Source organism: Vulpes vulpes, chromosome 6 (genome assembly GCF_048418805.1).
Source record: "Vulpes vulpes isolate BD-2025 chromosome 6, VulVul3, whole genome shotgun sequence".
Taxonomy (NCBI): domain Eukaryota; kingdom Metazoa; phylum Chordata; class Mammalia; order Carnivora; family Canidae; genus Vulpes; species Vulpes vulpes.
The window spans coordinates 123,958,991-124,031,079 of NC_132785.1; positions in this window are offsets into that span (position 1 = coordinate 123,958,991).

Sequence of the window (72,089 nt, forward strand, 5' to 3'; positions counted from 1 at the left end):
TCAGTGGGGCTATGACCTGTGCCTGCGAGCAACCGAGAAAAGGCATCCAGTTCAAGATTTTTAAAAATACCATGATCAGGGGTTGGAGGGGTTGGAATGGCCTAGGCTGAGCTTTCATTTCATGTGATCCCCTTGAGTTGTATGGATTTTGATTAAAAAAAAAGAAAAGAAAAAGAAATCAAATTTCAGAACATTTTTATAGCTTTTGCAAGTATTGTTGATGAGGTTGCTTACTATCGTGCCCAAATAGGCCTCATGTGAAGAGCTGAGTTATGTGTGCCCCAGATGCTTTCAAGATAACACTTGTTCTTCTGGATTAATTTGGGGGCTTCTTGGAGGGGCAATGGAATTGGTGACACAGTGGGTTTCCTTTATCGCCTTGGCCGGTGGGAAGCTCAGAAATACATGCTGTCACCAAAGAAGGGAGCTTCCTGGCACATTATTTTTTCCTAAAAGCAGAACCTTTATACTCTCTTTTAATTTGTTTTGTTCCACTCCATGTATATATTTTTATTACAAACAGCTTCAAATCCTTTTGGAAGTGAAATACGTCTTTTTGTATTTATATATGTATAAATGTTAGCTATATATAGTACATGGTTATGCGTGTTTTTATGCATATGTATTATATACACATGCATACATGAATATATGCACACACATAGATGCCCACACATATATATCATCCCCACATCCACTCAACAGTATTTACTGGGCATCTGCTGGTTGCCAGGCAATGCCTGATGCTCAGAGGAACCCAGCCACACACCTTTACATGGCTCACCTGAAGGAGCCAGACCATAGTGATAATGACATAATATACTGATACGCTTTGCAACAGAGGGGAGGGAAGGAATCTTGACATTTCTGCTTCTTGAACTCTACCCTTTCTCTCAGCTTCACCTTCTAATCTGCCCTCCACTGCCGTCCTGGTTCCACCCTTTCCTCTTGGTCATGGCCACCCTTGTAAGTCACATCTCCGCCTTGACAGCTTCCAGTCTGGTGGCTCTTTATCGATTCTTATTTATGTTTGCCTGGTTATTTTTCCTTAAACACAGTTTTTCTCCCTTAGACTTCCTACCATGGACCCCTACACTGGTGGTCATGGGAATTGTTGGTCATAGGTGGTGCTTACTCTGAGCTTCTGGCTTTGTGTGTATTATCTTTTAACCCTACAACATCTAGGGGGTAACCACAATGAAAATTGCCATGTGACAGGGAGGGAACCGATGCCCAGGGGCTGAGACCACTTGCCAAGCTCCTGAGGTTGCCTCAGGTCACTTGGACTCCAGGCTCATGGCCTCAGATCTCCCGCTGCTGATGGTTCAGCTTTGTGGCTTTCTGGTATCTGATGCTCGGCCCTGGCTCTGAGCATAGCTCTGGCTCTGAGCATACTCTTGTGCCTCTCCTGTATTTTCCTCAAAGGAAAGGGTCTCACCTGTCTGCTCCATTCAGTGAATCCTTCCAGTGTTCTGGGCAGGTCTTCTTGGCATGGGTGAATAATGGTGCATGCAGCTGCCAGCAGGGCTGCATTAATGAGGTACCTCTTCCAGACCCAGAGTGGTGATGGTCAGACTCTACTTGCAATTCTGCATTTCCATTCTGGGCACCAGACTTCTCAAGGGTCAGAGCTGTCCTGGAGCAGGTTCAGAGGAGTAGGTCATGTGAGCTGATTGAATACTGGGTGATGAAGTAGAGGTGGGGGTCAGGTCATTCAATGAGAGGCTGGTGGTTTCCCAGGCTGCTTCATGACCTGCGAATGCACGGTTCCTCCACGAAGACTTGGCTCCAACCCACACTCATGGTCACCCTCTCCCCAAATTCCCACAATACCCCTTAAGAACCAGCAATGATAGTAGGGACTTAGATGCCTTTTGGTTGCAAGCAACAGAAACCAGCTCAAGCTGGTCTAAGCATCTCCTAGCCTCCTTTGCATCCCAGATACTTGCCTTCACTCAATTGGCTTGTCATTTCCTGTGCTGTCTCCTTCCTACCATAGTGAGTATTACACTGAGCCCAGAAAAGATGCTCAGTAAATTTTTTGGCACCTTTCTAGGCACTTGGGATCCACCAGTGAGTAAAACAAGTCCTGCCTTCCTAGGACTTACATTCTTCAGAGGAAGAGACAATAAACGACACGCTTGATCAATCTGATTGTATAGTGTGTTAGGAAAAGAAAAGTCAGAATGGGGTAAGGAGGGGAGAATGCTGGTGGAGGGAAGGGTCTGGGGAGGGGCAGATTGCAGTATCAAAGAGTAGAGTAAGGCCAGGCCTCATAGAGAAGTAAATGGAGACATAAGGGGCTGCGCGTGGGAGCCACATGGTAATCTGGGGGAAGAACATTCTAGAAGGAACAGCCCAGGCACAGGCCATGAGTCCAGAATGTGCAGGGAGTGTCTGAGGACCAGCAGAGGAGGCTGGTGTGGCTGGGGCCCGACATTTAATTTTTCCTTGAGCATGGAAGGAAAATTCCTTTTTGGGTGTGCACTTCTGCTCAACGTTGGCTTGTCTCGCACTTTTGAGAGGTCAGCCCGGGAGTGAATGCTTCATCTTTAACTTGAACTGTTCTGTCTTTCGAAGAGGGATGCCCATCAGGGTTCTGGCCATGTGTGTTCCGAGGAACGCTTTTTTTTTTTTTCTGAAAAAGCCCAGCTCGGGAGCTGCTTCTGTTTGTAGATAAATTTCAAAAACATCGTCTTCCAGATGCTGTGTCTCCACAGCACATTTTGGATGCCTGACATTTAAAATCCTGGAAACTAAGCCTCCAGTGTCTCATATCTCTTTGGGAATGATGAATTTCAAATGAACGCAAGTTAATGTAGTGCTTGTGAAGGGCGCCAGACAAACCGTGTTCAAAACTGTAGACTCTCGACAAAACGGGTCCAGCAGGGCCGCTCTCGGCAGATGGCTCTGCCCTCCCAGCCTTGCACACGCCCAGACGTCGCCTCTCAGTGTGAGAAGGTAAATTCTGTTTACTTCCCCTTCACTATCTCTCTTGTGGGTGACCACGCTATTTCCAGAAAATTGTCTAACCTCACGCAAGTTAGTAATTGGATAAGTAATCGAGTTTTTATTTTAATTGGACCTTTTGGTGTCAGGCAGATGCAGTCAGGGCCTACTGTCTCTCTGCAGTGATACTGATCAATAGTGATCTCAACCCTTGGCATTTGAGGATGGATAGTTCTCTGCTTGGAGGGCTGTCTTGCCAGTTGTAGGACGTTAAGCCACATCCCTGGCTTTTACCCACTAGATGCCAGTAGCACCTCTTCCAGTTGTGACAACCAAAATGTCTCCAGGCATTGCCAGATGTCCTCTGAGTGACAGCATCTCTGTTGACCATCAGATTCCAATATCTGGGTGACTGTTATCAGCCCCTGTATTTTAAAAAATGGTCTCACAAACGTAATGCTGTGGGTACGACGACCCATGAGTGGGACGGAGATTACACCTCACAACAGTGAAGGTAGGAAAATCCATTTTTCTTTTCTTATTATAGAGGTAATAGGTGTTCATTGTAAAGCTTGGGAGCAAAGCACGCTACACGATCAAACTAAAATTCATCTGGGTTCTCACCGGCCATCAACAAACTGCTGTGTAATATATCTAGTCTTTTTTATGCGTACATCCACGTGAGTTTCAATGGACATACTTTTGTTACAAAAATAAGATCATGTTTTTATACTGGGTCTCAATCTATTCCCTTCTGCATGTGCATCATAAAACGTGTTTCGTGCTATTGAATATACTTACCTGTGATTCTAATTGCTGCGTGGTGTTGCATCATGGAGATGGGCTGTCATTTACTCACCAGGCCCCTATTATTGGCAATTAGGTTGTTTCCAGCTCTTTTTTTTTCTGTAAACATTAGCTTTGGTTATTCCCTTTTCACGTTTAGAAACACTGAGACAGACTGGGAAACTGAATATCGGACTCTGGTTGAGAGGGAGCAGTTGAGTGAGAGGGATGGGTTGAGAATGACATCAGGTCTTCAAGCTTTGGCCACCTGGGAGGGTGAAGGTGGCTCCATTGACTGAGGTGGGATGGAGGAAAGATGATGAGTTTTGTGGCAAGTCTGTTCACTCTGAGCTGGTTAGACAGTTGAGATGCCTGATGGCCAAGTGGAAAAAAGCATCTGGGCTTGAGATAGCCATCAGGAGTGATCTTCTGGGAGGTGGGATTGGATTGAAGCCTCTAGCGCAGTGCTGTTCAACAGAAGTCTAATGCAAACCACAAGTGTAATCTTTACATTTCTTGTGGCCGTAGTAAAAACTTAAGTTAAAAGAAACAGGTGAAATTATTTTAATCATGTATTTTATTTAACCCAATATATCCAGACTATGATTTCACTGTGTGACACTAGCTACATTTCAAGTGCTCGATAGCCTTATGTGGTGAGTGACTGCCATAGTGGACAGGGCAGCTTTGGGGCATCGTATCATAGCAGCATTCCCTTTGCCACCCAGGGGATGTTTGATCATACCTGGAGACATTTTGGTTGTTAGCACTGGAGGAGGTGCTATGGGCCTCCAGTGAGTAAAGGCCAGGGATGTAGCAAAGAAGCTCACATTTGCATAGGAAAATCCTTCAAGCAAAGAATCATCTGGCCCAGATTGTCTTTGGTGCTAAGGTTGAGAAACAGTGGTGTACCACTAATGCTTGTTCGAGGGGCCATGGTGTTCACTATGCGCTGGGCATGTATGAGGAGCTCTACGAGGACTATTTCCTGGCATCCTCATGGCAACCCTATGAAATAGGCATTATTAGCATCCCCATATTACTGATGAATTAACAGAAGGCTCGGGAGGTTAGGTGCATTTGTCCAAGGTCCTGGAGCTTCAAACTCAGGCTGTCAAGAATAGAGAGTCAAGGATAGAGAGAGAATGGCTACATGGAAGTAAGCATTGGCATTATTACCTAGAGCCCAATATCTCATCCGCAGTTGCTGGTGAGTACGCATCGCCCCGCGGCCTTCCTCTTTTTATCTTTGAATGTTTTCTTAAGTCTGTTAACTTCATCACATCGCTGTGGTCAAGTGGAAGACCGTCTAGTCTCACGTGGCTACAGATGGGCTCTGTATGTCTCGGGCAGTTCAGTTAAATAACCACCCTGAATCCTAGGCATTTTCATCTGTAAAATGGGCACACCCAACATGTCACAGGATTAGCATGGAGGCCGAAGGCATTAATGTGTTTGGAAGCCTTTAACACCTATCCACCGGGTGCTTGATGAATCTGAGGCAGGATTGTATCACCACATCCTTGGTCAAAACAATCTGCCCCCGACTAAGGGAAAGGGTCCGATGCCTGATTTTTGAAGAGCCAGAAGGACGTGCACACCTCATCCTCCTGAAGCTTACAATCACGCGAACGAGGCGCTGGTCACCAGAATTATGTTCCTTGAGCATTTCAAAGAACAGGAGTTGCCAGGGCCCTTCTGTGTGCCTGGTGCCTTGAAACATTTTCGGAGCCGTATGATTTCTGAGGCAGAATAAAGCTGAAGAGAGGTGGCATCCAAAATAGCACATTAAAAAAAAAAAAAAAGTCTGAGCAAGGGCATTTGCAGTATGGAAGCAGAATGTTAATTGAAATCTGACTTTGCCAACAGGAGCTTTGGAAAGAGCCCAATCAGGATTAGACTAATTAAGACATCTTTAAAATTGAACAGGTTGGACTGTCTTAAAGCAGAATTGAACCAAATGAAAACTATATGCTAAGGAATGTGACTCTAGAGGCTTGAAAAAGGAAAACAAACAAACCTGAAAATACTTATGGTAAAGTCAAAGGAAGGAAGAAGAGATGCTGGCTCTGTGGACGTAAGCGAGTCAAACATGCCGAGCTGGAAACTGAATTTCCTAACGTGTCTCTGACGTTAGGCCGATCCGCCGTCCAAACCACCTTCCAGAGAAGCTGATTTCCTTCTATCGGCTCTCGTGGATGTTTTTTAGGGAACACTTCCCTCATACTTGCACCGCTACGCAAAAACCCCAAATAGCGAAACAGAACTCATTTCTACTGCGCAGCATTGTGTAATTTTTAAGATGTTTTCACGCGGCTTATCTCTCGGCTTCACCTCCTTTGTTTCCTACCGAGCCAATCAAGAAGTCTTTATTTTAATGCCTTGCTAAATAAAGTAGTAGTTCTACAAAAAGCACAGATAAGACGCCTAATTTTTAAGGTTGTGCTAAGTACTGAGCTAGCCTGACAGCCTATATTTAGGATAATGATTTATTTGCTCTTCGGGAAAGCTAACAATTTACTGTAAAATTTTGGATACAAAAGGTGAGGTTATAGCAGCTACACAATATAATCAATAGTGTTACTCGGTACATCGGAAGATTCCAGTCCTACCGAAAAATATTTTGACAAGACTTCAAACAGTTAAAACTTCATCGGATTTGCTCATTATTGGAAACAGTAGTGTGTGTGCCGACTGCATCACAATAAATATTTCTGTGATCAGGAAACTTGTTATAGTCCAACAGCAAGTTTGCTCAAGCCTTAAATTATTTTTCATAATCTGTAAATAATGTTGACATTACTTTGGCATTATAATAAATATTAAGGCTATTTGGAAGTGAATATGCTGGTTTAGATGCCTGCCTAACAAAACAAACTTATTTATATTATTGGCACATAGAATAAGAAACATCGCAGGCTTCTGCATTTGGCAAACCAGGCTGACATATTTCGTATTATCATTACATTTGTTTGGGGGTTCAGAAGTCATATAATTAATGCATTAATAAACTATTTTGTAGAGCTGTTCTTCAGAAGCACATTACCAAATGCTTTTTAAATAACATAATAACTGAAGTCTTGTTCACAATAAATAGCAATTGATAATAAAACAGTTAACTGAATGGTTTAACCATTTTTATTAAGCACAAGTAATGCGACTTTAGAACATGGGGAGGAATAAACAAGGGAGAAAATTGAAGTTTTCAGAGTAATTTTTGCAGGCAAATGGATTGTGATTTGTGGGAAAGATACGGAAAATGAAATCTAGATGCTGGTGGCTACAGACAGGGATTTTTAGACGAGCTGCAGTGCTGTCTTCCTCTACGAAGTCAGGAGACGAAGGAAAGAGGTCCTGGCGGAAGGAATAAAAAGGTTCCCATAGAAATGTGGTTTTTAATGTTGGAAGAGCCGTCCTTGTTCCCATTGCACCACTTTTCCTTAAGCTGATCACGTTATCTGTCCTTCTTTGGGCAAAAGCACTGGGTTGGGGGCAGTCACATGCCCTGCGTGTTGGGGTTGGAGGGTGGGCTCGGGCTGGGCCACCCGCGTGGCCCGGAGCTCTGGGCTTCCGTGGCTTCTCTGTAAAATGCGGTCAGGCTTTCTAGGCTCTGCAGCTGTCAACTGGGTATTAATTGTCCCACATTTTTCCCCTGTAAAAAAAAAAATGAGCGTAGGCCTATGTGCATACTTGAAGTCAAATCAAATTAGAACAATTAGGGGTGCCTGGGTGGCTCAGTGGTTGAGTGCCTGCCTTCAGCCCAGGGTGTGATCCCGGGGTCCTGGGATCAAGTCCGGCACCGGGCTCCCTACAGGGGAGAGCAAGTCCCTGTAGGAACCCTGCTTCTCCCTCTGCCTGTGTCTCTGCCTCTCTCTCTGTGTCTCTCATGAATAAATAAATAAAATATTTTTTTAAAAAAATTATAAGAATTAGCAGTATGGGGATTTTTTTTTTTTTTTTGAATGGTAGAAGAAAACTGGAGGGCCGAGGACTTATTTTTTGTGTTAAGCTGTCTTGAAGGTTGAGAGCCCCACCGGAGAGCTGCCACCTGCTAGAAGCCCCTGGGAGAACCTTCTGATGGCAGGGGTAGGGGGCATCCCTAAGGCTGCTGTGGAAAAGGAATGGTGGGGGAGGGGTAAGCGTCTGGAAAACTGTGGGTGGAATAGTCATGATCGTCACTGTCATTGTCACTGTTGTGGCTCAGCCACAGGGGTCGGCCTCATGGGTCGGCCACCTGGGGACTTGGGGAGCACTGCTGGTTATTCAGTGAAACTCTACTGAACATTCACAACCTCCAAGGCCCTTGGCTTGGTGCTGCCTCATACTTCACGGTTTTTAAGTTGCTTTCTCATTCCTGGTCGGATTGTGTCCACACCAAATACCTTGATTCCTCTCTTTCTCTTATATACTTGGTCCAATTCATCAGGACATCTTGCCTGTCTAACCTTCAACTGTCTGTGCTTCCCACTTCCCTGAGGTCTTAGCATCTCCCTCCCAGAAAGGTCTTCCCTGATGCCTGCGAGGGGGTGCCCACCCACCCTGGTCTCTCCATCTCTCCCCTGCTTTGCTTTACTTCCTGACACCTGGCACCTCCTGAGGTCGCAGACCGCGCCCACGTGTTTCTGTATTTGTCATCAGTCTCCTCCTGCTACAGTGTCAGCTCCGTGGGGCAGGGACCTCATCTCTTCTATTTACTGCTGTATGCCTTGCACCTGGTACACAGCAGGTCCTCAATAAATGTTGCCTGTGTACACCATAGGGCAGCCTGGAGAGACACGATTCCATTCCTGTGTTAAGTATGAAGAAACTGAAGTTTAGAGAAACCTGTGGTCAGGGTGTCACAGGGAAGCAATGACGGGCAGAGCCTGTCCTCTGTCCCCAGCTCCGGCCTCCAGCTCCGGCACCAGGGGCACTTGGGGTGCACCCATCAGCTCACCTCCGTGCAGCAAACACCCAGAGTCCCCCTCTCCTCTCTGTGGTTATCATTTACAGATGCAGATGTTTGTGACCTGGGTCAGTCTGAAGTCCTGTGGCCCATGAGGTCATTTTTAATTTCTTCGTCTTCACAGTTGTAAGTCATCTTGCAGGGCTACCTGGGTGGCTCATTCGGCTAAGCATCTGACTCTTGGTTTTGGCTCAGATTGTGATCTCAGGGTCTTGGAATTTTGCCCCCTGTTGGGCTCCATGCTCAGCGCAGAGTCTGCTTGAGAATCTCTCCCTTTCCCTCTGCCCACCCTCCTCTTTCAAATACATAAATAAATCTTAAAAAAAAAAAAAGTAAGTGACCTTAGTCATTAGACCTAATAATATGGATGTTGTCTGTGGTTGGTTAATATGTTTGAATCATTAATACCTGGCAGAGGGATGCTCCTCCACCAGGCTCTTTCGGCAGCAGGCTTTGCAGAGCACTGGACTCTGGGTTCTCCAGCAGGCTGGGATTAGCAACAAGGAATGAAGGGGAAAGGAAAAGACTGAAATCCAGGGAAATAGTGCTTGGAGGGGAGACAGGATTGGGTGGAAGAAGATGGAACTGAAGGGGACCTGCATCCAATGGGCACCGGATGGGAAGAGTCCATGGACCCTTGTGATTCTAGAAAAAGAATGGATACTGGGGAAGTTTCGAGAGTCTGGCTCAGCTCTCTCCTTTTGACTACAAGACGAAGCTTTAATGCTTTTATTTCTAAACAATATTTAGTTTTGTTATTGGAAACTAGAAAACGTTTATTGCAGAATAAAAAAAAATACAGGAAAGTCTAAGAAAAAAAAAAAAAAAGAAAGAAAATGATCTGTAAACTCAGCACCCGGAGAAAATTATTAACATTCTGATGAGTTCCTTCTAAGTCGTCTTCTTTCTGTGTTCATATATAATTTTTTACAAATCTATGTTTGTTTTTGTGCATTTAATATTAAGTCATGAGCATTTCCACCTCTCAGTCGATATTCATTAAAATATAATTTTAATGACAGTTTGAGGTCCCTGGGTTAGGCATGTCATAATTTAATAAACCATCTCTCAATATTTAGATGGCTTCCCATTTTTCATGATTATAAAAATGCTGAGAGAAACGTTCTTGTTTGGTACGTGAATGGGACACCACATTTGTGACTGTCTTATGGGTGTAGATTCCCAGGAGGGGAGCTCCGGCATCGAAAGGCATTAGTTTAAAACTCTTGGTACTGCTGTCAAAGGCTTGTGAGCCTCAGTTTCCCTCCTGCCTTCCCGACAAGGCCGTCTTGAGAAAGGAATGCATTGCTAACCCTGTGAATTGCTCTCAGGGGGCTGTGATAGTTTTATCATTCTCCTCCTGCACCTCACATCAGGCCCTCTAGCTCCTGAAAATCTGGACAAGTTTTCTCCCCCTTTCTTAAGAACACCTATGCCACACTGGAAACCGTGGCACAAGATACAACTTAAAAGGGATTTTCATCTGCTTTGGGAAATTAAATCTAAACACGTATTTCAGAAACTGCTGTAAATTTCGCTAAGCTACAATGTTTTCCTTCGAAGTCTAGGACATATGGTTAGTCTTCCAGTGTTACTAGTAACAAAGTCCTGAAAATATTAACTATTTCATTCTTCCGAGGATAGTGTAAAATTATCCTTTATTTTCTTTTTTGCCTCCCACACTTTGGTTTTAACAAAAAACGAGACATTCCTATTATAAGTAATTACAGCCCTTCTGTTACAGTCTTTCAGAGCCATAAAATTAGCTATTGTACTAAATAATTAGCACATGCCATTCAGAATATCCTAAAAATTATACGCAACATCAAGCAGGAACTATACACTGACACTTGGCCACGTTCTCTAGAAAACTGCTCAGTGGAAATTAAGTATTGGCAACAGGTGCTTTGAAAACAATTTATTAATCGTCAAAAAAAAAATGAAGCATTTGAATGACGGCATGTGAAAACGTTTTCAAGTTTGGGATTGTCTGAACTCTGACTTCTTAAACACAGTCTTGCTGGCTCACACGGTAATTGTATCCTTGAGGATAATTCCATCAGTGACGTGCCCAGCAGCTGATTTCGAGTTTACTCACAGCCAGCCGCGTCTCCTCCAGGCCTGAGGAGGTGGTCTGGGGAGGACGGGACCCCTGAAAGGTTGCTCAGCCTGATGCATGGGGGCTGCCACCAAAAGGCAGTCAATCCTCTGCTTTGCTCCATCAATCACTGAGGATCGTATTTACATTCATTTTGTTTAATACTTACCAAAATGTGGCTGTCTTAACGGGCTTAGTGGCTTTGCAGTTGGATAAGGACAAGTTGGAGATGGACAAACTTCTATTATTTTATACAGTCACGATCATTTCCAGGTCCTCTACCTGGGAGCACCTGGCTCAGTGAGTCCATGTGTTTTGGAAGTCTCCTACTCAGTATCACATCATAATTTTGACTATTTGGAATAATTTAGCTCAAATTAGGGAAGAGTCTGACTTCTAGAATGCTCGGGCTTTTTTAAAAAGACTTTATTTATTTATTTATTTATTTATTTATTTATTTATTTATTGACAAAGCAGGAGTGGAGGGAGTGGCAAAGGGAGAGTGAGAATCTCAAGCAGACTCTGTGCTGAGTGTGGAGCTGGACATGGGGCTCTATCTCAGGACCCTGAGACCATGACCTGAGCCAACATCAGGAGTGACGCTTATCCTACTGAGTCACCCAGGTGCCCTACAAAGTTTTTTAAAATGCAAATTTGTTTTATTGTAGTGTACAGATAGAAATGGGTACTGAACTGACCTTCAGGCTTGGTACAGTTTCATAAAGGTGAGAGAGTTATATGCTTAAAATAAAGGCGAGGGATATTAAAAATAAAACATTAATATTATTGCCCCAAATGAGATGACACACTATATTAATGTTTGACAAAATAGATCTACTGGGGTTAAGGTAGCCATTCCTGCAAAGAAAAGCTTCAAGAATGATATAGTTGTTTTAGATGTGATATTTTTAGATATAAAATATAACGTGTATCGGGGATCCTTGGGTGGCTCAGCAGTTTAGCGCCTGCCTTTGGCCCAGGACGGGATCCTGGAATCCCTGGATCGAGTCCCATGTCGGGCTCCCTGCATGGAGCCTGCTTCTCCCTCCTCCTGTGTCTCTGCCTCTCTCTCTCTCTCTCTCTCTCTCTGTCTATCATAAATAAATAAATAAACAAACAAATCAATAAATCTTTTAAAAAAATATAACGGTGTATCTAAGATTTAAAATTTAAAGAAAAAACTTTTACTACAATTTCTTCTCATCCACAGGATCCTCCTGCCTTCCTCCCTCTTAATTATTGACCGGGGAAGAAAATCGAAGATGTGAATAATTGACAAGCTGGATCTAACGGACACATTTAGAGCTGGGTACCAATGTCTACCCCAATGAAAGTGTATACATTGTTTAAAAGTTTCAAAATTTGCTACCTGATTCTCAGTGATTCTCAAAACAGGCTGCATGTTGGAATCACCTGGGGGTTTTGAAAGCAAGTGATGTCAGGCTCTCTGTTGTAACTGGAGAGGAGTATGTCCTGGGCGCCAGGACTCTGCAGACCCACCAAGGTGGTTCCAATGTGTGGTCCAGGTTGAGAACCACTGTTCTTACCGAGGGCAGCATTGGCTGATTTCAGAGGACTGTACCCGACGGGCCACCGCCTCTGACCAGATTGTAATCACTGGAGGAATCAATAACAAAAATATAACCAGAAAAAGTCATATATTTAGAATTTTAAAATGAAACTTCCAAAGGAATTTATGGGAAAAAAAATACTTAGAACTGTTGGTCAGTGAATGTACGCATCTTGTGGTGTATGAATGAAGCTGAAGCAGTAAAAAGAGGGAAAACTACTTAAATTAGGGAAGAGAAAGACTGGAAATTAATGAGAAATTCATTTAATAACAGAGAGAAAGAACAGCTGATTAAACCCAAAGAAGCTATCAGGAAGAAAACAAGTAAAAGTAGAAATTAATGGAACAGAAAATAAACATACAATAGGAGAAGACAAACAGAGCCAATAGTTGATTCTCTGCGATGATTAATAAAATAGACAAAACTCTTTCAAAGTTAATTAAGAAAAAGAGAAGAAGGCACAAATAAATTATCTTAGGAATAAAAAAAGATGATGCAGAGATTAAACTGATGAGGGTATTATGAATAAAACATGTATGCCAATAAATTTGAAGTCCTCAATTAAATGAATGAAATACTAGGAAAAAATATAACTTATCATAACTGATTCGAGAGGAAATAGTTTTGTAACCATTAAGGAAATTGAATCAGTGGTTAAGAATCTTTTCACAAAGAAAACAGTGGGACCAGATGATTGGAAAGGGGAGTTCTATGAAAAATTCAAGGAACGAATAGTTTCGTCTTCTACAAACTCTTACAGAGAATGAAAAGGAAGGCACAACTCATTTTATGAAATTGTTTTCACCATGATGTCAAAACCAGATTAGGAATGGCAACAAGGAAAGAAGTACAGCTCAGTCTCACTTGTGAGGATAGATGCAAAGATGCTGAACAAAATTTCTTAGCAAAATAAGCTCAACACCATATAAAACATACTATACAGCTCAAAGAAGTTGGGTTTGCTCTAGGAACACCAGGTTGGTCTTTTGATGGAGAAATCAACCAATGGAATTCTCCACATTAACCAAATAAAAGAGAAAACCCCTATGGCCATCCTAGTACCTGCAGATAACATGGTGAATAAAATTCTACGTCTCTTTATAAACAACAACAACAAAAACAAACAAACAAAAAAAAAAACCTAACCAAATTTGGAATACAGAGAGAACTTTGTTAATCTGATAAAGGATACCTGAAAACTCCTACAGCAAATACTATATTGAATGCTTTTTTTCTTAAAGATTTTATTTATTTATTCATGAGAGACAGAGAGAGAGAGGGGCAGAGGAAGAAGCAGGCAGAGGGAGAAGCAGGCTCATCTCAGGGAGCCCGATGCGGAACTCGATCCCGGGACTCCAGGATCACACTCTAGTCGAAGGCAGGCACTAAACCGCTGAGCCACCCAGGGATCCCCGAATGCTTTTTTTAAAAAAAAAACATTGATTCAGTGGTTCATCACTTATATACAACACCAATGCTCATCACAACCATGTTACAATTGAATGTGGATAGCATTTCTTTATACTGGAACAAGGCGGTAAGGAGGGCACCTGCCATCACCAAAGCAATCAACCCAGTCCTAAGGTCTTATCAGACAGGAGGAAAAGAAACGAAGTATAAACATCAGAAATGAAGAAATAAAATCATTGGTATTTGAAGGCAGCATGATGGTCTACATAAACCCCTTCTTCCCCAGATCCACAAATAAATGGTGAGAATCAATTAAAAGTTCACAAGATCAAAAGAATCAAACCCAGTGTATGAAATTCAGTTGCATTTCCTTAAGTCAACAAAAGCTCTTAGCAAATGTAGGCCAAAATTTATTTATAGCAAAACATTTATAACATTTCAAGGAATCAATTTGATAAAATATCGATAAGCCCTTTACAGAGGGAATTATGAAACTCTACTGAAAGAAATGGAAACCACTCAAATAAAGATATATTCTTAGAGAGGAAAAGTCAATATAGGAAAGATGCTATTCTCCATAGATTCTATTCTTTATAGACTCAGTGAATTTCCCTCTAAATGCCAAGGGGAGTTTTTTTTTAAGACAACAACTTGATTCTGAAATGTATATGCGAGAGGAAAGAGCCAAGAAGAGGCAGCACATTTGAAATATGCACCAAAATGATAAATCCATAGAGAGATCCTCATGACCTGGGGGCGGGCGGGTGGTTCTTAAATAAGATACAACACACAAGGCAAAAAATAAAAATAAGACGGAAACTTGGAAACATGTTATTGAGATCGTAAATACCTATGAAGAAGCAACAGGTACTTTAGCCCAGTTGGTGGGAGTGTGAAGAGGTGTGAGCAGCCTGGTATTCCTAGTGAGGCTGGATGTTCTCTGACCTCATGGTCTGGCACTTCCATCCTACTTAAAAACTCGAGACTCGTGCTGTCGCATGGGACTTTCTGTGATGGAAATGCTATCCGCCTCTCCCATGTGGTGGCCACTAGCCTCAAGTGGCTACCGAGCACTTAAAACATGGTGCGTGTAAACAAGAAAGGGAATTTTAAATTTTATTCCATTTTAATTAATTTATTTAAACTTAAATAACCACCCCAGTGGATGGCGTAGCCATAAAGTGGTGCTTCTTGAGATCCTTAATGTCATTTCACTCTAGAAAATGGTAACATTTGGGAAGAGACTCTCTTTCAAAAGTGTGCTGGGAGATAGGAATGGGATAGGTAAGCAATCATGGGATATCCAGAGGACACAATACTACAAGGCCATTTGGAGGAATGAACCCCAGCCCATCACCAACATGAACACAATTAAGGATTGTGAGAAACACAATTAAAACGAACAAAGGAGGAGCGCCTGGATGGCTCAGTTGGTTGAGTGTCCACCTCTTGATCTCAGCTCAGGTCTTGATCTCGGGGTTGTGAGTTCAAGCCTTGCATTGGGCTCCACGCCCAGCTTGGAGCCTACTAAACAACAGCAGCAAGAAACAAACAAACAAAAACAAACAAAAATAAATAAATAAAAAAAAGAAACAAACAAATGAAAAAAAAAAAAAAAAAAGAGAGAGAGAGAGAGAAACCAACCAAAAGCCAGACTCTTAACTATTGAGAAATAACTTATTATGGCTGGAGGGGATTTGGGTGGGGGAATGGGTGAGATAGGTGATGGGGATCAAGTGTACACTTACCATGATGAACACTGAAGAGCCAAATTACTGTATTGTGTGCCTGAAACTAATATAACACCGTGCATTAACCACACTGGAATTACAATAAAAAAAGAGGAACCGGTTCCATTTATATAAAGATTTTTTAAAGCAAAATAAACAGTCTGTTGTTTGGGGTCACAAATCCACCTGGCAAAGCCATAAAGAAAAACACATATATGATTAAACACAGAATTTAGGCTGGCGGGTATCTCTCTGGGGACAAAGGAGGTTGAAGCTGGTGGGTGTGGGGTACCGAGGGAGCCTGTTATATTTTTATTTTGGGAGGTGGCACGTAGCTATTTTATTAGTAGTGGCATTTAATTAAACTGTGCGTACATGTTAGACATTCTTTAATATGTAGACTGTTTAAAAATATTTTATTTATGTATTTGAGAGAGAGGGACAGAGAGAGAGAGAGAAAGAGAGCATGAGCGGGGAGAGGCAGAGGGAGAGGCAGAAGCAGACTCTGCTGAGCAGGGATCCCAATGCAGGACTCGATCCCGGGACCCTGGGACCATGACCTGAGCCAAAGGCAGATGCTTAAGCACTGAGCCACCCAGGTGCCCCTAATATGTAGATTTCTTACTAAAATAGAATAGATAGGAAGAATCATAGTTCAGATGTGTTCATGAAAGTGGGAAGGTACCTCAAATAGCTTCTTACATTTCTTAGGCACCTTCTGCTCCTATTTAGTATGTAAATTAAATAATTATGCTAATATGACCTAAAGGTAAGTATCAGCCCAGCTGAAATCATTCACTCATGAGCTAACCCCGTAGATATGCACTGAGCACCTACTATGGGCAGTGCCCTTCCGAAGGTCGGGATATGCCGTGAGTAAAGCCCCTGCTGTCCAGCGCCAAGGACATGTCATAGAGGACCGCGCGGACTGTTAGTTGTGAGCGCTGTGCGAATGACAGAGAGCGAGCAGGGAGGGAGCAGCAAGTGACAGTTTTAGGTCAGGCTCGCCAGGGGTGGTTCTCTGCAAGGCTGGGAGTTGAGGAATGCCCCAAGTGCCACAAGAAAGGGAGATCACGTGAATACCTGGACGCCCCGTGTTGCTGGCAGAGGGCGCCTCCCACGCCAGGACCCCAGGGAGGCGCGTGCCTGGGATGCTGCAGGACCGACAAGGACCAGTGTCACCAGAGGAGAGGCAAGGGACCTGCAGGCTGGCTGAGGTTTTGACTGCTTTCCCATCATGTGTGCAGCTGCCGGGTGGGGAGAGGGCACCAGAGGTGAGGCGGCCGCCCGGAGGGGTGCTGGGGTGCGGGCAGGGGTGCATGGCAAGGTCCCCAGTGGAAATAAGCACCACGGCGCAGGTGTGGCTGCACTGTGCCACGCTGGGGCCTGCTTACCATTAGAGCCCGGGCCAGGGAGACAGGAGACAGCCCCTACCCTGCCACTCCTCCAGATGCCCCACAGCACCAGAGGCGTCTGCTCCCCAGGAGCAGGCCTGAGCCAGGCCCCCCGTCACTACTGACTCCCAGGGACCCCCCCCCCAAGGATGCCTGCAGATCCGTGAGGCCCAGGACGACCGCGCCCTTCTGTGCCCCCAGCGCCCTTCCTTGCAGGGCCCGCGGGGCCCCCTCACATCTGCACACACTGCAGTCTTAGCCTTCACCCCGCACGGACCCCCAGCACCTTCTCTGCTCCACGATGGGAAAGTCCAACACTGGCTAATTACAGAACTAAACCTGGAGAGTTAGGGGGGGTCACCGACTAACAGCTCAATAACATTTTTGTTCTGATTAGAAGAGGTTTTGCACTTGGTTCACAAGCCCACCGACCAGCTCCCAGTCCAATCCTTGTGCGTTTTCTAATTGGGTCCCTCCAGTGATGGGAGACTCACTCCCTGTCTTCTGAGGTAGACCATTCCTTTGGGAGAAGGAGCTTCCTGATGTTGAACCCAAATGTGCCCCTTCGTAGGCTGAGCCTGTTGCTCCCGGCTGGGATCCTGGGACTCTGCACCGCCCGCCCCTGCTAGAGGAGTCAAATTTGGTTGTTGTTTGTTTGTTTGTTTTTAAAGATTTTATTTATTCATGAAGAGATCCAGAGAGAGAGAGGCAGAGACACAGGCAGAAGGAGAAGCAGGCTCCATGCAGGGAAGCCCGATGTGGGACTTGATCCCAGGACCCCGGGATCACGACTTGAGCCGAAGGCAGATGCTCAACCACTGAGCCACCCAGATGTCCCATAGAGGAGTCAAATTTGAGTTCAGTTTGGAACCACAAACTCGGCTTGGCTTCCCAATTAAGACCGAGCAGATGAGGTTTTAAGGGTTGAATTCTCTGATATTTCTGTCCTGCAGAGACCTCAGAGCCAGGAACCAGCGGGCCCTGTTTGGATGAGGCGTGCCTCCTCCGGGGACAGTTTTCATCCTACTTATATACACTTTCCTCTACGATAATCATTACCTCCCGGCCCTGGGAAGCACTTGAGTTGAGACCCCTTAATCCATGCTTACGACAGATCTTTACTCATTGAAAGGATGTTGTTATACACCCCAACGCTTCTCTTTCCCGGTGTAGACACCGTCGTCTCCTCATCCTCTGCTCTTTCCTCCTTGACTCAGTGGCAACAATCCCACAGACCCCTTTGCTTCCCATGGGCTTTGTAGCTCATCATCCCGAGAAGGTAGCAGTAGGGCAAATACTAACTCAGGGGCACATAGCAGAGCCTGTGGTGCAGACTTCGAGTTCCAGGGTTTGCTCTTCAGATGCAGAAATCCCCTGTGACTACAGGAAGGTCGCTTGGAGTTCAGGGGTGAAAGCCCCTTCTGCCCCTGACCCTGAGCAGGGCGGCTCCGTGTGGCAATGCTGGCACGTGGGCCGCAATCCTCGGGGCTGCAATCTCGTGCCAGAGGGGAGCTGCAGAGAAATCCCTACGAGTCAGAGATGCTGCCTGGAGAGAGAAGGGGCGGCTCGGTGCGCCATCCGTTTCTGTTCATTTACAGACTTTTGTCTCCATCGGGAAGTGTGTTCATTCGTTCACCAGAGCCTGAGAGTCTGGATCTGACAGGTGGCCTGGTCCTGGCGACAGAGTTCCCGCCCGCGGGGCCCTAAGGAGGCAGATCTGGATGGTTCCAGCAGAGCCACCACCCGGGGTGGATGATGGTTCACCTCCCTCTGGGATTCTGGGCAGGGTCCCGGGCAGGAGGCCTGCTGCAATCACCCCAAAGTTTGGCTAGCTCCCCCCACCCCATGCAAGCAGAAGAATTTCCAAAGGGATGCTTTGCGCTGATTGAGGGCGTCTAGCTAGAGCGTGGGGGCGCCAGGGGGGACGCATGCAGCTGTCAAGGGCATTGCTTGACCTTGGAATTATGCACGTTTCCTTAAGATCAGGGAATTCTGAGCAAACTTTGCAGGTTCCATCTGAATATCACAGGCGTGCAGCCTTTGGCTCTGGAGGGAGTGGGTGTCCATGGAGCTCGTGTCATTCCTGACTCTGCTGTGAACCCTTCTAGCCCAGAAAATGCTTGAGGTGGTTCCGGTGGACCTAAGAGGACACACGAGAAGCCACGGTTTCCTTGCATCACCTTTCCAGGAGTTTTCGGGAGCAGAAATCCAAATGATGGTGAGAAGTTCAGATTTAGGGATTAATTTTTTTTTTCTTTCTGATCCTTGCTAAAGACTGAGCACCCGTGTAACTTGGTCGCATCCTCTAGTTGTGATGCTAGACCCCGGGGGGCTTCGGAGGGCTCTCTCGATACTCTCAGAAGTTCTTGACATGAGACACGGAGCTGCCAGGGTCTGTTTTCCTGTCACATTCCGTCGTCAGAGGCTGTGTGAGTAAGAGCCTGATTCGGCTGATGGAGCCTTATTCAGCTCGACAGGCGACCTGGCCCCGATGGGAAGTTCTGGGGAGCAGGGCCCGCAAAGCCGCTTTGCACACCTTCCGGAATTTCAGAAATAAATGGGTTCAAGGCGGCTCCTCCCGGGGTCACGCAGTAACAGCTGCGGACCGAGCTGCATGACGTTCGGAACATAGGAGTTGTCAGAAGTAAAACACATCTTCCAGTTCCACTGAAGTTAATAAGTCAAGTTAAATCATCCACATATGTGGAAACAGAAGATTTTCAAAGCAGCGCCTTCATTATAAAAAATGTGTTAAAATTAGTAACTATTTTATATCTTGCCTATTTTCCCCATCCAACCTAGTTTTTTTTTTTTTAAACATCCAAATATAGTTTTGCAGTATTAAGGTAGAGATAGAGATGCACAGAGTCACAAAACTGAGAGATGAAACCGGGTTTGTGTTCCTCCCCTTTGGGTAGCGAGTGCCCTGGGTAGCTTCCGAACAGCCGTGCTGTAGGGAGCGGGGCCCCCCCTCGGACTCCTCTCTCCGCTGTCCCGGTCTCAGAAACGGGTTTCTTCCTTGTTTCTCGTCCTGGGGGACTCTCCTAATTTTCATTACGTCCACGTAGAGTCTTCGGGGAACGTGTTTCCGGCACCTTCTCTGGACTCGGGCTGGTTTCTGTGCACGGAGAGCAAATTGTCTGCACACATTTGTAGAAGGAATTCATGAATACAGCTCTTCACTGCGCGGTGGGGTGCGCGCCCCAGTGTCATTTCACGGGTACAGACAGCCTTGGAGACACGGGCTCAAAAGCCGCACTTGGAACCTGCACCACCAAGGCGGTTTGGAGACATGCGGTGGCAGGTCTGTCTCTTGGGAGCAACACTCCTATTCCCTTCTGGAGAAGTGGCCCCCATCCATCGTAGGTGATCTTGTTGGGCTGTCACTCACCACCCCCATGTGCAAAGATGTGACCCAAGGGGGCCAGATGCTCTCTTTCTCTCTCTCTTCTCTTTAAGATTTTATTTATTTATTCATGAGAGACAGAGAAAGAGAGAGAGGCAGAGACACAGGCAGAGAGAGAAGCAGGCTCCATGCAGGGAGCCCGATGGACTCGATCCCAGGATCCCAGGATCACAACCTGAGCCAAAGGCCGATGCTCAACCACTGAGCCACCCAGGTGCCCCAGTTATCAGTATATTTTATTACTTATTTATTTATTTAAAGATTTTATGCATTTGTTCATGAGAGACACACAGAGGTGGAGACACAGGCAGAGGGAGAAGCAGGCTCCCTGTGAGAACCCTGATGTAGGACTCCAACCCAGGACCCCGGGGTCACAACCCGAGTCAAAGGCAGATGCTCAACCGCTGAGCCACCCAGGCGCCCCCCTCCTTCTCTTTCTCAATCATGATCTCGGGGAGCCCGGACAGGAACAAAAGTGGCTGGAGTGGATTCACCCAAATTACAACGTGGTGGTGTAGCTCCTGCTGCCTGGGTGCTCAGACTCACTCCGGCTCCTTTCTTCTCTGAGCCTGTCCCTTCCTCTGCGACCGCCACACCAGGTCCCTACACTTTGCTCTGGCGGGGAACAGAGCCAGCGTCCCTTCTGTGGCTGCAGCCAAGGAATCCGAGATGATCCGTTCAGAGAGTTGACACGATTCGGTTTGCTACGGGCCACATTAGGGGCGTATCGCTGTGCTGAACTTTCTGTGTGGACCCCGCCCCGTCCCTCCCCTGAAAACTGGAACCCGGCGTAGGGGGGATGTGCATGCCTACCCTGAGTGCAAGACCAAGGGCACGGCTCATGGGGACAGAGCTCTGGGCGGGAGAGGATGGGACTGCAGGAGGCAGTGTGGTCCCAGCTCTGCCCTCTGCTCAGAGTCACAGGTGACAGAGTCCCCGACTGGCCTCTCCCACCCACAGGCGAGACCCAGGGAAGGGTAGCAGTTTCCTTAAAGTGCTCCATCCCTTCATCCAGTACGTAGATTAAACACTGTCGATTAGAGGGAAAGCCAGGACATTCTTGTGCAATTTCTCACAGTTTCTATTCCTCTTATAATTTATTAGTTTGCTTTTAACAGCATCCAAATCCCATCAGCTGTGGTTGAAACATTTCATTTTCTTGGACGGTGTGCAGGCAAGAGGGTGGACAGCTGGTCCCCTCGCCCTGTGGACCCTCTCCTGATGGAAGGCTAGTCACATCTCTCTCCTTCCTTTTTGCCTGAAGAGCTTCCCTGATCCCCGTAGCTCTAATCCGTGTTCTCGCACCCACTGGCCTGGCCTTAGGCTCAGCACCAACACCTGGGCCCCCAGCGTGTCTCCCCTGCCCTCGCTGCTGCTGCTGCTCTGCCCTCACTCATGCTGTGCGTTCTCTTGGGAACCCTCCACCTGCTTCTCTACCTGGCGTCATCAATGCTCCCGACCTGGAAACGTGCAGCCTGTGGTCATGATTCCAACATTGCTTTCCCTATTCTTTTTCTGACTTTTCATGGCAATGGATCTTAATCTACATTTAGTCATGTGCAGGGAGAGTGCTAAACTGATAATCTAAACTGATAATCCGGAGGGCAGCAGGAACATCTATGGAGACTTTATTATGCAAATTAGGAAAAGGTGCTCCTTCAAGCAGATTTGGCCACGGGCTGGGGTGGATTTTCTACAAACCCGCACCTACTAGGTTCCAGCCCCAGTGGCTGTCTTTTTTTTTTTTTTCCTTTTGCAGTGCACCACCTGACCAACTGTCTGTGGTAACCCTGAGTAAAATAAGTAGTTTAAAATCTAAAAGGGTACAGGTCCCATACTTCATTTTTTTTTTTTCTGTATAAACACTGGTTTTTATCTTTGTAGGATTTTATCATGTATCAAGCACTTTTAAATCAATCATTGCTGGGGCACCTGGGTGGCTCCAGTGGTTGAGCGTCTGCCTTTGACTCAGGTCGTGATCCCAGGATCCTGGGATTGGAGTCCCACATCGGGCTTCCTGCATGGAGGCTGCTTCTTCCTCTGCCTGTGTCTCTGCTTCTCTCGGTGTCTCTCATGAATAAATAAATCGCATCTTTAAAAAATAATCAATAATTGCTTTTCATTATAAAAGTAGTAGATACTCTTTATGGTAAGTTTGTTAAACACAGGAAACAATAAAAAAAAGAAAGGAATGATGATCCCTTACCCTTTCTCTAAGGCTAACCTCCTGTTTATTTTCATAGATTATTACCCTTTTCTCATGTTTATGATCTATATTAATAGCTACTATTTCATTTGATTATCACAAAAAAAGCCTGTCCTGTAATGTAATCAGGAATGAGTATGCTCCTTTCGGAGAGGGTTAAATAAGAACCCCGGGAAGTAGAAGGTTGAGTGGGGGAGCAGTGGCAAGGTGCTGGCATCAGAGAAATGGTGCCAGAGGACAGAGTTCCTGTAAAGAGGCTGCACCCTTCCCAGGTCCCAGGTTCTAGCCGGAATGTTTTAGGGTGAAATGACCGTGTGACAGAGCCTCTGCCCTCCTCCCTGGGACCCGGTGGCCCCGAAGCTGGAAGAGGAGCTTCCAGCACTCTGCACGCACCCTCTGCATGGAAGAAGGGAGAGAAGGTCTGAAAGGACAGACCCTAGAGCCGGGGGCAGAGGAGATCCTGAGATCATGACTGGAGGGAGAAATCAAGACTTGGATACTTAACTGACTGAGCCACCCAGGCACCCTTTACCTTTTTAAATGAAGCATTATTTCCCATATATATACCTTTTTAAACGAAGCATTATTTCCCATATATTTCCCATATTTAATAGTGGGGAATATATATATTTCCCATTATTTCCCTTTACTCGACCTCAAATACTTAATCAGTTGTTGAAACCTCCTCTCAAACTCTCCATTCATGTTCTTGAAGGCTCTCCCGGGTTCCTCCGAGCTGTTCCCCACGGGATGGGCCTCCGTGCCTGCAGCCCTGTGCTCACCTCTCCCCTCTTGCTTTGTTGGACTGGTTTCCTCTATCCCATGTGTTTCCCTTCATTGACTTTTATCCCTCCTCTTGTTGGGACAGATCTTCCAATAGTTTTCTGGAAAAGGGTACATGGGAAATAAAGTTACTGAGATTTCAAGAAAAACAAAAAACAAAAAACAAAAAACAAAAAACAACAACAGGACACACGGGAGCTGGTGCTTGCTTCCTAGTTACTCCGTCCCGGGCACCGGCAGGCTGCTTGGAATTCATTCTCTCAGTTGGTCTTCAAGGCCTCCCAGCGAGGGGACAACGTCACTCTCTGTCCCTGTTCTGCAGATGGACGTGAAGGCTACAGGGTAGGATGGAGCCGGAGGAGGCAGCCCGAGGACAAAGGCCAGCCTAGGATCCTGGTCTCCCGACCCTGCTCCTTCTGCTGCTACTGTTGCTTTCAGGTCAGGGTCTAACACGCCATGGAGAGCCTTGGGTCCTTCTGGAGCTTTTGGCAGCAGAGAGCAGTGGGCATGGCAAAGTGTCCTGCTGTCCATTTCCCCGAGGTCTGCGCGGTGGCTCTAACGGGCCCCTCTGGCTCTAGGTTATCCTGGGGTAGCCCAAGGACTCTGCAGCTTGGTGTTGCAGGCTCATTATGCCCAGCTCTATTGCCAGGACATGATGTCAATGAAAAAAAAAAGTTCTGTTTATTTTTTTATTTTTTTTAAATATTTTATTTATTTATTCACGAGACACAGAGAGAGGCAGAGACACAGGCAGAGGGAGAAGCAGGCTCCATGCAGGGACTCGATCCTAGGCCTCCAGGATCCCCCTGGGCTGAATGTAGATGCTCAACCACTGAGCCACCCAGACATCCAAAAATTCTGTTTATAATGAAAACGAGCCTGCCATTTGCTCTTTCCATTTCAGCCTAAATAGATTTAATGAAGGTTTTTTTGTTTTTTTGTTTTTTAAACCTACACGATATGTCATATGTTCCTAAGAACTGCTATTGAAAGAACTACAAGGAAGTCATTTGCAGGTTAAGTGTGGTCAGACCCAACATAGTTCTAAATTTCTTTTTTTTTTTTTTTTAATTTTTATTTATTTATGATAGAGAGAGAGAGGCAGAGACAGAGACATAGGCAGAGGGAGAAGCAGGCTCCATGCACCGGGAGCCCGATGTGGGATTCGATCCCGGGTCTCCAGGATCGCGCCCTGGGCCAAAGGCAGGCGCTAAACCACTGCGCCACCCAGGGATCCCTAGTTCTAAATTTCTAATGAGCATTTTTTATATACGAGCCCCACAGGACCGGAGAAGGCCCAAACAAGAAAGCACGGAACAGGAGATAATCCACGGCCCCCTGTGACCCGAGGTTGCCCTGGGAAAAAGAGCACGTGGGGAGCGGTGCCCAGTAGCTGGGCACCCATCACTGAGCTGCGGGAGCCTGTCCTCAAGCCGGTGGCCCCGGCCAGCTTTCCTCCCTAAACGTGAACCACAAAATCACTCTGACTCCACGTCCCCTTCGAGACCATCTCCCCCAGGCGCTCAGAGCCGCCACGCGTTGTGGTCCCTGGTGCCCTCCTGGCACCGACCGCCCCGGGAGGGGAAGATGCAGCCAGCCTCCTAGGGAGATGGAAGCAGACGAGTGAGGCTGCAGCTGCGGGGACCCCAGGGGGGGTGGCTGCCACTTGGGCTGGTTTTCTCCGGGCTCCAGCTTTCTTCAAAAGGGAATAACAGGGACGCTTCAGTGGCTCAATGGTTGAGTGTCTGCCTTCAGCCCAGGGTGTGATCCTGGAGACCCGGGATCTAGTCCCACATCGGCCTCCCTGCATGGAGCCTGCTTCTCCCTCTGCCTGTGTCTCTGCCTCTCTCTCTCTCATGAATAAATAAATAAAATCTTTTTAAAAAGGGGGGTGGGTGGATAACAACACTTGCTTTATCACACATGAGTATGGGGACCTGGCACGCAGTTGATGCTCAAGAAGTAGTTCACTGTTTTTATCAGCACGATGCACCCGAGAACAGCCCAGCAGCGGTCACTAAGCAGCTGGTAAACAGAGGTCCGCGCAGACCTGGTCTCTATCTCATTCCCTTCTGCTCACGGCGCTTGGTAGACCGAGGGGGCCCTGCCACCCTGACCTGCTGCAGTCTGGTGCATAGAGCATGCGCTTGCACAGCCGGATGCCAACTTCTTATCTTTCAGTTATGCTTCTAATTATCCAGTGAAATGTATTTGTGCGTTTGCTATGCAAGGTGCCCCGTCTTTGCCAGACACCAAATTACTGGCTACGGGGGGGGGGCGGATAGAGTTGGCCGGGAAACTCAACACCTCCTGCGCTCTTAGGGGGCACTCACTTCCAGGTGCTCACCTCCACTCAGAAATCCAAATGAGACAGCAGACGGGAGCTTCCAGAGGGCAGTCTCCGCTCCCTGTCGGTTGAGCCCCAAAGGTTCAATGGCCCCTTTCCCACTCTTTCTGCCTCGGAAATGTCAGGAGTCACAACGCTAAGGTTCTCTCTCAGGCAGTTCCTTCAAGATAACTTTACATTTAATCTGTTCCACACAATTTATCAGGTGTTGGTACATGTGCGCGTTATAGGCCAAACTGAAATTTGTATCTATCATTTCTTTCCTTTTTTTTAAAGATTTTATTTATTTATTCATGAGAAACACAGAGAGAGAGAGAGAGGCAGAGACACAGGCAGAGGGAGAAGCAGGCTCTCCAAGAGGAGCCTGATGTAAGACTCTGTCCCAAGACCCCCAGGATCATAACCTGAGCCAAAGGCAGACGCTCAACCACTAAGCCACCCAGGGGCCCCTGTATTTATCATTTCTTTGCTCAGTAGAAAAAGTGAAGGCTCCATGCTCAGCCTACTACCTTCCGGAACTTGCCCAAAGCCACTGAGCAGCCTGGTTATCTAATGTAGGTACCAAGCCAATCGTTCCCTCTGGCCCATCAGTCTGCAATTTGGGCAGAGCTTCCAGGAAGGGGGAGGAGATGCCTCTGCGCTCACAAGGTTGGGGCCTTAGCTGGGAAGAGTCCAACAGCCAGGAGGCAGGATCATCTGGAGGATTTTAACTTCCATGTCTGGTTCCTGGGCTGGGATCCTTCAGCCGAGCAACCTATGCCTGGCCTCTTGGTCTAGCTTGGGCTCCTCACAGGACGGTGGTCTCAAAACGACTTCTTACAGAAGCAGGGAAGACCAGGGTGGAAACGGGAGTATTCCAGTGACCGGAATGGCCTTACTATGACCCATCTCTGCAAGCACTTGGCGTGACTTCCACTGCTCCTCTGTTGGGTGAAGCGGCTGCCAGCCCCCCGGGTCTCCAGGGTGCACACGCGGACCTCACTACCAAGGGGAGCAGCGTCAGGGAATCTGTAACAGGTTCTAGAATGACGACGCCGAGCATCAGGATAAGACCTGGTCTACTGAGTCGTCCTAATCCAGAGGCTCTATCCTTAGGTTACCAGGGGCTATGGGGGGAATGCTAGGGGTAGAACTGGTTTCCAGGGCAGCCCGGGTGGCTCAGCTGTTTAGCGCCAACTTCGGCCCAGGATGTGATCCTGGAGACCCAGGATCCAGTCCCACGTCGGGCTCCCTGCATGGAACCTGCTTCTCCCTCTGCCTGTGTCTCTGCCTCTCTCTCTCTCTGTGTGTCTCTCATGAATAAATAAATAAAATCTTAAAAAAAAAAAAGAACTAGTTTCCAACTCAGGATCTTTTACTTAGTCCATGTCTGGTATTAGACAAACTGTTTTACTTCTTTGAGTCTGAGTTTCATCATCTTTAAAACAAAGAAACAACAGTTCGACCCTTGTGGTGGTGATGAAGTGAAATGGGGCTTGCAGAAGCCTAACAGCGTTTGGCACACAGTAGGTGCTCAAGAGATAGGATGTGTTAACTGTTCCTGTCATCACCGAGGCTTCTGGACAACGGTAGGCTGTTCACAGTTAAGTGTTTGGGGGAAGTCAAAAGTTACACGGGGAGTTCTAACTGTCTGTGCTGCTCAAGGGTCAACTGTATTATTATTATTATTTTTAAAGATTTTATTTATTTATTCATGAGAGACACAGAAAGAGAGAGAGAGAGAGGCAGAGACACAGGCAGAGGGAGAAGCAGGTTCCATGCAGGGAGCCTGATGTGGGACTGGATCCCGGGACTCCAGGATCATGCCCTGAGCTGAAGGCAGATGCTCAACCACTGAGCCACCCAGTTGCCCCAGGTCAACTGTATTAATAAAATTAAAAATACCCATTCAATAATAACGAGCAGGGCTAATTTTGCCATTATCATTGGTATCTTTACGACTCACCCAATACATGGTAAACCTAAGAAGCCTGCACTCTGTCCTTTCTTCCTCCATGGCTCTGGCGCCGTCCCTGTGGTCCTGGGGCGTTGAGGACACTCGGCTCCCTCGTTTGCTCACCTCTGGTTGCTTCGTCCCCTCTGCTTACTTCCTTGGTTTCTTCTATCATCTGTAAAAGCAGTTCACTCAGTGCCTTCCTCTGCTTGGACTCCCTGGAATGGCACCTGTTTCCGAGGGGCTCCTGACTAAGACAAGCATATGGAGGACAAGGGAGCTCACACAGCCAGGATGAAGAGGGCTGGGACAGCGGGCGCGATCATGGTGTTTCCCTCCCTTTCTTCTTTGGCTCCCACCTTCTTTTCCTATCGTTCCTGTTTTCTCTTTGACGAAGATGGAACCATCTCATAGGCGATCCTCTGCGACTGGCTGTTTCCATAATAAGGTTCCAGGTCAGGACACATAACTCTAATTGACACAGTTCTCCTTCATTTTAAAAATAGCTGTGTAACAGCCCACACCGTGGCGTGCCCTAGGACATCTATCCGTTTGTCTGCCGATGGATATTCTATAGTGTACAGAGTTTTTGGGGTTTGGCGCAACTGCCGGTTCTGCATTAACCATACATTCCTGCACACGTATCCAAGCAGATTCCTTCTTTCATTGCTGCGGAATGTAAATCCAGAGGTGGCACTTCTGGATCAAAGAGTACGTGTATTTCAAAAATTTCATAAATAGCACCAGATGAGCTTCTCCGAAAGCTATAGCAGTCACCCTCTCTTTAACAATGTATTTCTACTAATTATTCATCACCCCAAGACCTCTTGGCTTATATTTGGATAAATGCTCCCAGATTTGGCACTTGAAATAGCTATTTGGTGAAGCAAAGATTTGGAGATTGAAGAAAAAGATATTAAAAGTGATACTTTGCTGCACCTGGGGCGGCTCAGTCAGTTGAGGGGCCGACTCTTGGTTTCAGCTCAGGTCGTGATCTAAGGGTGGTGAGATCGAGTCCCACATTGGGCTCTGTGCTCAGTGGGGGAATCTGCTTGAGATTTTCCTTCTCCTTCTCCCTCTGGCACTCCCCTGACTCTCAAATAAGTAAATAAGTAATTTTTTTTTAAAGTGATGCCCAAATTTGCTGATTGAAATGGGTCTTATTATTTATGGGCTTGTTCTTTTTGATCCCCTGTATTCTATAAAAAATCAAAAACCTAAAAAGAAAGGGCCCTCTCTCTGCAGAAATTCCATCCTTTAATCTGTGAGTCCATGTGGGTGTCCTTGATATAGTTTATAATAAGGTACTTGAGAGGCTAATTGCATTGTATTTACAGCCTATAGAGGTGGCTTCCACTTTAGATGAGGAGTTTCCTTGGTAATGTACTAATAACCACAGGTTCCAAGAGGCTCACCTGAGACTAATGCAGAAAAATTCAAAGCTAGGCTTGCAGGGGACCCCATAAAGGCACGGAACGGAACAGTCAGGCCACCGGGGAGATGAGAGAGGCCCATGGCGAGGACGCCTGTTTCATCTGATTATCGTGCCTTCTGGTTTTCTGCAAATCTTGGCTTTCAAATGTGCACTGAAGCTAAGCTTTGTGTTGACCACCCTGAACTCCTGCTGCTCAAATATCCAAGTGCTCCTTGAGGGTCTGACAGCCTGCCCCTGGTTTCTGGTCCACTGACATCCAATGCCCCACGTCAGAGCCCTGCTCACTTCCAACCACGGCGGTTCCCTGAGGATTTCACCTCTCCTTTTGGACAAATGAAGTAGCTGCCCTACCTCTCTTTACTTTCTTTCTCTTTCTCTTCATATCGCCATTAAGTTTTCTGGTCAACACCAGCCAGTCACTGTGAGTCACTCTGGATATGTGTCATCTCAGCACTTACGTGGTTGGTTTGAAACAATAACATGAGCAAATACTAATAGAAAACATTTTGGATGTCAATGTTCTAAGCACCGAGCTAGACATGCACATACAATAAATCCGTAAGTAGAAATAATACTCCATCTGATGACCTCAGAGAGAGTTAGTGACGTGCCCCAAACACACAGGTGATAAGTGGCACAGGTGGGCTTTAAATGCAACTTTCTTGGGCTCTGACACCTACACTGCTCATCGGATGGCCTCACCTCGTACCACATGGCATCCATTTATCTTCCATTGCAAAGTCACATATCATCTCTGCCTTCACTTAGCTCTTCTTCATTCTTTTTAAAAATATATTTAAATTTATTTATTCATGAAAGACACACAGAGAGAGGCAGAGACACAGGCAGAGGGAGAAGCAGGCTCCCTGAGGGGAGCCCAATGCTGGACAGGATCCCAGGACCCCAGGATCACACCCTGAGCCAAAGGCAGATGCTCAACCACTGAGCCACCCAGGCATCCTAGCTCTCCTTCATCCACTATGGTGGACACCTCCTGTGTGCCGGGCACTGCGCCAGGTACCTTAACAGACCTGGTTGCCAACCACGTTGTGTAGTTCCTGGAAGACAAGGACCCCATCCGTGCACTTGGGTTCCTCACCCAGTGCTGAGGATGTGGTGCAAACTCACCTCTGTTATTTCTTTCTTTCACCATAAGCACTTTGAGGACATGGGACTGTTCATTGCTTTATCTTCTTTATATTGCTTAAATTGTTTTCTTTATATTTTCATATATTTCCCTTCCACCTGTATCTAAGACAGAGCTATGCCTCTATCATTAGTTGATTCAGGACCTATTAACACTTAACCATGTCATGTGGTGTGTTCACACACACTCAACCCTCTTCTGCAGTGTCATCCCCATTTCAAAGACAAGGACCCTGAGGCTTTGAGTGACCTGTCACTGCACGAAGGTCATACCTGTAGAAAGGGGGCCCCAGCCAGGGGTGTGCTCCCCCTTAGGGACATCTGGCAGCATCTGGTTGCATTTGGTTGCCACTATTGGGAAACTGCTATTGCCATGCAGTGGGTAGAGACAAGGGTGCTCCTGGACACCCAACAATGCGCAGGACACCCCACAACAAAGGATTCTTAGGACAGTGCTGAGGTTGAGGAACTCTGCCACAGATGAAAGAAAGGAGACATTTTGTGTGATCTTATTTTCTACTTTGGATACCTTAGAAGATACAGTTTTTTATTAATATATCTAATACTCACAGATACATTGAATGTTATCTTTTCCTCCTTAGATTTAAACCCAGAAAACTATAAAATAATTATTAATTATGGATGATGTGCAAGGGACAACACATGCTATCATTCTTAAAGTGAAAGAAGTAAGCCTTAATTTTCACATGAATTTTTGGATAAATGAATTTTTAGGCATATCTTTTTTAAAATAACATATAGTCGGAGACATAGTTCCCATTTGGAAAGACCAAAGGCAACATTTGGTTTTCTAGGACAGCATTACTGAGACATGGGTCTTGTGGCTCAAATTAAGCATGAAAGTTTATTTCAAATCATGATTCCATACTTTTATCTGGGCAAAGGTTGGATCTGCATAGGTTTCTATTAAGAGCTCCTGGTCTTATATGTCTAATCAAATAAAAAGCCTAAATGAATAACTTAAGTGCTACCCGTCAAGGTGGTGTTCCACTGATGGCAAAATTATGTGATGTCTGGGGCTTATTTTAAAGTACTCCATCAAACATAAAACAGGAGGCGAGACCTAAAACCAGACCAGCAGAATGCCATAAATGCTCAAGCTAGATGCTGATAATACAGAGATATATTTTACTTTGCTTTCTACTTGCATATAAGTTTGAAAACTTTGGGCAGCCTGGGTGGCTCAGCAGTTTAGCACCACCTTCGGCCCAGGGCATGATCCTGGAGACCTGGGATCGAGCCCCATGTTAGGCTCCCTGCATAGAGCCTGCTTCTCCCTCTGGCAGTGTCTACCTCTCTCTCTCTCCGTTTCTCATGAATAAATAAAGAAAAACTCTTAAAAAAATAAAAAGTTTGAAAACTTTGAGAAAAAGCATCTAAATGACGTGTACTGTGACCATCTGCAGAGTTACAAGCCATGTATTTGAAAGTTTGTTAGACATACCCTGTTTCTCACTCCACCTCTGTGGATTCACAAGCAATTTCTTGAGCAAAATTCTACACATGTTTCTAGATGATTGTTGAACCCATCTGACTGTTTGTCAGCTCAAGATATTCAGGGAACTTGGAAAAATTAAAAGTGACCACAATATGGGTGAAGTATTTGAACAGACACTTTACAAAGGTATATGAATGGACAATAAGAACACAGAAAAATGCTGAACATCATTAGTTGACAGGTAAATGAGATTAAAACTATAATGAGATGCCCTGCATGTTGATTAGAATCTTCAAGAAAAAGACTGAAAATGACCAAGTATTAGCCAGGATGAGGACCAATTAAGATCTCTTATGTTTTTGGTGGGAGTGTAAAATGGCATCATCATTTCTTGGGGAAAAGTCTAGTTGTTTCTTAAGTTAGAAACTCATCATCTTTGACTCAACCATTCTATGCTTAGATATTTACTCAGAAAGACTTGGAAAGTTAACTCTACAGAAAGATCTATACAAGAAAACTCACTCATCATGCTAGCTTTATTCATAATCACTCCCAAATGGAAGCATCCCACGTGTCCACCAACAGGAAAATGGATAAATAAGTGGTGATAGAGTCATACAATCATAAAACAGAATAAAGGAAGAAGGAGCTCCTGAAACAAAAACATGGCTAAATCTCAGAAAGAGTAGATTGCATGGATTAAGTGAGAGAACATACTGTCTAGGTCACTTATGTGAAGTTCTAGAATAGGCAAAACTACTTTGTAATGAGAAAATTCAGATGGTGACTTTCCTAGGGGATAGAGGATGTGTTCTACCAGGAAGGGCATTGGGGAACTTTTGAGGGAGGTGTGGTCATTAGTGGTCTATAGCTTGATAGGAGCTTGATTTTTCACAGGTGAAGACATTTGTGAAAATTTTTACAAATGGTACACTTAAGATTGGTATGTTCTAAATATTCACTTCCAGCCAGGACAGAATGACAAGGACCAGATTTTCCCTCCCACTTGAAACAAGCAATACATGGACGAAATATGTAAAAACAAGAGGTTGCCAGACAGTGAACATCAGGCAACGAAGGATAGGGAAAGATGGAAGACAAGGAAGGGATCCTGGTTTGCAGCCTTGTGAGTTTCCTGGCTCCACAGCAGCGAGGGAGATCCATGCCATGCTTGCACATCCCTGGGGGCAAGAAGATAGCTGAAGGGGCTAGGAGACCCAGGTGGCCAGAATTTTCAGAACTCAGTATTGGAGAGGACAAAGAGAGACACAGAAGGAAAACTGTAAGATAGTGCAAGCACGTATGTAAATGACCAGCACACATGCTCAACGAATTTGCTGGAATCAGAACAACCACTTGACTGGACGAGAAGTAATCGTATTTGGTCTTCATAGAGGGCTGGGCATAGCACCTGCTTCCATGAGCCACACTGAGAAACCTCATAATTTATAGGGCCCTAGGTCGAGTACCTAGAAGGGTCCTGCCTCGGCAGTGAGCTCTGCTCTGATTCCACATTATGAATCTGAAAAACAGCATCCTAAAAGATCAGACTCTGCTGAAGTAACTGCATCCCAGGAAAGAGCTCAAGAACATTTTCAGGAATACAGAAATATTCAGTGTCAAAAAAAAGGTAAAATTCATAATGCCTGGCATCTGATCAAAGATTACCAGGCATGCAAAGAAGCAGGGAAATACCACCTGTTAGGAGGAGAAAAGTCAAAATGGAAACTGATGTAATTGACACAAATACTAGAACTAGCAGAAAGGGTATTAAAAGAACGGTTATAACCACACTCCATATGTCCACAGAGTTCAGTAGAGACATGGGAGATATAAAAAGACCCAAACTGACCTTCTAGAGATGAAAGATAAAATTACAATATGTGAAATAAAAAAAAAATACTGGATGGGATTAATGGATGGGATTCAAGGGTCTACACTGAAGAAAAAATTAGTAAATGTGAAAACACAGCAACAGAAACTATTCAAAATGAGACAGAGTGAAGAAGAAATTGAAATGTATGTTATCAGACTGTTGGTGAGCTGTGAGAGAACTTCACACAGCCTGTTGTAGGGGTGACTAGGGTCTCCAAAGGAGGGTAGACCTGGGTGGGAGAAGAAACATGTCTGAAAAAATAATCACACATTTTCCAAACTTGTTGAAAACTATAAACCTAACTATAAAATGTAGTCAGTGAACTCCAAGCATGAGAAACATGAAGACAAACATGCCAAGGCACATTATAATCACATGGGTCAAAACCAGTGATTCAGAGAAAATATTAAAAGCATCCAGAGAAGCACATTGCAAACCAAGGAACAATAATAAAGACAGTAGTAAATTTCTCAGAAATAATTCTAGTGAGAAAAATGAGGAACAATATCTTTAAAAGTACCAAATGGAAAAAAAAATCAATCTAGAATTCTGTACCCAGTGAAGACTTCTTTCAGAAACAAAGGGGAAATAAAGACTTCTTAAGTCTTACAAAAGCAGAAAGGAGTGATCATCAATAGATCTGCAGTACAAAAAATGTTAAGGAAAATCCTGTAGGCAGAAGAGAATGATTCCTGGTGAGGATCCGGAACCCCAAGGTCAGAAATGGTGGGTGTTTATATATTTACACAAGTGATTTTGTAGGTTTTTATTTAAACATCTCTTAAAAATTGAATGATTAAAAATATTAACAGTGTAGTATAGCATTTATAACATCTATAAAATAAAATATATGACAGTACACATATTTATGACATATACCAATGCATGTCTATTATACCTGAAATGTAACATAAAACACTGTGTGTCATGTATGTACACAAACTGTGTGTTGTGTACGTACACAATGCATGACATGGAAATACTCTTGCAAGGTTCCTACGCTATGTGGTATAATATTGCTTGAATGTAGACCATGATGGATGAACCTTAACACAATCATTAAAATAAAAAATCAAAGAGGTGTAGCTAATAGACCAATAAGCAGACTAAATGGAATTATTAAAACATTTAATGATATTCAAAAGAAGGAAAAAAAAGAAGAAAAAGAGAACACAGAAGGGTAAATGGAAAATAACTGGCAATCTTACCAACTGAAACCTACCTAAACCATATCAGTGGTTACATTGTTGGTCTAAACATAAATGGTCTAAACACCCGTTGGAAGACTTGTTATTCTTATGATTCACTCATTGTCAAACTGATCTATAGATTCAACAAGACCAAAATCCTAGCAAGGCCTACTTGTAGAAATTGATAAGCTGATTAAAAAATTCACATGGATATGGAAATGACCTAGAATAGCTAAAGGAACTTAGAAGAAAAAGAAGAAAGTTGGCTGGCTACCAGTACCTCCCTTCAAGACTTACTCTAAAGTGACAGGAATGAAAATAAGGCAGCGGGTCAATGGCACAGAATCCAGAATCCAGACAGTTTGGTCTTTCCCACAGATGGTGTTGGAACAACTAAATGGCCATACACACACACACACACACACACACACACACGAACTCACCATGGACTATGTATTATAACATTACATTTAGTTAAAACTGAAACTTTATAAAACTTCTAGAAGAAAAAAAAATGTAACCTTAGATTAAAGCAAAGATTTCTTAGAAACAATAACAAAACCATGATTCTTTGTAGGACAAACCGGTGAAGTAATCCAGATCCAAGCCTTCTCCTTAAAAAAAAAAAAAAAAAAAAATGAGGAAAAAGAAAAGACACCCACTATTCAGGAGAAACTTTTTTCAAATCATCTGAAGGATGATCTAAAGGATTTGTACTCAGAATATATAAAGAACGCTCAACATTCAACAATAAGACAGCAGACAACCCAGTTAAAACAAAGAAACCAAGCCAATCAATAAATGTGATTAGATACTTTACCAAAGGAGATACAGTTAGGAAATAAACACATAAAAAGAATGTGGATGTTAGTCAATTAAAAGCACAATGAGATAGTACAACACACCCATTAGAATCACTGAACTGATAAGAACTAACTGCTATCAAGGATATGGAGCAACCAGCACCCCCAGATTTTCCCGGTTGGTACAACCACTCAGAAAAATAGTTTGGTAATTTCTTAAAATATTAATCATGAGCAAAAAAAAAAAATAATCATGTGATCCAAACACTGCACTCCTAGACATTCACCCAAGAGGAAGGGGAACACATGAACGTCTAAAAAAACTTGTAAAGAATGTCACTGGAGCCTTATTTGCCATTACCCCAACCTGGAAATAACCCCAATGTCCATCAACAGGTGAAATACTGTGCTATATTTATGCAATGGAATCCAGCAATAAAAATGAGTAAAGTATTTGGATGAATTTCAAAATCATTATGCTGAGTAAAAAAAAACAAAAACAAAAACAAAAACAAAAAACCCAAAACGCCAAGCAAAACAAGAGTACATACCATATGATTCCATTTATATAAAATTCTAGAAAACCAGAGGCAAAAAGCGGATCTGTGATGGTTGGGGTGGGCAGAGAGGAAGAGCTTGTAAAGGAGCACAAGGAACCTTTTTGAGGTAATGGATGCATTTATTGTCTTGATTGTGGAAGAGAGTCTCCTGAGTGTGTATAGACATCAAGCCTTACCAACAAATATATTTAAATATGTTTGGTTTATTGTATGTCGGTAAAACTTCCATAACACTATTTTTTTTTGAAGGTTTGTTTATCTCATTGCATGAAAAAACAAAGACTGGTCTTTAGTTAACAACTAAAGCTGCAGTGTTTTGGGGGTGAAGTGTACTGAAGTCTGCAACTGACGTTGGAAAGCAGCCATAAAGAGAAAATGGACTGATGGGTGGCTAGAGGGATGGCTCCATGGGTAGATGTCTGATAGCACCAGCACTTTTTTTTTATCTTTCCCTGATACAGGTCGTCATAGCGATTTATTTCTGCAACAAGTGTACCACAGAGACTGCTGTCAGATGCTGCCCCGATGCTCCAGCCTCGTGAACCCGTATATAAAACTCGCAGGTGAGGTTGTCCACCTTGACCTCCGATTTTCCCTCAAGGTTTGGAACCACCCCCGTCCTCCCTTGTGGTCTCTTTTCATCAGTATTGGATCTCCAACAATGCTAGAGAGGTTTCCCTCTCATTCATTGGCAAGGAAACATTTATACCTGCTTCACTGGTCACTGAAGGAATCCCTTGGAAAGCCACCACTTCATTGGGCTGCGGGTGGAAACGTGCTCATCGCTGCTGTTCATCTTCCACCAGCATCTCACGCACATGGCGTTGTCTGGATGCTGTGTTCCTTTGCTGGGGTCGTCATAACAAAGTACCAGAGACTGGGGGAGCTTAAAAACAGAAGCGTGTTTCCTCCCAGTTCCTGGAGGCTGGAAGTCCAAGATCAGGTGTCTGCAGGGCTGGTTTCTCCCGAGGCCTCTCTCCTTGGCTTCCAGATGGTTCCTCTCTCTTGCCTTCTCACACGATTCTCCCTCTGTCTGCGACAGCCCCTGGTGTCTCTCTCTTTGGGTCCTAGTCTTCTACAATGACACCAGTCAGATTGAGTTAGCACTCACCTAATGGCCTCGATTCAACTTAATGTCCCTTTTAAAGGACTCACGTCCAAAGGTGGTCACATTCTGGGGTGCTCGGGGAGAGGGCTTCAGTGTATCAATTTTGGGGGCACACAATTCAGTGCATAACAGATGATGAAGACGGGGGGTTGCATACCATACCGGCATTGGCTCTGTGACCCTATGGCCTCGTAAGCAGCAGATCTGACACCTGTGTGATCTTTTTCCAGAGGAGCGGATTCTTCCCAACTCACCCATCTCTCTGCAGCTCTAGGCTGCCATCATGTGTCAATTGGAATGTCCCAGTGGCCTTCATCTCAACACCTTGAACCCTCTGATTTGTCCTCCATACAACAGGTAGAGCCAGCTTTAAAACCTGTGGGTGCGGTCATATCCACAATGGACACCGCCCACTCTATGGCAGCCAGGATCAAGTCCAACCTCCAATTCGACTTTACAATGTCCCTGCTCATGCTTCCAGCCTCATCCTGTAGCACAGCCCCCTTGCTCTCTGGGCTCCAGCCACACCGGATGCCTGTCTGTCTGTCCCAGGCTGTCCCAACCCCATCATCCTGTAGGACTTTTATGTACATGTGTCTCTTGACTGGCCCCCTCTACTCCTATCCTCTACTGTTCCAGCCAGCATGAGGCTCACTTTCCATGAGGTGATATTCCCCAACCACCTCCATCCCACAGCAGACCAGGTGAGGACCTCCAGGTATATCCTTTCATTATATATCGTGCTTTCTCTTACGTTGCTTTTCGAGGCTGCTCTTCCTTCTGTAGCTATGTGTTCAGAGCCCACCCCCTCTCCTGTACTACACATGTGCCATAAAAAGCAGGGGAAATGTTCAGCGTGTTTATTGTCACAGCCCCAACGCCAGCCAATGCCTCACACCTACTAGGTCCTCAATAAATGTTTGTTGAATGAATGAATGAAGGCACAGCAGCCTTTAAATCAACTGACCCTTAGCTGCTTGCCAGTTTACAGATTAGTCATTCTGCTCACCCTTTGATCATTTTATTCCCGACTGGAAGTTTCATCAGTCGGATGACAGGAGATGAGGATAGAGACCAATGAGTCATTTTCTGAGCAGCTGGAGTTAAGGTCGCGAAGGAGGGCGCGGGAGGGAGGGAGTGGGCAGAGAACAAGGTTAACCATTGAGCCGCTGTGCATTGATTACTTTTGATGGATATTCCTCATAGCGGCACTGCCCCATTCATTAGCATGGGTAGGTGAAGGTTGGATGTAATTTTAAACAACACTTTGAGGCATTTCTATTCTGGTCCTGAAACAGCTTAAATATTTTATGAGTTTTTAAGATTGGGAGAAATTAAAGCAAGTATGTAATCTTGCTCTGTGTGTGTATAAATATATACACATATGAAATTTAAATATACTCACACAAAATCTTATTGTAGAGAATCTCATAAATCTAAAAAAGATAGGGAGTCTAAAAAAAACCTACCCATATGTAAACATAATATGAAAATATATTCAGTGTTAATTTCAGAATTTATTGCAATCTGCAGTACATCGTTAACAATTGCACATACACTCTCCCAAGAGCGAGAGTGAATTTTTTAAAAATGAAATATTTTGCATAAAATATTTTGATATTTAAAAAAACCAATATAACTTTTAAAAACCATAAAAGAAATGTCTAGCAGGAGTTGTAAGGGAACAGTTTTTGGGGAAAAAAGTCATTTTGCTATAGGTTTTATCTTCTGAAAGTGGGACCAATGTACTAGATAATTATGTACTTTGGGATCATTAAGGGGCTTTTAGCAAATAATTTATCTAGTGTTCAAATGGGAATGTAAATAAATGAGTAATTTTTCCTTGTTAATTATAATTCTTGTGAATTACAATGTCTAGGCACCTCTCCAGGACCACAAATCCACCCATGAGTCAGAAAATGCCACCAACAATGTTGATTTTGCATTTGATAAAAGTTTTTTTTTTCCTATGAGTAATCATTATCTTCAGTTTTAGACTATTTCAGAAATAAAAACTGACAATAAAGGTAACTTCTGTTTAATTCCATTTCTGGTATGCATTTTATGGGTTATAATACGTTCCTATATCTCGATGAAGCAATTTATAGCAGAGGTGTTACTTTTATTAAGTATGTATTATGCATATTTTATTACAACTTGCCACAATCGAACATCTTTTAAAAGATTAACTCACAAGTCCCTATTTCTGCCAAAGTGAAAAACAAAGAGAATACGTTTCAATGTGATTTAGGCGAAGAAATTCTATAAACTATAAATTTTAGAACAATTGTGATTTAGATCTTACTTAAAATTTCAAAGTGTTTTGCCACTGATTTGGTTTGATTACCATATTATCCGGTTATGTGCATTAGCAAATGTCTCTGTGATGTGGCTTCTGTAAATGATCCTGTGACTTATGCACCCCTCTTCTTTTAAAAACCAAATGCAATTCACAAAAGAGGCTTATGGATTTGCAATTAAAATAGGAGTGTTGCCTGAAACTAGAGAGGGTGAGGTGGGGTTTGACCTTCCATTTGTATATAGTAGCAGGTTCTAATAGTGTATGTTAACGTGTGCATTTTGTTTCAAATTCAAAGGAAAACAATTTGCAAGTGCAAACAGGGTAAGTGGTAAGCCTTAGGTTTTTGAGGATCTGAGGGGTTTGTAAATGTTAATTTTGAAAAAGGTACTCAGAGAATTCTTAGCGCGGAGGAGGAAGGCAGCTGAGACGTCTCTTTCAACCCCCTTAATGACTGTTGAGATGTCACAAACTCCAAGGAGTGACATTGTAGGTTCAGCTCCTGCTTTTGAAGTGCCTACTGTGTGCTCAGCTCCTAATCTCTATCATCTCACTCGATCCCCAGCAAGAGCTCGGCAAGATGGGTGACCTCTCCATTTTAACCAAAGGCAAGGGTGGCTCACTCAAGGTCACATGGCCAGTAAGTGGAGGAGTGGAGGTACAGATGGATCTAGGCCGCGTGAATCCCAGGGGGATCACTTCCTCATCCCTGTGTCTACACCAGCAGGTCGCTGGTGGAATTAAAGAAGTCTCCAGCCGGTACTGTTCCCAGCGCACCCTGGTGAATGACAGGAGATGCTCTCCTGACTGCATAAATCTATGCATTAACTGCAGCTTCTCCATCCTCACATAAACGCCCCGGTGGCTGCGCAGGGTCTGCTGAGTACCCCTGGCTGGACTGCTCTTTGCTGCACCTGCCCTCAGGTATCCTTCTCAGTCACCTGCTGGCCTGCCAAGTGTCACTTGGTTTATTCCCAGGCCTCTCTGTCTCACACATTCCTGTTATTATAATGAGTTCATTTAATAAAATCCTGCATATTTCATGTAAGCCTATGAAATAGTGTGAAAACAGTTGTTTCTATGAACCTTATGATAAAAGCTTTCAAAGGATGCTCTAAAGGGAAGTCCCTACAGAAACTGCTGTTGAATTAGGTGTGGATCAGATAACTAGGCTAAAGCCTTGGCAGGGAAATGACAAGCATTCAGAAGGATTCCGCCGGCTGGTTACTTACCTAAACTGGAAATCAGAGACCTAAGCACTGTGGATGTGGTTTATGGAAACTAGACCCTGGGGGCACTCCATACTCAAAGAGAAGGCATAAGTTCTGAAGTGAAAATTTGGTTAATTAAAGTATATTACATGTTTTAAATTAAAATGAATATTTTTTTAAGACTTATTTTTTGGGGGGTGGGGAGAGAACAGAGGGAAAGGGAAAATCTTAAGCAGACTCCACACTGAACGTGGAGCCTGATGCAGGGCTCAATCCCATGATCCTGAGATCATGACCTGAGCTGAAATCAAGAGTTGGATGCTTAACCAACTGAGCCACCCAGGTGCCCTTAAAATGAAGATATGAAAGTATATATGATTTTCTTCTTTAATTGACTTTTCTAATTAACTAACTAGCTAATGGTCCCAACATAATCTGGTCATAGAGCTTTATTCAAATGATGTTTCTCCTGAGGACTTCCCCTTGCAGAGCACCATGCAGGTGGGAGTCCAGGCTGACAAAGGGTGATACTAATGTAAGTAACACTCATTGACCAGTTACTTTTGTCCCCATTGCTCAGATTGCCTCAATTTTACAGATGGATCAGCCACGACATAAACAGGGTCCTCCAGGAATGAAGGTTCGTCCTGATGACTACGCTGGAGAAGTATGGGAGACATTCGGAGTCAGAAGACATGGGTTCTCACTCCACTTCCAACACTGATATGCCTCAAAGAAGTCAGCGTGGCTCTTAGAAGCTATGTCACTACTTTGGTAAGATAAGAATAATAATACATCCCTGGCAGGGTTTTTATTAGGATCACATGAGGGTCTCCAGGTGACTTATAGTAAATGCTATTTTTTCCTTCTCCTTTAAGTGAGAGAGGTAATTCACACATGTAGAAAGATATACAGTCTGTAAGATAGAAACAAATAAGGTGCTAGGATGGGAAAGGAGGGAGGGATTCCTTTGGACTGATTGAACTAGGGAAGGTTTCCAAATAGAAGTCATGTGAGCCGGGCTTGGCACCTAGTTTGGCTTACAGACTTACGAGCACGAAGAGCCAAGGAATAGAGATGAGAAATCACAGGCTGCACAGTGGTGGGAAAGCATGGGGGAATAGAACCAAGTGGAGGTGGAAAGGACATGTTTGGACAGTTAAAAAAGGCCTCGCGGGCTACACCAGAATGGTTGTACTTGTCCCAGAAGGCATTCAGGTGATTGATGTAAAGTTATAAATGCCAAGTAATAAGGGTGAGAGGTGGGCTGTATGTTAAGGCATTGCATCAATCCATCCATTCACCTACCCACCTACCCACTCTTCCTTCCTTCCTTCCATCCATCCATCCATCCATTCATCCATCCACCTACCCACTCTCCCTTCCTTCTTTCCATTCACCTACCCATCCATCCATCTTTCCATCTGCCCATCCATACACCTACCCACCTACCCACTTTTCCTTCCTTCCTTCCTTCCTACCTTCCTTCCTTCCTTCCTTCCTTCCATCTAATTACCTATATACTGTTCCATCCATCCATCCATCCATCCATCTACCTACCGACCTATCCATTCTTCCTTCCTTCCACTCACCCATCTCTCCATCCATCCATCCATCCATCCATCTATCCATCCATCCACCTACCCACCTATCCACTCTCCCTTCCTTCCTTCCATCCACCCACACATTTATACATCCACTCATCCATCCATCTACTCATTCACTCATCCATTTTTTTTCTTCACAAAGAAAACAGGAAACCATAATAATTTTGAAGACAGAACCTTCTCCCTCCCTTTGCGGTAGCAACATTGCTGTAGTCACTACTATTGCTACTAATACAGCATTTAGTAATGGGTCCTTCTATTATTGGAGTCTTCTGCTGTTGGCCACTCAATTTTAAACACTGTTTTATCTGAGCCTCACAATAGTCACTCTAGGGAGTCAGGACAGGGACATTGACCTGCACTTATAGATAAGGACACACAGTTAGCCACACCCATCACCACCTGGGTGGCATATCAAGAACTTGAAATGAGGTCTTCAGAGTCAACATCTTTTCTGCTTTAGCTTATGCCTTACTTACCACCCAAGAGTACAGACCTTTCAGGCTCAGGAAGAGGGGCTCCTGCCAAGTCTGAGGCCATCCGAGGTGGCCACTGAAGGACCATCCTCAGTTACGAGCCTCTACTCATGAATGAGAAGATGGCTGCTTCTCATGCAAATGTACACAGCGTCTGAATGCAGTGTGCACAGAAATGTCCCCATTCATAGAGTAGGAGACAGCTGGAAGTAATCTCAAATGCATTATGCATTGTGATTGCATTGGCAGAGGGGTAAGAAATGTTAAAGTTTTGTTACAATAATAATAACCATTGTGACAATACGATTTGTTTTACTGACGCCCATTTTTGGCAACTCTATCGTTATAAACACAGCATGTGACTGTACTTTAATGAGACCGTATAAACTGAAGCACGTTTACGAGGACATATTTATCAAGCTGCCCTAGGTCGCCAGTTTCTGGGGGCACTGCTGTCTCCACAGCTGCAGTCATTTGACCTCTAGCTGTAGGTCCAGGGCAGCCCTGGTCTGGAAGGCCTAGCCCACCTGATTGGAGGAGCTCTGGTCCAAGGAGGGGTTGTGCATCCTGGCAATTCCTTAGAATCACTAAATGTACTTTAAAAAAAAGAGCCCACTACTGGATACTACTACTTCAGGCGAGTTAAATCTGATTTTCTAGGGATTGGGGCCAGGCATGGGACATTTGTGAAAGTTCCCCAGCTAATGCTGAAGTGCAGTCAAGTCTGAGAACTGCTCTAACTTTGTGCTTCCCAATCTGTAGTCTGGGTACAAATCTATCTTAAGGGGCTATCTTAAAAACACAGATTCTGAATCAGTAGGTCTGGGGCAGAAGGCAGGGTGGGAAAAAAAGAGAAGGTAGATGGGCCGGGAAAATTTATATTTCTTATTAGGTCCCAGGGATGCTCAAGAGGCTGGTTCTTGGACTACATTGGATAGCAAGGCTCTGGCCAGGCGTTATGGACCTCCATCTGATGAAAGTTCCTTCAAATCCAGTCCTGACTTAACATGGGTTACAATGCTCTGGTTTAGATATTTCACCTCTCAGGACATTACAGCTGGAACCTCCATTGACAACACTGGAAACACCATGGAGAATGTCCCATAGAAGACTGGGGGGTGGGCACATGTTCTGACTTTCAGAAAGAAAAGATCAGACAAGTAGACTTGACTTCAGTGTCTGGCAAAACTCAGGAAGGAATTCTCTTTCTTTCTTTCTTTCTTTCTTTCTTTCTTTCTTTCTTTCTTTCTTTCTTAAGTAATCTCTACACCCAACATGGGGCTTGAACTTACATTCCCAAGATCAAGAGTCACATGCTCAACTGACCTTGTCAGCCAGGCGCCCCCAGGAAGGAATTATGGAACAGATGGTTGGTGACATGTGGTAAGGAAAGAGTTGGGTTACCAAGAATCCATTCAGGGATACCTGGAAGAAGTTAGGGGCTGTCCCAATGGTGTTCCTGGCTGGGCAAGGCGTTGGAAGACTGTTGTCATTCTATCTGTCTCAAAGAAATATCGCTGGAAGAGCTGAATTTGCTGTGATTCGCTGCACAGAGAGACACAAGGGTTGGATGTCAATCACTAACTTTCATCTGACTGCTTGCATGTGTCATCTCACTGAATCGTCATGACACCTGTCCCTTAGGTAGCAGGAAGTCGGTTTCAAGAAGGGGGACACAGGCTGAGGGGCACACATACAGACATCCTCCCAACTGCACAGCTGGAGAAGCAGGAATTCAGACTCCAACCTGTCTGAATCCAGTGTCCACTTGCTTTCCCACTCTGCTCCGTTGCCAGTACTTTGAACCTGAGAACAAGCTGCTACCCTTGAGGAGAGACCCTCCGCTCTTGAACATGGCTCAGCAGGGCCTGGAAACCTTGCAGCGAGGGGCGCCATGGAAGTGATGGCGACAGTGGGGACGGCAAGACCTTTCTGGTAGAATCTGGGTTCTGGGTACACAGGAGGCTCTCCCCACTTTAAGAGCCCCTGCTATTTTTGTAAATAAGTTTGATAAACATGAATGGCACGATTCCTTCCAAGTCCAGGAGTCTATTACCCTTTGCCATTTTGGAGAGAGTGCAGCACTGCTGTCGCTCTGGTGCCCACACCACCGGGCACCTGTGCTGACTCCACCCGGCACACCTGGTCCTGTCCGTCCTCTTTCAATCATGGGCCTCATCCAGGGGCCGAAGAAAGTCCCAACCTTTGTAAAGTCACTCAGGTCTGCACCACCCTAACCGATTTCTCTGATCACCGAACCTCTGCAGTTTACCCCCATCCTGCAGGAGCCTGCAGTCAGTTCCGCTCTCCGCAGAGCGTGCTTCTGCTGCCGTTCCTCCCTCGCTCACCTCCTCCCTGGGAACGGGTCCTGCGCAGGTGGCTCAGGCCCCAGGGGCACACAACGTCCCTGGGTGGACATCCCCTCCAGGGAGCAGGCCGGGGGAAGCGTTAAAGCCCCTGGGTAATGTCTCTCTAAAGGTCCACGTCTCAACACAATGCCTTTAGCAGACGCCACTGGCTGGAAGTTCTCACACAGAAAGGAGGAAATCGAGAACTCTGAAACTTCTATGCCCTGTTTGCTCTTGGATCTGATGATCTTGAGCACATCTCCTGTGCTCTTGTAATCCCCTGGAAGCTGTGGACTGAAGCCCTGGGGGGGCTTGTGCCCCAGGTAGGGGAGGCAGTGCCCGGGTGGGTGGCCGGGAGCCTCTGCAGGCCACAGCCCTCTCCCACAGCTCCGACACACGACACAGCACACCCCAGGCACCGGCGCCAGGTGCCACCACATGCCGCAAAGTGATGCTTGCTCCTCCGAGCCCGCTGTCTGCGCCTCCCGTCTGAAACCACTCCCAGCACACCTGCCAGCAGGTGCCCTCGCACTTTAGTAACTGATCCGTTTATCAGGAAGGAGATGACCAGCGGACACCGGCAGCTCTGCTGTTGTGTTTAAGAGCGCGGCACTCCAGCCCCCACCCGGGCCCAGCTTCCAGGTGAGTGAACAGCAGGACAAAGCTAGCATCGCGGTCCCCTGTCCTTTGAGTTCACGGGTAAATCCATGCCTTGGGTGCTTTTGTTTTCTCCACAACTGCTACAAATCCACTTACATCGGTTGACTGTCAGATGCAATTTTGGTGGCTTTAAAAAGCATTTTACAGCAAGTGTGGCCATCACCAGTGTCAACAAGAGGGCTCATCACACAGTTGATATAAAAGTGCTTTCTAATTTAAAACACTATACCAGGGCTTCTCTGCACACATCATGAAATACGGGTATAGTAAAGCGAAACTGACAAAATATATCATGTTGTGCTAAATCACATTTCATCTGCTAAGTGATTCTAGCATTGCCAAGCAGCAGTGGACACCAAAGGTTGAAGTAAAAAGCATGGGAAAAGATTGACAGTCATGGGGGAAGACTGAACATCGAGAATGCTCCCTTCCCTCTTCTACGAAGTGAGGAAAGAACATTGCTATTTGACCTCCTTGGGTGGACATAAATTGACATAAGTGCTTTGTAGGGTCCGGACCTGCCTACTCTGTTGCTCGCCAAGGCTGCCAACAAGGGCTGGTGAGTAAGATGCGGTTTTGGTCTCGTACGCCAGCTAGGGTGGCGTGACTTGCCGTTGGTGATTGCAGTATTGATGACCCCCCTAAGCAAGTGGGCTGTGGCAGTCAGAAGGCTTAGCTCTGCTGGGGTGACAAGTACCTATGCCCCCCCCCACACACACACACAGATCTCAGCGTCTGAACAAAGGCTTATTTCTCACTGGCCCTTAGGATTGCCAGACTTAGCCAATCAACATATATAGGATGCCCAGGTAAATTGGAATTTCAGAAAAAATTATAATATTTTGAGTGTATTTATGCCCCCAGGAGATATTTGAAATGACGTGTTTACATGACATTTAAATTTAACCAGGCATCTTGTATTTTATGGAACAGGTTGATTCCTAATGCATATCCATCATGGTCTGCCTGGGGCTCTGCTCAGTTGAGTTCCGGGGAAGAGGAAGAAGAGTGTTCTGGATGGTCTTGTACTTCCACCCAATGCTCCTGCCAGGAAGCGATGCATATTTTGCTTGCACCTCACTGGAGAGAACTAGTCACTTAAGTTTGCCCAAGGACAAGGGGTCTTGGGATGTGCCAGGAAGTAGAGGTGTACACTCATGGCAAGGCGAGGTCTGCCTGTCTAGAAGGGGAGAGCTTTCGGGGGGCATAAATGGTGTCAGCCCGTTCAGGCTGCTATATCACCATAGACTGGGCAGCTTATGAACAACAGAAAATTTATTTCTCACAGTTCTGGGGGCTGGACGTGCCAGCACGGCTCCTTCCTGGTTCCCTACTGCCAACTTCTCATTGTATCATCACGTGGAGGACAGCAGAGGGGAGACGCAGGCTCTCTGATGACTCCCACCACGGGACCTCCACCCTAGGACCTCGTCTGATCTTATCGCGTCCCAAAGGCCACCTCCTAGCACCATCACAGTGGGGGTAAGGTTTCAACATATGAATTATAAGGGGACACACACATTCAGTCCATAACAAATGGTATCTCCTTTTGGACTTCTTCCCCTTGTGGTCAGCAGAAACGTGTCTCCCGAGACGTCGCTGCCCTTATTCCCCAAACCTCAGAACAGGTTCCCTCACATGACAACAGGGGTTTTGTAGAGGGTATCAAAGAAATGTGGATATGGTCCCGGATTATCTGGTGGGCCCTGTCATCATAAGGGTCCTTAGAAGAGAGAGGCAGGAGGGTGAGAGTCAGAGAAGGAGGGGGTGACACTACAAACAGACACCGTAGTGCTACAGCCCAACAATGCAGTGGCCTCTAGCAGCTGGGGAAGGCAGGGAACAGACTTCCCTGAGAGACCTCAGGAGGACTGCAACTCTACCAATACTTTGGTATAAGCCCTGAAAGACTCATTACGGACATCTGACCTCCAGACTGTAAGATGATAAGCTTGTGTGTTGTTCTAAGCCGCTAAGCGTGTGGTAATTTGTTACAGCAGCCACAGGGAACTCATACACCCGTGAAGAGAAATAGGGGACCAGCTCCTGGGTGGCGGATTTCTTGTAGGGCAGACTCCACAACGATGAAACCAGGCACAGAGCCAGGAAGCAAGAAGCCAGGCAGGGTCACTATGAATTGGCGCCAGAATGTGGTTCCTCCTCCGACAGAGTGAGGAATGGGCCCAGTATGGAACTCCGTGGGTGGTGGGGTCAGAGGGCTGGCCTCTGCCTGCTGGGCTCACTTTATACTTCTTGTAGGATCTATTTTTTCTAGCTGCTATCCTTTAGTGATTAGCAAAATGCATGGAAACTTCTAACTTGTCTAAATTCTAATAGAAGCTTCTGGAAGCTTTGTATTCACAATGATGGTGGGTAAGAGATCCAGTGAAGGGGGAATAAAAAAAAGTGGCTCAGAAAGAATGCCTGGGGCCTCTTGACCCACCACCATTCTCTTAGATTTTGAAATTTGCACTAATAAAAAGTGATATCTCACGTTTCCAGTCCTCTTTCGAGGGAAAAAGCCAGTCCTATAGCGTGGAGGTAACATTTGACATTCTGAGTCATCACGATATGAGCCACCTTGTCCCATACCCCCCTTCCCCCATCCAGCACGACAAAAAAGTGAATAGGAACATCACAGGGAGTTATGGTGCTCGGAACAAATATTTGGCATGGTAAAAATATTTTGTAAGTGAATGCATGAAAAGCTTTTGAATTATTTTCACAAACTTTTATATTCTGGTTGAGCTTTTATGTATCTAAATTTGTCTGTAAATGGGAGATGGAAGAAAGTTGGTATATTTTGTTTTCCATCATTGTTCAGGATAAGCTACCCTGACTCCATTATGTCATAGACTCAATTGCCAATTCATGGTGTTCTGGAAAGGTCCAGTTTTGTCCTTAGGGATTCTGATGGGGACAAATTTTAGAATTTTAGTGCTATGCCTTGATCTCTGGTGCCATATATCAAAAATTCTTGGTTTGGGATTAGTTCTGGCTTTTGTTTTGTTTTTCTTTTCCAACCCAGAAGACCGTTGAACTGCTCTCTGGCACTCAGAGCTGATACGCAGCCACGACAGGGACAGGGAATGAGGCAGAGGAGTGGACATCATTGCACATCTCAGAGGCTTCATCTGAAGAATGCTCTGGGGAATGTTCTCCAAGAGCCACTGCTGAGCCGGCGGTGGTGAGCCCACAGAAGAAGGGCAGAAGGGGCCAGTGAAGGGAAAGATGAGCCTCTGTGCTGGACAAGGCTTCCCAGGGGCAAACTCATGGATGTCTCTGCACAAGCATCAGTGGGATTTCTCTCCAGAAGGAAAGGAAGCATGTGAAGACTTGGTAGAGGACCGTGTTCCAGCACCACTGATCCACAGTGGAAATGTGCTCTCCCCTCTGCCCAGCAACGAACATTTGCCCAAGGTGTGATCACCTGCACTCTTCCCCGTCTTGCCTCAGTTTCTGTGAATGGTGTCGATGCAGACATCAGTGCCCTGACCCAGCTTCCTAACCCAGAGGAGTGTGCCCGAAGTCAATGGCAGTTCATCCATTTGTTCCAGGGCTACCGAGAACCTGCTAGCAACAAGGAGTCGAGAATCTCATGCCCAGCACGGAGGCTCCCCACTAACTCACAATGCCACCTTATCTATCATGGTTTCTGCCTCTGAGCTCTGTTCACTTGTTTCCCCAATAATTCCTTACCTTCACCTTTCAGGAACTTGACCTTCTGGCCAGCTTAGACCATGTAACAGCAACAAGAGTCAGAATGACAATGATGTCAGTGGCAGCTACTTTTACTGAAGCCCAGGCTTGTGCCAAGCATGGTTCTAAGCACTTTTAATTCTCTCACCAACCTGATTGGTTCTAAGCACTTTTAATTCTCTCACCAACATGATTTCATGAATCAAGAAGCCATGGCATAGCAGAGTAGGTCATGTACAGTAGACCTGGGCCTTTCTTTCCATGGTATGTATGAGGTAGCTCTTCCTCAAACCCCTTTCTCAAAAGAATAGGTGATCCTACATTTCCACTGTGACTTGGGTTGCATGAAGGTCACGTCCTATGGAAAGCTCTCCTGGCTGCCCCTGGGTAAGTGTGGGCTTCCCTCCCCAGCACTTCACACAGCTCTGTCTCCCCACCCCCGTGATCTTTACCACTGCCACCTTGCTTGGAGTGATGCTAGTAAGCATTCTGATTGAGTAAGGACTTGGCCTTTGGTATACCCAAGCATGTGGTCATGTCACCACCACCGTGGGTGCCTGCTGTGGTGGGTTTGTTTTATGTCACAATGAAGAGAAGACAGTGCACAGAACACAAGTGCAAGGATGGGGAGGCCTTGCCTGGGATTTGCAGACATCACAGGGTAAGGGCTCAAGTGGGTGGAGGGGCTGGGATGGCCCAGCTGACGTGTGAATCTGGACTTTCACTGATGCATTGAGAGTGCTCAAAAAATAGTCTTTTCTGTATTTGAGAAGGAAGAAGATAAGTGAGAGATTCTATTCTATGGAGCAGGCTGGACAGATTTCTCCTTTGCTCCTCAAAATGAATAAACTGTTTGGTTTTTTTTTAAAGGCATGTTCTTGTTCATTTGAGGAATCAGTCCAGGAGGGGTAAAAGTAACTTAGCTCCTCTGAGTGGCAAATGGGCAGGTAAGACCAGTGTCCAGCTAACATTAAGTTGTTAGGGCAGCCTCTTCCGGAAACTGTTGATGGACTTAATAGGTGTTGAGCAAAAAGGGGACCAGTGCTCAGGAAAGCATGAGGAATGCTGCCTAGAAGAGTATTCCATGGGCTTCCTCATTGCAGGACTTCTCAGAGCCTTAAACATGCCTCCTGAGGATTGAAGAGGGGGTGTCAGATGTAGCATCATCTAAACCCATTTGATCAACACAGTTCTTTTTTCAAGGAGCATCTCAAAGCACTGGGGTTCCCAGTATTTGGGAAATGCCCTTCTACTGGTATCCTTCCACTGAACAACACATACTTTTCATAGGCTGCAAAGAGTCCTGTGTCCACAGAAATTTATTATGTGGGTGTTTTACTGGAATAAGGGTAGAGGTGGAGAAATATTTAGCAAATGCAAAATCTAGGCATTTTGCTGAGCACTTTTGATGCTAAAGTAAGATAATTGAAATCACACTAAAGTTCAAAAGCCTCATTTGTGTACATGAGTCTAGTGCCAATTTATCTATTACTACACTTGAATAATACAGAATTTTATTCAGTACTAATAGTGTGGGTATAATTATATGTTTTTCACACATGTGGAATTAATGGCACTAAATATAAAATAAGTAATCTGGAAAATTAGTCTTTAGGAGTTTCATCTCATATTCAACACAAAAACATTAATGCATTTGAACATTTTTCTCCCATGGAAACACTTAAATGAAGACAAATGTCCCCACCAGAACTTTTTATACACAAAATTGCTTGAAGGTGCTAGATCATAATTACATCAAATAAAAGCTTCAGCATTTTAGCCCAGTGAGTACAGCCAAGTAATAAAACAGTAATTTTTTTTTTCATTTCATTGAGTACACTCACCAAGCATTAAGTGAGCACTTACTACGTGTAAAACATTGTCCGGAATGACTAGAGAAGGTGTACGGGCCATCTAGATACAGAGCCTATCTTCTGGAAGCTTCTAATCTCACGGTTGGGGAGGGGGCATCTCAGGTGGACAATTTCTGTTGCAAATAATATCAAGTTCTTTTGACTTATTTAACTGAGAAGCTCAAACATCAGGCATGAGACACGGTTGAATTCAAGCACCGAATGTTGCAGGCAGGGCCTGGATTTTTGCTCAGTCACTGGGCTCTGTGGCTTTGCTGCTGGTTCTTCTTTTGCCCTAGTGGTGGCAAAATGCTGATAGCAGGTCTTATATCCCACTTCCTTTATATATATATATAAAATTTTATTTATTTATTCATGAGAGACACAGAGAGAGAGAGAGAGAGACAGAGACAGAGACAGAGACAGAGATACAGGCAGAGGGAGAAGCAGGCCCCATGCAGGGAAGCCCGGAGTGGGACTCGATCCTGGGACCCCGGGGTCATGGCTTGAGCCGAAGGCAGATGCTCAACCTCTGAGCCACCCAGGTACCCCCACTTGCAGTTTCAAGTAGAGCCTGCAAGCTTGTCTTCTGGATGTTTCCTCAATAATTCCCAGACTCCCTCTGATTGGACCAACCCAGGTCACATGCTGATGCCTGAACCAATCACCACGCCCAGGGGACTGAATGCTGAAAGGTTTAGGACTTAAATAGCATCTGGTGTCCCTGTGGAGTGTGGCTACTGAAGGGCTAAATGCTGGTGGCCTGACACAGTGGGCTTGGACCCTCCTGCAGAAGGGAGACAGTGTCGGAAGAATCACAGAGGCGTGACATGACATTGAGCGATTCGGTGTGTCTGGAGGTCAGAAAGCCCAGGGAGATGGAGGAGAAGCAGGGTGGAAAAGACAGTTGAGGGTTTGATCAGAGAAGGCCTTAAATGCCTCAAAAGGAGGCTCTTTTGCAAGCATCTGTAAGGTCACGAGAAACAAACGTAAAAGTGCTGAGTGTAACTTCCCAAACTGCCTTCAATCCCACCGCACTCATTAGCACTGGGTTTTCGTGATTAAGCATGTTACTTTGAATCCAACTTTTAAGAAAATCCCCTAAACTTCTTCCTATTAAAGAATAATGTTAATTGGCGAGTGTATATAAAAGAGGGTTGTATGGCCCATTGAGTTTATAAAGATTGAAATGCTAAGTAGGCCTGAGCAGAAGCCTCGGTGGGGAAGAGAGGGTTAGCAGTCATCAGCTTTATATCCTCTTCCCTATTTACAGCCTACCCCTTACAGTGCTCGGAACAAGATAAACGGAGCTGTCCTTATAGCTTCCTAAAGAAAGAGAAAAGAAATAGCCCCACAACCCATTTCATTGCTGAGGGATCTGTTTTGTCTGGCAACGTTTATTTCCTTCTTGAAATGTGGGACCAGGAAAAAAGCATCCCTTTCTCTCTGGGCTTCCCCGTTGAACCCCTGATGACAGAAGTTTCAGATCCCAGCTCCCACTGCACCGTTCATTCGTTCATTCATTCGTTCATCAAACATTCATGAATGTCTGGCACCCTTGCTGGCACTTGGGACATGTTAATGAGCAAACAGGCCAAGCCCTTGCTCTTCTGGGGCTGGTAGTTCAGTCAGGACACCTGATAATCACAGATAAACAAATACATGTGTTACGTAATGCTGGACGGTGTCGTGTATGAAGGGAAAGAGTAGCGCAAGTGGTGGAGTGTAGGAGGAGCTGCTACTTCAGATGAGCTTAGTGGGGAAGACTGAACAGTGTCCCAAATGAAGTGAGAGGGTGTGTTAAGGTTCTCCAGAGAAACAGGACCAATAAGGATGTGTGTGTGTGTGTGTGTGTGTGTGTATACACACATGCAAAATCTCTTATAAGGAATTGGCTCACATACTTTTTAAGATTTTATTTATTTATTCATAAGACACAGAGAGAGGCAGAGACACAGGCAGAAGGAGAAGCAGGCTCCCTGCAAGGAGCCCGATGTGGGACTCGATCTCAGGACCCCAGGATCTTGCCCTGAGCCGAAGGTGGAAGCTCAACCACTGAGCCACCCGGGCATCCTAGCTCACATAATTATTATGGATGCTGACAGGTCCCAACATCTGCATTTGGCGAGCAGGAGATCCAGGAGAACCAATGGCATTGTCCCCATCACTGTCAGAAGGCCTGAGAACCAGGCGTTAAGTTCGAGTCCAGAAACAGACAGGCTCAGGACCCAGTGAGAGTTGATGTTTCAGTTTCAAGTCTGAAGATGGGAAGAAATCCAGTGTTAAGCTCCACAGCCTTCAGGTACGGAGAGTCCCTCTTACTCAGCCTTTTGCTCTCTTCAGGCCTTCCACTCCCTGGGTGAGGCGCACTCACATTAGGGAAGGCAATCTGCTTTACTCAGTCTGCTGATTCAAATGTTAATCTCATCTAGAAACACACTCCAAGGCACACTCAGAAAAATGTTCGAACAAATACCTGGGCACCCTGTGGCCCAGTCAAGTTGACATAAATTGAACCCTCATGGCAAGTGAGTCATGTAGGGAAAGAGCATCGCAGGCAGAGCGAACAGCAAATGCAAAGGCTCTGAGGTACCCTTGTTCGTGTGCTTGAGGACCAGCAAGGAGGCCGGTTGTGGGGGATCATGCTGAAAGATTAGGGTGGTGGGAGATGAGGTGGCAGAGGTAGTGGGAGAGGGGGTCAGAGGGGTCCTTGTGCGCCAGAGGAAGGATTTTAGATTTTAGGGAGATTTGTCTACTGCCTCCTTTATGCCCTGCCTGCCTTATTAAGACCTCCTCCTTGGCATTTCCAATACATGAAGCCATTTTTTTTAATTTTTTTTTAATTTTTATTTATTTATGATAGTCACAGAGAGAGAGAGAGAGGCAGAGACATAGGCAGAGAGAGAAGCAGGCTCCATGCACTGGGAGCCCGACGTGGGATTCGATCCCGGGTCTCCAGGATCACGCCCTGGGCCAAAGGCAGGCGCTAAACCGCTGCGCCACCCAGGGATCCCCATGAAGCCATTCATTTACTAGAATGTCTACCTTCCCCACCAGCATGAGCCTCAGGCTGAGGGCTCCTTTATCTCTGTGTCCTCAGCACCTATAGGACACCTAATAAGAGTTTCAGATGCATTTGTTGAGGAAACACAATAAGCCTATCTTTTGACTGGGGGTGGGGGGTATCAAATCTGAATGAAAAAAAAAGTGTGGATTTCCCATTTTTCTAGAGTTTTGCAATTGAATCCAAACTCTAGTCAACTAAATTCAACAAACATTTGTTGCTTACCTTCATTATGCAAGGCATTGTGTTGGGTGCTGGGGATTAAGGAATGAAAAGTAGAAAAGTAAAAATAGACGCACAATAAACAAACTGTGATATGCCAGTCTGCATCCTGAGGCTCACACTCACTCGAATCTTGCAGCAACTCTCAGAGGCATGTTATATGGAACTGTGATCCCTGATGTATGAGGAGGTGGAAGCTCGGGCAGGTGGAGGAAGGAATGGCTTCAAGTCACTCCAAAATGAGAACCATGGATGGAAATTCAGTTGTCCAGACTCTAAAACCTTACCTGTACTCCCCATGGTCAGAGTAAGACCTTCCCTTGTACTCTCCATGGTCAGGGTAGACCTTCCCTTCTACTCTCCATGGTCAGGGTAAACCTTCCCTTCTACTCCCCATGGTCAGGGTAAACCTTCCCTTCTACTCCTCATGGTCAGGGTAAGACCTTTCCTCCTACTCCCCATGGTCAGGGTAAGACCTTTCCTTCTACTCCCCATGGTCAGGGTAGACCTTCCCTTCTACTCCCCATGGTCAGGGTAGACCTTCCCTTCTATTCCTCATGGTCAGGGTAAGACCCTTCCCTCTATTCCCCATAGAATAGAGGCCTGTCCTCCCCATGATCAGGGTAAGACCTTCCTCTCTATTCCCCATGGTCAGGGAACTTACCGTGGAGTAGGGGTGTGGTTCAGGCCAATGTTTGCACACCAACTGTAATCCCAGCCAGACTGTCCTAAGTGCCCAACCAGGGTCTTCCAAGGGTCCCTGTGGGGGGTTGCACCCACCACATCTGGAAACGGCTTCTTGCGCACAGGATGTGGGTGTTGGACTCAGAAGTTTTGGGAGTGTGTGTGCCCAGGAGCAGCGAGCAGGCCCTGGCTGTGCAGGTGCCTAGGCTTCGGTGACTTCCCTCTGCTTCCCTGGCACCCGTCCATCCCAACTTCTGTTTGCCACCCTCTTGTCACCTGAGCCAAACACCTGCATGGCCTCTGCTGCTTCTCTTGCAGAGCATTCCCTTTCTCTCTGGTATAGCTATAGACATGGACACGAGTCCACATCCTAACGGAGCACCCCAGCCCACCGCCCATCAGGGTCGCTACAGCCCCATCGTCCCATTGGTGCTTAGCCCTGGGAATCTCGCTCGGACTTCTGAATGGATGGGTCCTCTCCTGTCATGGTGAGCACGACATGCAGGTGCAAACTCAGACAATCCTCCCCAAGCAGGTACCTTGGGAAACGAGCTTCTTGGACGTGATTTCCTTCTGCATCTCTCACAGACCCCATCTAGTCGAATCATGTGCGTTAAACACAGCCTCCAGTGTTCTGTTTTGCAAGACTGTACTACAAGTGGTAAAATTATTTTTCTAATTATACTGTACCTCCCATGTATAAGGTGTGATTCATATATAATCACCGTTTTAATGTTTCATTCCTTCCACGGGGGAAAAAAAGGTGATGGGAATAAAATATCAATATTCTTCTTAAAATAGACAGTTCGTCTGACATGTAATTTACGCAAAGGACGAGATATCAATTAAAAGAGGATGATACGACATTTTGCTCTTTTTTTCCCCCCTCATTTTATGTTGAGAAGGAGTATCAGAAATGTTTGAACCTTTTCTTCCTTTATTAAGTTACAGGAGACTGGCTTAATACCGGCGTATGTCAAAATGAATGTAAGGGCAAGAGAGACACGATCTTTAAAATACTTTTATTTGGGACGCCTGGGTGGCTCAGTGGTTGAGCACCTGCTTTCGGCCCAGTGTGTGATCCTGGAGTTCCCGGATCGAGTCCCACATTGGACTCCCTGCATGGAGCCTGCTTCTCCCTCTGCCTGTGTTTCTGCCTCTCTCTCTCTGTGTCTCTCATGAATAAGTAAATAAAATCTTTAAAATGAAATAAAATTTACTTATTGGACGATATCGTATCTAAAACATTGTATTACCTCACATTAAGGATTCATACTTGGTGAGTCTTGTCAGTCTGTTTTGGTTTTGAATGACAGTAATTTCTAAAAAAATGACATTTTTGTCAGTTGGTCATTATATAAAGGGCCCTGAAGGCTTAAACTATAGGTACCCAAGAGATACAAAGTAGATTAGAGGGAGTGAGTTTGGGGCTTGGAAATACACAGGATGTTGAAGGTCATTCCATCAAAGCATTCATTGGGCCCACACTTCGCCAACTTGATTTAGCTACAGGGTCTACAAATCACGTTAGTCTTAATTTGCTAGATCAAGTGGTGCAAAATGAGAGTTGTAACATATATATCAGGGGCAGCCAGGAACTTTTTATTTCTGGAATTCGTTTTGTTTAAATGTTAATTTGGGTTATACATTTTCCCCGGTGTCTAAATCAATTTCTGCTACAGTGGGGACCTGATACATGTTTCACAAATCAATGAAGGAGCAGATGAGCAATGAGATCAATGAGCGAAAAACTGAGTGGCTGGGTGGGTAGCTAGATGGCTAGATAAATGAGAAAGTGGGTTGACTCCTAAAGGGATGGATGCACAGCTGGCTCGGTGGGAGATGCGAGGAGAAGCTCTCAAGCCCAAGGAGAGAATGAATAATTTTGCAGGAGGGCTTCTCTGGCTCATGAATGAACAGCCTCAGACATATCTGGGTTTGACCATGTGACTTTTTCTGCCCCAACTTCTGAGCTCCTGGACTGCAGGACTCTTGATTTCTCTGACCCCCTAGAGCCTCATCTGTTCAAAACATCATGTGCCCAGTATCCAAGAAGCTCAATAAGTATCAGTTAATTGTTTAAAATAAATATCATGTGGATTTATGGGGTAGACCATGGTCTGGGGACACAAGTCCCTGAAGTCTTGTCTCAGCTTGGGATTTTGGGAAGCAACCTTGTGATTCCTCCTGGGCTCCTCTTCATTCATTCAGCACAACCACACTTAGAGTCCAGATAAGCCCATGACAGTGAAACAAAAAAAAGGAGCCATGCTCTCTCCTATCACTGCTGCCCCACGGCACGCAAATTCATCACCTTTGCACCGACTCCTCAAGATGAAGGGAAGTCCCAGTGATGGCACTTTCGAGAACGGTGGAGGCAGATGGCCAAAGGGTCCACATCCCAGCGTCATCGGTTACTGACTCTAGAGCCCTCAACCTTTCTTTCCCGCCTGTACGATGGGGTTAGTAAAACTCTCTACTTCATATATTTGTTTCCAGGATTAAATGACCCAGTGTTTGCCTGCCTCCTGCTGAGTACCCAGTGTTTGCCTGCTGACTGAGTACCTGAGTCAAAAGCCATGATGATGATGATGTTGATGATGATGATGATGATGTTGATGATGATGATGATGATGATGATGATGATGGGACCTAACATTTATTGATCACTTTGGGACTCACCTGAGAATGGACTAGGAGATAAAACATCATTGCGGGTCAGAACAGAATAAGGCCCTAGTTTTGATTAGCATCCAGCTTTATCTGCTCTCCTAGAATTACTCAGAATAGCTAGCTACACAGATAAATCTTTTGAAGAGCGCCTAGCTCATAGTAGGTGCCTGATAAATGTCACTTATTGATGACAAAATATACACATAGCATGACATGCAGGGTGAGCAATGAGTAGTACAGGATCCTTGCCATCAAGAAGCTTGCTCCTCAAGGGGGCTGAAGCCATGCCCATGTAAGGATAACATGATTAAAAGCAGGAAGCTTCTTAAGAGAGGAATCCAGAAGAGGATTATGGGGGTGGGGGTGACTTTCAGGTCAAAGGATCAGGGATGATGCTTTCTGCACAAGATGACGTCAGACTCTGGCCTTGAAGAGTGGTGAGATTACACAGGGTGAATCTGTAGGAAAAAGGCTTGTGTGTGGAAAGAGGGAACGGCATGATCAAACACAGTGACTGGAAGTCAACACCCGATGCTAAAGTAGGCTTTTATTGGAGAGCAGAATTGGAGCAATATAGAGACTTCACACCCCCATGCAAGGATGAAATGCCCCCCTGGGGATGCATCACATTCTTGTTAATCACACATTAATGGGATAAATAACATTTATAACAAATATGACAAAATGTCAGTATACTTGCTATATAAAGAGCTTGGAAAAATCAAGAAGAAAAAAGGAATACTTCTATTAAAAGGGTCAAACACATGAGAATACAAGCTGCAGTCAGAGCCAGCTTTGTGGCTGTGAGGCCTGGGTAGCCAGAAAGGGCTCCGTATCTAGAAGGATCCTGTACTTGGTTTAATGCCTCACTGCCACCATCTTGAAACTCTTAATGATTTTTGAACAAGGAGCATCCCCACTTTCATTTTGCACCAAGCTCTGTAAATCACGTAGCCAGCTCTGTCTGCAGTGAAGAAATACAAAGAGACAACATATATATATCAAGAAAACTCAACGTCATTGTTAATCAAGGGAATAAAAATTGAATTATAAAGACATGCCAATTTATATTTATCAAATTGGCCAAATGAGAACAATGCGGACAAACGGGATGGCAAGATGAACATATTGGAAACTCTTGGTGGGCTTCTAAATTGGCTCAGCATCCTTATCCACTCACTCCCCACCCGTGGACTTGGTTGAAAGCAAACACTCAGTGTTCCCCACGCTTCCAGGCTCCACCTTCCAAAAGCACATCATCATGTGCTCTGACCCACAGGGAAGCCCTTGTGTGCTCTCCCCACATCCTCATGTTTGTGGACACATTTTTCTTCCTGAGGACTCCACTCTTACAGCCAGGAGGCAGTTTGGCCTTCTCCCCCCAGCCTCATCACTTGGGACCCAAGCAGGGGCCAGCCTCTGGGACCCTGACATACTAAGTGGGGGTATGCAGAGCCAGGAGAGCCTTGCTGAGAAGCAGATCCACCATCTACAATAAAAGATTGTCCCTGCCCATTTTGAGATGTGAGGTTTTGCCCAAATGTGCTGTGTCAGGATTCCTATAAGTTGCAGCAGAAAATAAACTCAGAACACCTTAAGGAGAAAGAATTAGGGGATTTATTGGCAATAGGAAACTCTTCCAAGATGATAAGCAGACATCAGACAGACACACACACACACACACGCATGCATGCATACACAAACACATGTATGCATACATATGTATGCAAATATGTGCACACAAAGACGTACATACACACATACATACACACAGACAGATGCCTACATGTGCAGACATGCATATGCACATGTGAATAGTCATTGCCGAGTTGTTTATGGGAGCATAAAATTCAGAACAGACTAAATGTTTAACCACAAGGGATATTTCAAACTAATTGCTGAATATCTATATAATCAAATATTATACAGTTATTAAGCATCACGTTTTCCGAGGATAATAAAAGCTAATAATAATGATGAGAGCTAGCATTCTAACATTTATTGCACACCTGCTATGTCCCAGGCACTGTTCTAAAATAACTCCTTCAAGTTAGGATTTTTAAAGATATTTAAGGAGGTGACAAAATGCTCACACTCTGTTGCTTAGGGGGAAAAAAAAACTAGAATGCATAATTGTTTTTCCGTAGTGATCTCAGGTTTGTTATATGTGTTTATCACATCTATTTTATATTATACATACTGTAGAAAAATAACCCAACATAATTATTATATCTGAGGGATTATATCCGGGTATTTAGACTGCAGGGTATTTTTATTTTTTCCTTTATTCTTCTGTGGTTTTATCAATTGCCTATCATGAACATACAATATAATATGTTTATGATTATGAGACAGCTAAGCATCGTTTAGACGGCTGTGGGGGAAAGAGTTATTTGGTTTGACTTGACAGATAACAAAAAAAGAAAAGAGAAATATGATTGAATGCATAGTTTGGGCTAAAACTATGGAAGGCCTCGAAAGTTGGGCCGTGAAGACGGTGTTTCATTGGAAAGGAGTGGGGAGCCATTGAATGTTTGTGAGAGAGGTAGTGACAAATTCAGAGTTTAAATGTCCTTGGGTGGGACACCTGGGTGGCTCAGCGGTTGAGCGTCTGCCTTCAGCCCAGGGCATGATCCTGGGGTCCCAGGATCGAGTCCCACATTGAGATCCCCATAGGGAGCCTACTTCTCCCTCTGCCTGTGTCTCTGCCTCTTTCTCTGTGTCTTTCATGAATAAATAAAGTCTTAAAAAAATAAAAAACAAATGTCCTTGGGTGACAGCACTGCGAATGCATTCAAATTGAAGGTGGAGGCAAGGAGGGCTGACCAGGAGATGAATGAAGGCTTTTAGTAACGGTCGTGAGAGCCGAGGGTCTGACAGCTGCAAGCACATCGAGGTACAATCTGCATCTTCAGAGTGGCAGCCAAGGTTCCTTGGACGAGGGAATTAAGAGAACAGGAGTGCGGCGCCTGGGCGGCTAAGTTAGTTGAACCACGCACTCTTGATTTCGGCTCTGGGTATAATCTTGGGCTCATGGGATCCAGCCCCACAGTGGGCTCCCCTCTCAGGGTGGAGTCTGCTTGAGATTCTCTCTCTCCTGGCTGCCCCCACCACTCGCATGCACTCACATGCTCTCTTTCTTTCTTTCTCCCTCTGAAATAAATAAATCTTAAAAAAGAGAGAGAGCGAGAGTGAGCGGGAGCCCAGGACGACTTCAGAGGTTCACTGGGGTGCAGGCGGGAGGGGTGCAGAAGCTCCAGGACGGGTGATAACCTGTGAGCTGATGGGGTCTTCCTGGCTCTCTCTGGTTTTTACTGCCTTCTTCCTCCTCTGTGAGAAAGAGATAAACCACCGCGACAAAGTGTATTTGACCCTCTAGATTTTCAGTTCCACTTTGGTTTTCTGTGGCTGTCCACTGCGATTCCCCAAAAATGTCTCCATTAATGTCAAACCTCAGAAATCTGCTAGGAGCTCTTGGGGGACGCGGGCCATGCGAGATGACTCCTGGCCTCTGAGCATTGAACGACGGCCTTGTTTCCACCCCTCAGCTGAAGGTGTGCCTTGGGTCACTGGGATTTGGGCCTTGCATGTTGGGAAGAGATTTGAAGACGTGCTTTCTTCTCTGATGAATGGTTCTGCAAATAACAAAGCAAATTTTCCCCAAGTACATCAATGGGGAACATGCTTCATCTTTGACGGTGGAGGATCAATGGGACTTTAAGAGGAAAGCCATCACTGCTTTGTCCTTCACATGTGGCCTTGGGTGGCAGCTCGGCCTTTCTGGGACTCATCTTGGGACCCATGGATGGGGCAACCGCGGTGCCTCACCTCCTAATTGTAATGCAGATTAAATGAGTCAGCACCCGTGAAAGACTCTAGACTACCTGCGTGCAGCAACTCGCCAACAGATGCTAATTCTTGCTGTGTCTGTTGCCATGACCGATGTCATTATTCTCAGACTAACACAGTTTTTCCTTCATCTACAAAGCCTTCTCTGAATCCTCTAATTCACAGACACGTTTCCTCATGGTGAGCTGATACCGCACTTCATAAACGCCACTTCTCTGGACATGCAGTCCAGTCTTAATCAATTTTTAATTAATGGGCTCGGCGTCCCCGTCCAGATGATAGGAGAAAGAGCACAGCCTTTGCAAAGCCAAGTGGGGATTCGGGTTCTCACCCTGACTCTCCGACTTGGGGGCACCTCATTTAGCTTCTCCAAATGCCAGCTCCCTCAAAGTGTGCCCACACTTGTCTCCCTCAAATAGCGGCGTCTAGAGGATTAACTAAACTAAGGCTTTTTCAGCACCTGGCACGTTGCCCGACACAAAAAAAGTGTTCACTAAATGTTTATTGAATTTTAAAATAATTATGATGGATGGCCATTCGCATCATCATTTTGCATATTGCCTCGGAAAAGCCCTAAACCTACATACTCCTTGGCACCGTAGATTTCAGATAATTCATCCTTTCTGCGAACCCCCTTGGCTGGGGGCAGATGCAGTGATGTCACCCTTCGGCCTTTCTGACCAGGAGCTTGGGGTCCTCATGCTCTTCCCTACCGGCTATAAATCAATCTGCCGCAAGGCCTCTTCATGGCAGCGGAGAGAGTGCTGGCATTGGGGTCCTGGGTCCTGCACTGACCCCCTCAGCTCTCACTTTTCTGTCCCCGTGACCTTGAGCAAATCACAGCCTCTCTCTGGGATGGGCTATCTACCCTCGTTTAAAAAAAAAAAAAAGATATCATTGCCAATTTCAGAGGGATGTCATGAAAATTACAAAGAGATAAGTACAGGAAATTGCTTTATAAACTCTAAAGCATTGTGCCACCAGAAGCTTGTTTTTATTCGTATACAGACAGAAGTATTTTTCTTTATCACTGTAGATGGGAGATTAGGGGCCGTAACTATATTTACACCTTTTCCATATGATTGTTTTTGTAAATGCACATTTTCGTGGGGACGTACTAGAGAAAGGATGTATTAGCAAATTCTGACCTTACTTAATGGATTCATTCATATACACGGTAAACCTTCAGAGAGCGTTTCCACGTTCAAGGCACCGTGTTCTGTGCTGTGGGACAGAGAGAAGTAAGACAAGTTCCCCCACTGTCAAGAAGAACATCGTTGTGTTTGAAAAGCTAAAAAAAAAAAAAAAAAAAAATTTTTTTTTTTCTCAATGTCTTTTTCTGGGCTCCAGGTTCGACACATTAGATTGCACTGCTTTCTGTTTTTATTAAGATAAGGGGTGGTGGAGGGGGAGGAGGGCGGGTGTTGGAGGGGAATGGGTGACGGGCACTGAGGTGGACACTTGACGGGATGAGCACTGGGTGTTTTTCTGTATGTTGGTAAATTGAACACCAATAAAAATTAATTAAAAAAAAAAAAAAAGATAAGGTGACCACCTCGGCTACCTCCTTACCTTGTCTGTGAATAACAAAGTCTGTTATATCCCTCTTGGAGGAAACATCCCATAATGACATGGCTTTGCTCCACACTTTTACGTGATGTCCTATTTGCAAACAGAACCTCCCCCAATAGTTATTCATGTAATTCTATTAATATGATCTCAATCACCATATGGCAGTGTGATACCAATTACATTGCTGCAACCAGCAGACTTTGGGAGAGAGGCGACCGTCTTCCCAGCCAGAGACGCCACCCTCGTTATAAAGATCCCCCAAATAATGGTTTCTCAGCTCCCTTCTCCGGGAGATGCATCTTCCCCCGTTATTTAATCAGGATATGCTTGGTGATACTCAAAAGACTAAGTGTCAAAAAAAAGGTTGGAATATTTATTTTCCTTTTTTTTTTTCTCCTTCTATGTGAAACGTACAATGTATGCAGCGTCGGCCCATGTCTTGATAAATGCAAGGCTTACACGGCATTTTGTTGTTGTTGTTGTTAATGAGGGTGGAGCGTGCATGGCTCAATCTCTGCTGAAACAAAACACAAAACTTCACTTAAACCAATGCAAAGCACATATGTTTATTTTGGAGCTCTAAACGCGAGTAGTTGGCCTCAGTTATAAAACTCCTGACAATAGTGTAAAAACGTGTATTCTACGGCAAACTGCATCCCTCTCTAGGACCCTGTGTGTGAAAGATCTTCCTTTTCTCCCCCAAAGAATTACATTCGGCGCCACATGTCAAAACACAATTGTAATTGTGTAGCACAATATTTCATAAATCTGAAAATGTTTTAAAAACCCATTGTGTTTTCAAAGCTTCCAAAGTCATTTCCTGGGTTAGCATTTTTTTTTTTTCCTGCACGAAGCCTGCCTTTTTTTTTTTCTTTCTGATTTCCATATTCCCCAATAATTATTAAGCATTCTTATCTCCCAGGCAGGCATCTCTGATGTCGACGCTGGTGATAGCGGTGGCTGTAATTTTTGTGAATTACTACATTTTAAAATCTCGTGTTAAAGCATGTTACCCAGCTTCCTGAAGTTAGCAGATGGCCTCAAGAAAGGCTCGTTTTAATTTTTCAAGTGCATAAGTATAATAATCCGCACTAATGTATGCACATAACAATAAAGTGTGCTCGTTGGGCAATTATATTCACAGCTTCATACGTGTACCTGTGAGGACGGGTTTATCAATGTGCAAATGTATAAGCCTGGACATAATATTCATAGGATCAAAATAGGTGATCAAAATGGCTAAGTCAAAAAAGAAAATAATTAAAAGCGGCAGTAGGAAAAAAAGCTGAGGTGGGGAAGAACATCTCTGTCACCAGAATGGAAAAGTTTGTGAAAGCCATTTAATAGAACTGAATATCAAAACATTTTAACTTTTTCAAAGTTTTCAACATTAAACAATTAGGATGAAACGCAATTAGGCAGCACATTGTAGAGGATGGTCACTTTCTGCATGTCATGTGGCTTTAAAAACAAGTCAGATAAATGATGATGCCATTAAAACTGAACTAATTAAAGAAAGCTTCTTTTAAGAACTCATTAACTGCAACCTCATTTGCATAATGATGCATATTAATTAAGTTTTAATGAATCTGAATTTGCACCAAGCCTATTCATGTTGGCTTTGAAACAAATTGAACAAATTAGTTAAAAGCTTTTTGGAATCTACTTTTCACACCAAACAGGATATGAATGCAATCATCTCTACAAAAAAGAAATATTTTTCCTTTAATTTAATTCAAAGGTATGCAGGCCCATCTATTAATTATTTTTAAATGCAATGATCTTTACCTTTTCTTTGGAAAATCAACAAGATCACTTATTCTTGAATGGGAAATATTACCAGTGCAGGTTGTGGGAGAAAAAATCATTACGGCCAATTTATTGGCAATAAGTTGGAGATATTTGACTTTAGGGTGTATTTCGTTTATTTAATCGCGGGACTAAACATCGAGGAGGTAATTTCTGGGCATTACGAACCTCTCCAGCGCAGCAACTAAAATGAGATGTCGGAAAGGTGGCAGGTCTCATTTTGGGGGATGCAGACAGCAACGTTGCATTGTTGGTGTCACATTCATTTCTGGATCTGATTCTGTGCCACCATAAATCTCCTAAGTAGCACGGAAAAAAAAAATTAAGCATTTACGGAACATGTGTTCTTTTCCCCCGGATTTGTGCAAATCCTAATTTTTTTATACACAAGGAGCAGAATTCAATTTTAACAAGTTTGCGTTCGGCTCATCATAAAAACAAGAATTACCGCAGCAGCACTATTGATTTGCTCATACTCCATTGTGTCTTCATCAAGAATGAAGAGATTTATGTAATTACCACTCCATCTTTTGTTGTTTGAAAGCACTTTTTTTGTAAGTCAGCATCTACAAAGGATGGAAACGCTTTTATTGTTGAGATTACAAGATCATTTCTCCCCCTTGTTGAAACGTTTTCTCGGGTAGGTGCTTTGGGGAGGTCGACAACGAGGACGATGTCGTATACTGGAAATGCACATTTACAAAATGTATTTACAGGTATCCTGCAGTATTTTTTAACCCACTTATTCCTTCACCTTTTTCCCTCTCGTGTTCCTCCTCGGCTGTTTCAGTTCCCAGGGAAGCGTCTGTCGGCACCAGGGCGATGCCACAGCAAATTCCCTGCAGCAAAGTATCATGAATGCTTTTAGATGTGATGGGGCAAAACAGCAACACTCTAGATTATTCTCTCCTAATTACATTGCTCTCTTTGGAATTTGCGTGTGCCCGGGTCAGTGATCACTTTTGCCTCTTTTGGAGAAAAATAAAATTAAAGTCAGCTCCTAGCTTCACCAGTATACTGGTCGAGCTTGCATCCCATTTAAGCAGCCCGGCTCTGCAGGCAGGCTGCCCTTGAGCGAATGTTTTTCCGTTTTGGAAGCAAGGTCCGACCGCGTTGGAAATCACCGCGAGCCCACCGACCACTTTTCCAAGCAAGGTGTTTGTGGAACCATCCCCAACTCTTTCTTTCCTGGAAGAAAGAGGCTTTGCCACGCATCAAAACAGGAAGCAGAGGCAAGCATCTAATGTGCAAGACCGTCTTCAGAACACATCGACTCACGGATCATGTTGGGGATGGCTTTAAAATTAACTCCTTCCCCATTCCCCGTTTTTATTAGAACAATCCTGCATAGCTTTCCCTTCGATATAGTTAGTGTTACCACGTTGGGCTATAATATGCCTTCTGATGGGAGTCTTAACGTCAGAGCGAAGTCACGAAACGCAATCTGGTGACAGTCAGCCCCTGGCTGGGGACCGTTTGCGGCGTGATCCATTATGCGTCGAACGAAAGATTGTTTCTCTATTTCCCCCTCGCATTTCTATTATACTTTTTGAGCATGTTGTCATCGGAGAGCCAGGGAAGCTGTGAACTGTTTTAAATGCCGTCTGATGTTCGCGGGCAATCGCGCCGTTTCCAGATCACCCGTGGAGGAAGGGGAGTCCCTTTCCCCAGGTTTTAAGATTCCGGGTGTGCAGGGGAGCACACGCACCGCCACAGGAACCCATAATTAAAATGATCCTAGGGGCAGCTGGACTGTCTTTGGATGGTGTGTGTTCAGGTAGGCAGGTGTCATGGTAGGGAAGAGAGCTGGAGGTGGTGGCTCTGCTGCCCTCTAGCTGGAGGACAGAGATGGGGGGGGGCTGGGAGGAAGGGGGTCACTCAGATGGACATTCCCACCCCTCGAGCTGACTTGACTTTTCCATCCCTAAAGGCTCAGACCCAAACAGAATAACACAGAGTAAAGGTTTCCTGTCGCTGCGACTGCTCTGTGCCCCCCCTCTGCTTCTCCGAGTGGCGCCTCATCAAACCCATTTGCTTCTTTCCAAAGAAGCCTGTAGTCAGGTAGCATTTGAAAAAAAAAAAAAAGAAAGAAAGTGCACATTTTGCGTGGAGAATTGGCTTCTTTGGGGGAACATTTTGACAGAAAGCGCCTTCCTTGGGGGAGGTCAGGAGTCATCGGTATTAAACCACACAAGCTGGTAGCGAAGTGTTAATGGCCACAGCAAGCAGATGTTCCGTAATTAGGGGAGATGTGAGTGACAAGACGGGAGAGGTACGTACACAGGCGGGCTGGCACCGAGCAGCTGCTGGGACCGATCCCCTGTCACGGGCGTGCACGAGTCACACCGGCCCCGCGAGGCCGCCTGCGTGGTGACAATTAGAAAAAAACTGTATTTGATCAAAATCGGTAATACATCCTACAGCGCGGCCGCCTGCCCCTGGGAGCCGGGCAGAGTGGCCTGGCTCTGCCCCGGCCAGCGGGAGCCGGAGGTCAGCCACATCACAGAGATGGAGGGGCTGTGCCGAACGGGGCTTCCAGTCATCGTCTTTATCTTTTTTAAAAATTATTGTTATTGTTTCTGTAGTGGATCCTGAGAGCAAGGCCCTGCAAAGAGGAGAGAGGGACCCCCCCCCCCCCCCCCCGCCTGCTTTTTCCCTGGAGTCCCTGCATCTATGGCACCTGCAAGGCCTGTTTCTTTAATCTCCGGTCTCTCCAGTCTTTCTTTTCTCTCCATCCCCTCTGCCATTGTCTTCACCGTCATTTGCTCTAGAATATTCCACGGCGCTTCTTGCATCGGATCTGGCATGAGCCCTCCCGAACGTCCCCAGAACCCTGCCTTGCTCCCGCCCCATCGGGCCTCTTACTACCTGTCGGTGTCCCTTGGGGTTTCACCCTCTGGGCTTGCACACCTAGTGCAAGGCCCGGTGCAGAACAGGCTGGTGGAGAGGCGCTCGCGTGGGTCAGGGACAGAACCAGCGCCAGATTCATCACAAACGTGTTCACACACTGTCTCTGCGCCAGGGACCGTGACGATGGCGAGCCGGTGCCCCTTTACACTAAAGCCAAATTGCAAAATCAAAGCATTTTCTTTGCTTCGAGGAAGCATGTATTGGTGGCAGTTAAAGGATGAGCACGATCAGTTTCCTAAAGGATTGTTTCCTAACTGTGAGGTCTGTATCCATGTTGTGGGGGCATCACAGGCATGGGCTGAATCTCGTTGACCCTTCAGGAGTAGACAGCCAGGCCTGGGGCAAAGCAGCCTGAGCTTCACTTCCTGAGGCCCCGGGGTGAGTCCTGGCCTTGACTCTCTACGGAGACCTTAACTTCTCTGACCCTCGGTCTCTTTTTCTGTGAAATGGGGTTACTAACGCTGAACTTTCAAGGTTGTCGAGACACTGGGAGGAGGTCAGAAGTGCTTCCTGATACTGTTGTCATGGCCAGGTTGGCTTCATTTCATCAAATGAGATCATGGGCTTTGCAAGGCATGAAGCATTATGCAGGATTACTCAATTCCTCTGTGTCCTGGAAATCCAATAGGACCTGCTTGCCTCGTCTTCGTGATGCGGAGGGAGGCTGGGAGGAGGGGGGCCGTAACTGACTTTGAGTGCCTCTTCTGCCTTTGGCCCTTTACCAGTACTGTCTCATTTCTCCCGCTCTACGGCATAGGTCTCGTGATTCCCTTTCACGGAAGAGGAAGATGACGCTCAGAGAGGTTAAGCGAGTCTCTCAGGGCCAACCAGCCGGTCAGAGGGGCTGGGATACGAGTCCCAGGCTGCCTGCTTCCAAAGCCTCCTCTGTCTGTCCGGTGTCAGGCTGAGGATGTCACTCGGAGACGAAAGGAAAGCATCCACTGGAAATGTCCCGAAACGACAAAGCGCAGGCGGGAAGCTGGGCCTCCGTTCCCAGCTTCCTTTGTCACCCTCTGCCTCTGCTGGTGTCTCTGGGTCTCCTGCCTCCGTCCCTCGCCCTCTCCCCACAGAGCTCCTTCTGTCCCTCGTTCCCCCTTTATCTGTCTCTCCATCTCCCTCCCTAGATTTCTAATTTCCAAGCCTGCGAGCTATTACAGAAAGCATAATGACGGTTATACTTGTCTATAGCAATATTACTGTCTAGCTTATTGCTTTGTAAAGTACTTTGGGGGCCTTGAAAATGAAAGGTGTTATGTAAAATGAAAATCGATTCTAATTCTAAATAAACATCATCGCTTCAAGTTTCCCTCGGATGGCATTGTTTCATGCTCGAGAAAGACAATGGAGCAGAATGCCTCCGAATGTTTGAAAGGTGGGTTCTGGGGTCCTGGCATCTGGGCATTACGAACTGTGGGGACAGGGCGGGATCCGAATCACGTCTCCATATAGCCTGGCCGTTTTGTTTAATTGCACCCAATGAAATGTGTCTTTGTTCATTATTTACGAAGCGAGGTGATTCTCGTCCGTAGGAGAGATTGATACCACTTTTAGCTTATGTTCAGGTGATTAGTGATTAAGTGCAATTTATTTCTCTGATCTGTGTCTCTCTCAGCAGCACCATCCAGAAAGGGGGGAAAGAAACTTTTCTCTGCAGAAAAAACCCAGCTCCACTTTCGGGAGCACTTCGCTTCTCCTTTGCTGGCAGAGTAATTTATAAGGACACGCACGCCACAAAAATGGAAGTTTGAATCATTTTTGTGGAGAAGGCTCATCATCCCAAATCAGAAATGTCATAAAAGTTAAAATGCCATAAGAGTGTGTTCCCCAAGAAAGAAATAATTTTCTTTTCATTGAGAACACTGGAGGACATAATATACTTCTTGAAATTCAAATTTTCATAGCAAATGCAATTTATCCCTCCCTTGGATCGTTCATCTTCCTTTAAGAAAAGGTAACTGGATATCATCCCTATTTTATATTTTTCGGCAAAATTATCTGCCAAGTGCTTGTTTCCTTAAAAATACACATGCCGTGTGGGGAGAATGAACAGTTTCGTCCCCGGGAAAGGGCACCAGAAACTTCCAGTCTTGGGATGTAACTGGGAGTTGGTTCGCATTTGCCGTGATGACTCAATCAGAAGGCCATTTGCATCCACGGGAAGACCCAGGGAGCCCATGGGACTTGTGGCCTCCGTTTTTCTTTCTTTTTTTTTCCCACCCTCTTTCAATTTTATGTCTGGTTAAATAATCGGAAGTGTCTGCTGCTAGTTTGGGCTCTGCAAAGCCTCTGAATATGAAAACCTGAATAAAGGTGCCAACATTTGAATCCAGGTGTATTACTAGTACCTGCGACCCTCGGGGTTGATACAGGTCTTCCTCATGAACAAATCCAAAGTTTTCCTTCTCTTCCCCCTTTACCGAGCTCCCGTGGTCCTGCCAGTCATGTGTGAGCCACTTGCTGGGTGATGGGATTGCTGGACCTGAGCAGGCCAACCACAGAGGAGGAGAGGGACGTGGTTTGATACGGACACAACCCTGGCTTTGAAATAGGAAGGCCAACGATCCACTCTTAGGGACAAGCACTCTTAGCACACAAGGCAGGCAGATCCTGCTGGATCTCAGTCTACCTTTCCTCATCTGCAAAATGGGACAGGTAACCCGTCCCGGAAGGGCTGTGTAGAGGCAGAGAAAATACGCAGGAAGAACCCAATCAGGTGCAGAGTCAACGTTAATGACGCGGGTAGACCAGGAGCCCAGCAGTATGTCCTGTAACTGTCCAACAGCCCCTATGGGCACATGCAGGACATCTAATCATCCTCCATATGTTGGCCTTCTCCTGGCTTTTCTAGGCTTTCTTGCAACATATTTGGCCAGTGATGTGGGGGGAGACACGGAAAAAAGCTATTTAGAAAGATGCTGACTCAACGTAGAGGGAGTGAGTCCCTCTGTTTTTCTTCTCTGCTGACCTTGAACTCTGTTTACGAGGGCTGGAGTTCCAACAACCATGGGGGACCGTGAGGTGACATTATGTTAAAGAAGGCAGTGTAGAGACGCAGAAGCTTGCAGGCCGGATGATTTAGGGGTTTGCTTACAGCTGGATTTCCCTTACATGAAAGGACATAACTTTAAGTCACTATAGTCAGGAATTTGGTTTTAGTAGCCGAATATGATCCTAATTAGCATTAACTACATACTCAAATTCTACACACTCTTCAGTGCTTATTTCAAGCCCCTTCTCTTCTATGAAGTCCTCCCATGTGATGCCAGGCCCCACCCTTCCGTGTCTTGCATCGCTGAATTCTTACTATGCCCAAATACAGTCTATTACTTTCCTCTTTTCCACCACGTGGGTTTCCTGTTCTTGGGCCCTCAGTAAAACTTCAAGCTTTTCGAAGATATAGATCATCTCTCTCTCTCTCTCTCTCTCTCTCTCTCTCTTTTTAAGATTTTTTTTACTTATTCATGAGAGACAGAGAGAGAGAGAGGCAGAGACACAGGCAGAGGGAGAAGCAGGCTCCATGCAGGGAGCCCGACGTTGGACTCGATCCCGGGACTCCAGGATCTGGAGCCCTGGGCTGAAGGCAGGCACTAAACCGCTGAGCCACCCGGGGATCCCAACAGAGATTGTCTCTTAAAGTTCATTTGGTCACTACATGGTACCTAAGAATGTTGAGAACCAAGTAATTCTCTGTGGTGAGAGAACATTTATTGACCCCTAACATATACTCATATATTTCATGCTGTCTTCCACCTGTTCCCTGCCCAGTACCTAGCTGAGGAATCCAATTAACTTGGAGAGGTTCAAGAACTGGCCAAAGTCACATGTGTCCTAAGTGGCAAAGCAGCACCTTGCCCCAGGCTTATCTAAGCCCAAATCCTCATGCAGCAAACAGTTATGTACAGACTTACTTTTTTTTTTTTAAAGAGTCACTCTCTCTCCCTATATATATATATATTTTTTTACCGATCATAATCATCACATGCCCATTTCAGAAACTTGGGGAAAATACACGACAGTA